The 61,420-nt window shown below is 27.9% G+C and overlaps 2 protein-coding genes across 7 annotated transcripts; both read right to left on the minus strand.

The window, feature by feature from the left end:
- Positions 1–10,028: 10,028 nt before the first annotated feature.
- On the minus strand, positions 10,029–13,879 carry LOC100164258 (tektin-1-like). Its single transcript, XM_029489485.1, has 4 exons — positions 13,464–13,879; positions 12,598–12,870; positions 11,603–11,825; positions 10,029–10,596 (listed from the first exon to the last, which is right to left on the minus strand). The coding sequence occupies exons 1-4, from the start codon at positions 13,856–13,858 to the stop codon at positions 10,240–10,242; spliced, it is 1,248 nt and encodes a 415-aa protein (XP_029345345.1). The 5' UTR covers positions 13,859–13,879; the 3' UTR covers positions 10,029–10,239.
- Positions 13,880–13,888: 9 nt separating this feature from the next.
- LOC100166289 (sn1-specific diacylglycerol lipase beta) lies at positions 13,889–48,397 on the minus strand. Of its 6 annotated transcripts, XM_029489483.1 has the most exons (17): positions 47,996–48,397; positions 47,844–47,933; positions 43,822–43,940; positions 36,744–36,827; positions 30,301–30,412; positions 17,789–18,001; positions 17,612–17,721; positions 17,298–17,525; positions 17,072–17,221; positions 16,839–17,007; positions 16,512–16,779; positions 16,332–16,443; positions 16,146–16,238; positions 15,924–16,078; positions 15,505–15,756; positions 15,293–15,396; positions 13,889–15,177 (listed from the first exon to the last, which is right to left on the minus strand). In XM_029489483.1, exons 5-17 carry the CDS (start codon positions 30,393–30,395, stop codon positions 14,982–14,984), a joined length of 2,145 nt encoding a protein of 714 aa, XP_029345343.1. In that variant the 5' UTR covers positions 30,396–30,412; positions 36,744–36,827; positions 43,822–43,940; positions 47,844–47,933; positions 47,996–48,397; the 3' UTR covers positions 13,889–14,981. The 6 variants fall into 6 exon arrangements, with proteins under 6 accessions (XP_029345343.1, XP_008187068.1, XP_029345344.1 ...); XM_008188846.3 differs by lacking the exon at positions 43,822–43,940; XM_029489484.1 differs by lacking the exon at positions 43,822–43,940 and having other exon boundaries at positions 47,836–47,933.
- Between the last annotated feature and the right edge of the window lie 13,023 nt (positions 48,398–61,420).

The raw sequence follows: 61,420 nt of genomic DNA on the forward strand, positions 1-61,420 counted from the left end.
CCCCCCCCCCCCCCGTATGTACGGCCACTGTGTACAATGTACATATTATATGTATATAATAATATGTATGTTATAATTACATTTTATAGCCATACAGTCTTGTAAAGAATACTTTCATTTTGTATTCGGGAATACATATTTGAATACTATTAGAATACTTTTTTTCACAGCTAGTTTTTGTCAGTTTTTGAATGGTTGGTAATTAACATTTATAATTAATAATTAAAAATACATCATAATCATAAGTTATTTATAAATTTTGACCACACATGATACGGCCGATACGGGCCATATGGGTACAACACATTGGTATTTATAAAAATAATCATATCATGGACCAATATTATTGTATTTTGTTCAAAGAATATAATTAATGTTCATGATTTATAACATTTTTTGTCACGAATTTAAAATTATTTTTCTGGATAGGAAAAAAATATTCAAATACTTTTATTCGAATACTTTACAAGACTGTAGCCATATTATAAGTATACCTATTTACTATATATTTCCCATACATGAACAATATAATATTATATATAAAGTAAATATCTACTTATTAAAAGACTCGTAAATAAATAGGAGTTACAACTCACAATACCTAATAGTGGCTTATTCATAGTAACTAGCAATTAGTATACACTCACACTCCTCCTTCATATTTTATCCGCCATATCAGCACCGCTCTGATTTTGTTTTTGTACAGATTAAATAGTAACAAACAAACAATCATTATCTATTATATTATGATGATGTTTTAACATTTAATGCGTGCACAATATTATAATATAAACGTTGTTCTCAGATATATGTGACGACAGCCAAGAATTTGGTAACGCCTGGTCATTTCAGTCCGTGTCTGTTTATTGTACGTTCGTTTTTATCTGCAAAAGTTGCGTAACATGATATTATAATTATTGTATACGTGCGGTATGATATCGCGTGAGAATTCAATCGAAAAGCACACAATTACACAAAAGTAAAAAAGTTAGGTACACTGTATTGTTTTGCTAAATTATCAAACATGATGATGATCAACAACATCATTATCGATACGGGGGTCAGAAATTTATCAATGGATCAAGGATCAAGGAGTAAAATTCAAACGTGACTGTAATATTAGAGAAAATAATACCAAGTGCTTTATAATAATCTATTTAGAAATAGGTAAGTATATATACCGTATTCGTATATTCAAAATACAACAGCAACAGTCAACAGCCCGTTTATGTACACATGCATAAATTATAATGAAACAAATTCTAACTTATATTGATTCGCGCAGTGGCGTGGGTTGTGAGTGAGTATAAGCAGTGGTACAAACGTACTTCCCCCCCTTCCTCACAGACCCACCAAAACCTCACCAATACGCACAAGTTAAATTAGTTATGAATCTTACAATTTTATTTTTTTTAAAACACATAATTAATCATTTTATTTATATAACAAATTGATTCTTCTTGTTTTTAAAATAGTCAATTACGTCATAATGGTGTTATTACTATTTGATCCAGACAGTTTAAATAGTAATTTTTCATTAATGCAATTACAATCGTTATTACCTGAAGAGCCCATTTTTTTTTATAATAGATTTTTAATATTAACGTAGAGCTAAATACAGACGCACGTCTCACTTGTATTTGATTGTTCTATAGCGAAATAAACACTATTCAGTGTCACGTATGCAAAATGGAAAATTGTTACAAACTGGGTAATAATAATATGACAATATGTGCCTCCTCCAATGGCACTTTACCTAAATTACTCGAATAGGCTCAAGTTTCAATTCACTAAGGTTAACACGTTTTAAAAATAACTAATAACTTTGATTAAATTAATTATTTAATATTTGACATAATTTTATTGAAAAAAAAAAACTGTTTCTTTTTTCACTTGTATGCAGTGTTTACATTTACGCTACGCCCCTGCAGGATTCGTGATAATACATAATGTCATAATATGTATTACCTTTAGGCTATAACTACAGAATATATAAGACAAGGTTTCTACAAGTAATTCATACAGTAACCTTAAAATATAAAAACACATGCAGTTTTAATTTCAAATTTCAAGCTCATACAATTTGTCATTTTTGAGAAATTTTCGATGAGTGGTACCTATATGGTTTTTATATTATATATTATAGATAAAAAAAAATGTGATGCTAAATAATGTATTTAAAATTTTCAATATAATTTTTTTTTTTTTGGTTGAGGCTTCGACAACTGAGGTCATTAGCCTATGAAACTGTGAGGAGGGTACTGTAGGTTTTGAACACGTGTGTGTTTGTTTTGGCAGAATTTTCATATGGGTGCTTGTAGGTAAATACCATTGCGGTCTCTCTCTCCGGACACCGTGACTGCCCGAAGAAAAATGCCGCGCGTGGCCGAGTTCGAATCGGCGACGGTGCACGTCGCAACCGACGCCTTAATCCGCTCCAATTTACTTTTACACATTAACATACACATCCAATACACTTTTACAATTAATACTCCATCTCCCTCAATATTTTAATGTGTACAATAGTGTATAAAAGATAAAGTAAAAATAGAAGTTTATGTACATGTGGGGGATGGGATAGGAAAGCCAACACCTGACGTTTACCTATTAAAAAAATTATCCATCTCCCCCAGAACAAAATCATAACTATGGTCTATGAGTCTTGTACAATTTTACCTATTTGCACCACCGTGTTAGGTATCATACTGCGTTCCAAGACCGAAGCGAAAAAAAAATGGTAAAGTTTAGTTGAAAGCATTGGTGGCGTATAACTCTGTAAGTACACACTTATAAGTAGGACGTACAATTTTCGAAAAATTATTTGAACAGAAGTTACATAACTATAAGTATATATCTTTTTATGTTTTTTTCGAGATCGTGTAATCATAAAAACATTTTTAGTTACTATAGTGAACTTTATCAATGTACAATTTTATTATTTTAAGTGTAATATGTTTTAAAACATATTTGATATTAAATAGGTAGGTATAGGTAATAATAGGTAAAGGTACATTTTTTACTATTTTATAAAGGAACTACGAAATTTCGAAACCAATATGGCAACTCATTGCAGTGTATAATCACTACTTGTACCTATATGTTTATTAATTATTATTTGTTCTCTTTTATTGATTCGATGTGAGTATAAATAGCTTGCGGGATGGTGGGAATGGGGTAGAACCTGGCAACCTGCAGCAGATATATAACTACAACGTTAGCTGCGCAGCGTAGGTATACCAGCAAGGAATGACGTTGTTTTCTAGACGTGGACATTTTTTCTGAAATATCTTCTTTTTTTTATCAGTTGAGAGTGACTATAGGTCTACGCGTAGTTACCCCATTTCTAGATATTAGTAGTGTCGTCCACACATTTAGGTTTAAAATGTTTAAATACGCAACTGCAGCACGTCTTCACTGTTGGTGAATAAACGGAGTGATTATTTTTTTAACGTTTATCTGTCTTTATTAATATTATAAAGTTAAAGAATTTGTATGTTTGAACGCGCTAATCTCATAAACTATTAGTCCGATTTCTATACAATTTATATCAATAGATTCCTATTTCCTTGAGACTTGACCTATTTTCGACCCTTATAGGTGGTATAAATCAATTGAAAAAACTATAAAATAACGTTTTGATTACTTAAAAGTGTTGCTCGTATGAAAATATTAGATGCGTAGCTGTTGTAAGCCCTAATGTATAAATCATACTAACTGACTACTACGTAGTCCTTCTAAAAAACACGACAAGTTATGAGGGAAAAGGTTGTCGTTAAAATATGACAAAACCACCGAGTTATTTAAACCACTTCAGACCATAATATGCGCGTACAAAACGCGAATAATGACCATAATTTATACATCTGCAGTGTGCAATTTTCAGATCTTCGTGATACACTCTGTATAATATACACCATACACGCCTGTGGGAGGGAGCGGCAATCGCCGCGCAGCAACCGTTAGGTATCGATCGATCGTTGAGGCCTGCGTATCTTCGCCCTAGGATAGGAATATATATGATATATTATATATTCCATAGATAATATAAGAATATTATAGAATCTTATATTATCTATGATATATTTATATATCAGTACGCCTTCGTAGGACGTTTATATATTATACAGGGTGTATCTTATTTCATTGTATGCGGGTTTTTTTTAACGATTATGGATCGATGACATAGAATTTCAATAAAACAAAAAAAAACGGGTTTCTTTATTTTTAATGGGCAATTTTTTACTACAATTTAAAAATGTTTAAACACGCAGGTGTACCAATAGCAAAATCAACTTTACTTTTTCAAATGGCAACTACTATACTCTTTTTTCTGGAAATTTTGATAGTCAAATCATTAATTTTGGTTCACTAGTTTATTAACTATGGTGCTCTAAAGTTTAGTAAAATATGCATTTATATTTTTAATCGATTGATATAGGTTTAATACTTTAATTTACAAGAGCTAAATAATTTATTCTTATAACTAACTTTATAACTTAAAAATTTGAATCATAAGTTCTCTATATTGGTAGGTATCGCATGCAAAGTATGAATTTATCAATTGAAATTCTTTAATAATTCTTTAATAATCGAGAATTAAAATAAACTATTTGCAAGATATTTAGTCAATCTCAATATACGTTATTGTGCATAACTTGGACATACTTTTAATCTGAGTTAATTACAGATTTCCAATATTATTATAACAAGAATCAAATACTATTAGGTATTACCTAAGTCCTTAGCCACCTAATAAAGAATCCAAATTAATGATATTGAAAAATATGATAGGAATTTATGATAGGAAAAGAACGAAATAAAATGTAAATGTCCAAAACTAAAAAATAGGAAGGGTTATGAATTTCAACTCCTAAATTCATACTTTGCATGCGATACCTACTAATACAGGGAACCTATATTTGGTTCAAATTACAAGTTTATCCCACTACGAGAAGAGCACCACAAAACATTGCACTTTTTTCTTTACACAATTTTTTTAACCCCCATATACATACCTAAGATATTAATGTCAACAATCGGATACTATTTACCAATTTACCATAATTATATAGTTTAGCCACCTAATAAAGAATATGCATTTCTGATATTGTGAGAAAAGTAACTGTGAAGTAATTAATTAAGATTACCTATAGTAACAAATTAAAATAATATTTCTGATTTTGACGATTGTATGTTAAAATAAAAATAATGAACTATGTTTGCCAACAATTTCGTTTATGTTTTTTTTTTTGAGAGTGTCATTAGATCACTGATTAAACTACTTAAGTGTAGTTATAAGAAAAAATTATTTAGTTCTTGTAAATTAAACTTATACCAATCATTTCAATTAAAATTTAAAAGTATTAATGCATATTTTACTAAACTTTAGAGGGCCATAGACGCCCATAGTTAATAAACTAGCGAACCATAATTGATGATGTGACTATCAAAATAATCAGAAAAAAAATCTTTACCAGAATCCATTAAAAATATGGTAGTTGCCATTTGAAAATATAAAGTTGATTTTGCTATTGGTACACCTGCGTGTTTAAAAACTTTGAAATTGTTATAAACAAATTGCCTGTTAAAAATAAAGAAACACGTCTTTTTTTGTTTTAACAAAATTCTATGTCATCGATACATAATGGTTAAAAAAAACCGCGTGCGACATAAGATACACCCTGTATACTATTATAGCCAAGTATGGCAGATATACGTCGAGGACCCCGATGTATGATTATTTCTTGCTATGCTTATTGCCTAGTATGCTCTAGTGATGGGAACTATCGAATAGTCACTATCAAACTATTCGATAGTCATTCCATAACTATCGAATATTCGAATAGTCACCATGTATTCGATAGTTTTTATTCGAATAGTTTATTGAATAGTTTATCGAATAGTTTTATAGATTGTGGCCTGTGGGTAATATATAGCCTCGTGGGAAGGAGGTACATAATTTTTACGTATTTACTATTTTTGGGTTTCGATTAACGCTTTATTTGTAGATAGGAAAACAAGTTATAACAATACTACGATAGTAAATAATAATATATTATGTTCTTAATCTTAAGAAATAATAATGTGGTGCCGCCGATGGTCCAAACTCCAAATGTTAAAAATACAATAGTGAATTGAGCAGTGGGAAACTACCAAGAATTATAGAATAGGACAGCGACCCGTTGGCCGATAAAGATAAATTGTAAAGAATACTAAAGAGTAAAGATCACGTCATGGTAAATTAATTAGTATTTATATTTAGTATTTACTATTTTGTATTTATATTTAGTATTTACTATTTATTACTTGGTATTATTATTTATTATTTATTAAATTGTATGAATTATTGAAAAACATTTTTTATCGATCTTGAGCTTTGGAAATTGGAATATGTGTGGATAATGATTTATCGCTAAAAAGTAAAATCTCAGGTGGTCAAGAAATAAATTATGAATTAAAATTTGAAATATTAAAATTCCAAATAGTCCGTATAATAAAAAACTATTCGATAGTGCTATTCGAATAGACTATTCGATACCTTTTCGGAATATTCGATAGTTTTTATTGAAAAACTACTAATCGGTTATACTTAAAAACATTCGAATAGTATTCGATAGTTTAAAAAAACTATCGAAACTATTCGATAGTGAGTATGCTCTATATAGGTATATTTGCAAAGCAATCAGTAACGCTGACACACTGTCTATAGTGTCTACTGAAAAATCCATTTTCTGATAAATATATTATTATATTATTATGTAAATCAGCTGTGATAATAAGTTATATCCAACATAGGTACATACCTATTATTATATATTCTGTTTTGGGATATTCTGGTTCTTTACTAAATTTTAAGTAAATCATTAGAATAAATGTAGCAAAAGCATTCAATACTAGAACGTCTAGAACTATTATAGATGGGCAGGTACTATTTACTACTTATAGGATTAGTATAATATTATATATCTATGATATTTATATATCAAAACGTACATATATATTAATAAAAGCTGATCCTGCGCGGCGTTGGCCGTGACAAATCAAATAACCTTTTTAGTTTTTAAACTTTGTTAAAATATGTAAAACTGCACAGATTCTGTGCTACAATATAAAGAAGAGCCACTGCGCTAACAGGCGTATCGCTTTGATAATAATTATTATAATTAAAACCCCCGGAATCCAAGCCAGCAGTGTGATATTAATTGTGTATCACTGTATCAGTGCCGTACGAATGATATAAAATTTCTCAACCTAAAAACGCACAAGCGACGGTGATGTATTTGTATAGCCTATACAAAACGCCTTTATGATCATAATTCTACGACCGAATTATAAACTATAAATTACGTGTGTGTTGATGCAGTGGCGAATCCAGGGTGGGCGAAGGGGGCCGTATTTACCCTTTGTTGTACACTGTGTCTAGCCAATTTTTGTACTTTTGGCCCCTCCCAAAAAAAAAAAATTAAGCCCCGGATCTGCCACTGCAGTGGTGCATTAAGGGCGGCTCGTGAAGGGGAAACTTAGCACCCGTAAACCATACATGAGCGATATACCTATTATTATACTAATATTTTTAAATCCTATAGGTAGTAGGTAGTGTATGCAGCAAATAAACCAAATTATAAAAATGATCATGAGGCAGTAGCCCCTGTAAGGATTTCGACTAATTGTGCCACTCTGCAATTGCACTATGTTCCAAATCTGATAGGAGAAAAATGGAAAAGTAATAATGAAAGCGTTGACAGTGCAGAACACAGGTGCCTAAGTTCCCAAGTTTTCACAAAATTATTTGAAACAGAAGTTACATAAGTATTAATTTGTATGTCTATTTCGAGATCAAGGAACACAAACACACTTTTATGGTAGGATTTGAATAATTACTTGTAAACTTAATCTCCGTATAGTTATTATGTTGATATGTTTTATACAATTTTAAATATAATTCACTTCACAGAGCAAGTGATTGGAGTGTTGGACCTAATTACGTAAACACATTCTTCTGTACATATTATACACAACATAAACCTTTCGTAAACTACTTGTAAAAATGGCTAAGTAAAAAAAATATAAGATCTTTAAGCACTAGATGTGATATCATGAATAAATGCTAAGTGTATTGAATTTAGGTAAATGTATTGTTTCAATAATTTATTTACTTGGCGAGGAATTATTTCTGAAAAGAAACAGTTTTTTTTTCTCATCGCGTGATGAACAAAATAATTAAATGAGCATTCTATCTAGTCTTAGTAATATTAATAACGATAATGTTATAATTAATAAAATAATCAACTTGACTAATAAATTTAACGATAACTTAATCTTCGCATGGATTCCCGGACACTGCGGAATAACTGGTAATGGAAGAGCGGACTTACTTGCCAAGGAAAAAGCCAATAACCCACACCAACTAACTGTGTGGAATATTAAATCCGACAAAAATATTAAAAAATGTATATACAACCAAATCAAAAAATAACTGGCAAAAAAAATGGCTTAAAATGAATAATAAATTAAATGAGATAAAAAGAAGTATCAAAAAATGGAATAATCCAATGTCGCTCAAAAAAAAAGAGGAAGTCGTACTAAATCGCCTCAGAATAGGCCATACGCATCACACACATGGCCACCTCATGAAAAAAGAGCCACCAAAAATATACCTTACACGTGGAATTTAAACTACAATCAAACATATTATTACCGAATGCAGAGACACAAAAGACTAAATAGGCACGACAAAAATTCAACATACCGGAACACCTTCACAACGCACTGGGCCCTGACGAAAAATCCATCCAAAATAAATAATTTTATTTTTGAAAGATATTGAATTGTACAATTTAATTTAAGTTATCATTATTATGTAAAAACAAGACAATGGTCACGTTATCGAGGCTTTTTGGAGTTTACTAGGAGTTAATTGATGCATTAGAAAATTAGTTATGTCGTATAACAAATTTACATGTATTTTACAAAGTTTAAATAGGCAACTCTTACTTCCATATACTATACACACACCGTCGTGCAATTATTATTTTTACTTTTTACTTAGCTTGCACCACGACTGTTGCGCTGGATACAATATTCTAATTACAAAATGTATGACAACTTTAAAAGTATTTACGGATATTAGTATTTGTATTTATTAATAAGTGAATTTATTATATACCTATTATGCATTAAAAAATATTATACAACTGAATTTAAGACAATGTTTTTTTTTTAACATTCTGCAGAGTGAAGGTACCTAAATATTATTTATTGCACAGTTCATAGTTTATTAATATTATCATTGTAAATTAGTAATAATTTTTTTTTTAAAACTATAGTTAGGTAAATAAAGCCACGAGAAATTCAATATTTACTGCAACATCGACCCACCACAGTTATGACTACCTCCTTATGATGTAGGTTGGTGTGTTGATATGACAGTACCTATATGCAGTACTTAGGGACGATGTGTATTGTGTACAGGGGCAGTAACCATATAAGGCGGTTGCATAATTCATTAAATGTAAATTTATTATATTGGAATATTCTGATACTTTTAAGACTAATTTGATAATTTTGTGAAGACATTTGTAAACTATACCTATTACCATTACCTATAAGCAGTCCTGTAAAGAATACTTTTAAAAAGTACTTGAGTAAATACTCAAATACATTTTTTTTAAGTATTTAAGATACTACTCAAATACTTTAATTGTAAAGTATTTCAAATACTATTCAATTACATTGAAAAAGTGGGTTCCTTATTATCGTAATATAAACACATAGGTAGTAGGTAATCTAATAGTTATCTAATAGTTTTATAGAGAATATTGTTATTCAATATTCAATAACATTTTTTAGAAATCTGGTTTTCACAAACCTTTGGGCTTCGGCTAACACAGAAATACAGAATATTAAATAAAACTATTATTCTAATATTGTAGTTGACAATAATATTTTTCCAACCAATTATTTCGAATAAAAATAAAATGTTCGAAATAAAAACCAAAATATTCAATACCAAAAAGTATTTAAAATACCATTCAAAATACTTTATGCTGAAAGTATTTAAAAAGTTATTCAATACTTTTACTCAAATACTTTTACTTAAATACTTTACAGGACTGCCTATAAGTTATATGCTACCTAGTATATATGTGCGTATAAAAGTTTTGGGAGAAAAAAGTTTTGTGTATGATTTTTTTCCCACCACTAAAAAACTAATCCATGGAACCGTATCCGACGAGCTTTTCAAAAGGCTCGGTAGTTGATGCGTTTCCGTTGCTTGGCGCACAGCTCGTTATCGATGTGCAACGAATTCTGCTTGACTTGGAGCTGCACATCGATACGGGCGATGGACTGTTTGAGACGTCTCCGGCACACCACAGATTCGGCCATCATATTTTGCAGACTTTGCACGTCGTGTTCCAGTTGGACCACCTCTTCGTACAATCTCAATTCCAGCTCATCCCGGCACAGTTCGACGCCCTCCCTGCGCGTCCGGTTCGACAGCCGCGTGTGCGCCAGCGCCAAGTACGCCTCCCTGTCACTGATGGTGTTTTTCAGTTTTTCGATTGTTTCTTCTACTTCTTCGACGTTTTTGACAATCTATAAACCGGATTTCATAGGTACACATAATATACAATACTGCTGTATACCTGCATTTTTAAGCATACTACATAGCCACATAGGTATACGCAGGGGTTAAAGCGGGAAAAACTTTTTTTTTTTTTTAGTTTGTACCGATCACTGGGGATGGAACTACTTTCGCATTGCTTCAACCGAAATAAAACCGAACCTACCGCACATTTGCTGATGTATCTTTAACACTTTTCAACCTTTTACCGTAATTTTTAGCATTAATAGCTATTTTATTGTGCTATCAACTGACATACACAATCAAACCAGAAGTGTACAAATTTATTAAATTTAAAAAAGGTAAACATTATTTTGAAAGGAAAATCACGTATAACTCCAAATAACACTGTATTTACTATAGTTTAATTTTAATTTTATTACTCTACAGAATAATACCTAGAATACCTTAAACATTTTGTTTTCCTAATTTTTACCTCTTTGTGAGTACATGCCTCATCTAAGCTCATTGTCCAGTAAGGCGTTACTTAGAGCTATACGCGAAATTCTTTCGAAAATGCTAGTTTTTGTCCACTTAATTTAATACAAATAATTTGTACATTTCTGGTTTAATTGCTTATATTAGTAAAATAGCTTGGAAAAAAATACGGTAAAAAGTCGAAAAATTTTAAAGATACATCAGTAAATGTGTGGTAGGTTCGATATGGTTTAAAAAAAGTTGAATTTCCCATAATTAAAAAAATAAAAAGGTTACACCCACCCTTTAAAAGGGTTTTTTTCTAAGCTTAAGGCGAACTATCATATGACGCCAGGTGATCATTTCTTCACAGGACCCATTGTATGATAAACATGTGGTAAAGACGTAAAGTGGAAAACTGAAAAGTAATTGTCTGTGAGAAACATATGTGCTCAAATTTTAAACCAAAGTAATTATCATTTATCAGCATCCACTATACGCGATTAGGAACATAATAATATATACTATATAGGTACAAATTGAATGTGTTTAGAAACATACTTCGTCTCTTTGTTTATTCAATTTTTCAATCACTTCAAGGTATTCTTCCACTCGCAATCTAAACGCCAAGTAGACTACTTCCGATTGGCCCACCAGATCGTTGAACATTTTATTCAGACACTTGTCAAAAAATGCACGAATAGGTCGTCCGTCCACTAGTACTTTATTGGCCGCCGAAATAACGTCTAAGGTGAATCGATCCCATTCCGTGGTCGAAATCGTACTGCATGTAGAATATACAGATATGGATAAATATAATTAAGTGTGCACTATATTATATTTGTTTATTGTATACTTATAATTTATTACAGTCATAATTTTCACGTGATTTTATAATATTATGATTTTTTGAAATCTAACTTGCTGTCAATTAGTCAAATTTTTAAAATATAAAAAATGTATTTCGTTGTATAAAAAAATAAAGTTATAATAATTTATATTCTAACTTAAAGAGTGGAGTTGTAATTCAAATATTTTTGCTTCACTTCGCACACTTGGAAAAGGATAACAAATTTGAATTTTTCAAAAATAAGTGTAATACAATATATTTCTTATTACGCAGTAAAAAAATCCAAATCAAATTTAAGGTAATTCGCATTTGAAATATTTCAATTTCAAAATATTTTCAATTTATGTTACATTAATTATAGTTAAATACACTATATATATTATGTATAACGACTAATAACTGTTTGGAGGGTAATACCTAAGCAAGCATCGGCTAATAACTAAACATTTCTTTAAAGAATAACACTACCTATATATGCATCAAAAGTACCTATTATTATTTTATAATTTGGAATACTTAACTAAAATAAGACTATATTATTAAGTACTTCATTATAAGAACTAAAAGATATTCAGAAATATCACGGGTAGATACGCAGTTCACCGTAGTACCGTGCTCATCAAGTGAGTGACCCTGGTGGGAATAAGGGATCCACGATAACCTCTACGAATGGGGCAAACTTCATAACAACGAGAAAAATACTCACGCAGGTTTAAAAATGTTTTTGTTGTTCAAAATTGATAGTTCGACAGTGTTTTCATTGAGATTTTCGTTGTGCTCTTCAATTTGTAACGCATTTTTCTTACAACGCAAATCCACAGCCAAGTTGTATACGAACGCTCTCAGTTTCCTGATCTGCAGCACGACCTTATCTTGCAAATCTTCAAGCTGATCGTTGATACCCAAGATCAGTTCGCGTTCCCGCAATAGTTCTTTCTCGACATCGTCAAACACCAAGTCTATACTCTGACGACAATTTCTGCACGTAGGGACGTATAACATTATAGAAAAATGGTTTTTTTTTGTAGTTTGAAGTATAAGTATTTATTATACTATATATTTTTACAAAAAAAATGTAATAATTTCTGTATGTTTTCAGTGCCGTTCAGTGGATTTTTAGGATTTTATAGTATAAGTATTTATTTTATATTTGGAAGCAGACTACCTGAATATTTCTAAAATATTGATGTATAAATAACACATAAAATATTGAATAAATAGTTTTAGATTCCAAGCGGAGTTTTTTCTTTGAAATTACGATAAGTTTTGATGAATGGAGTAAAAAATGGCCAGGATACACCATAAAAATTCTAGATTGAATGTCCATTAATATTTTTTTAGAAAACCACTGATACAAAGAGAAGAAAATATTTTTTTAATACTAGTGTTAAATATTACAATTCAATAACTGGTTAGGTAGGTAAATAAAACATTTTTTCTTTATCAAAAAAACAAAAATTATAAAATTATGTAGCTAGTTAAATGGATCACACTGATATTGCACAGACATTACATATTACATATCAATATATCATGTAATTTTAATTTCGATTTTTTCAATGTCATTCTCACCTGAGTCTAAGGCACTCAGCAATGACATCAAGAGCATCACCGACAAGCAGTTTGTTGGCGTTTTCGATGCGCACCTGATAGCCCAACAGCAAATGGATTTCTTCATCCAGATCGTATTTCTGTTTTTCAATTTCTCTACATTTGTACTCTATGTCTTTGACTTTCACCTTGGACCGGTGGTCAACATCCAACTTGTTTTTCAACACAGAGTCCTTAGTCTGGCCGAATAACCGATCAGCTTCCAGTGTCAACCTTTGAGCCAACTCTCGTTGTTCCTCAGCTGCTGTGATTTCCTGTTCACTGTTATATCGCCACTCTGTAGTCGTATGATAATCATAACCGTACACATTGCAATAATTATTACAGTTCATGTTGATTAGTGGATGATCAAACATAAAAAAAGATTAAATAAATGAGATGGTATATTTTTATGTTATTCTTTTCTTTTATTGCTCAAGCGAAACAAGCTGATGCCAGATACAGTTTATTGCTTTGTTTACAATAGTTACTATGGTAATAAGGATGAGAAGTGAGGAGCATATTGATTTTATTATATAAATTGAGAAAGTAAAAAATATAGAAATGTACATCTGTCCTTAATGTAAATAGAATAAGAATACAATAACATTTAACATTTCATATTTATAAAAATATTATTTTTTTTTTTAAACAAAATATATATTATATTTTTATATAATTCAGGGCACTATGAATTAAATATAATCTCTGAATGTATTACAAAAATATAATAATTTATTTAAAATATGTACGCTTATCAGTAAAATTCTTTTTTAAGACATACAAGTTATCACAGATTATTAGTTCTGTTAACCAATACATACATTGGCAAGAAACAGAATAAAATTTCAATTGAATGGATTCAACGAGTTTAAGTACATCAGTATACATACATATAAATAATAATACTATCAAGATTTTTTGGAATAAAAATCATAAAATTGTAAGGGTGTACATACAATTTAAAAAAAAAAAATTATTAAGGATTGAGGTCAAAACAGTGTTTAAAACATGTATATGAAATAATAATAATAACAATAATATAAATTAAAGTAAAAAAAAAAATTATAATAATAATACTTATACCTAAATCGAAAACTTTACTATTAGATTCTATACGAATCTATAGAAGTTTAACTTTATTTTCGACATTTAGAAATTGACTTGTTGATATGAATTTCTTAATCAAATAAATTAAGGCTATATTTAAGGAGATTCTAATAATAATTTAAGAAAAACAACCACACTTCACACAGTAATCAGACCATCAATTCATAAAATACTGTAATTGCAATATTTGTAGGAATATATTATGCCCCACTCCCCTTTAAGTAAATGTTATCAATAATATTTAATACTTAAATATAAATTACAAATTTGTTGTTTACTATACCTAGAAACATAATAATAACTTAGCTTGGTGTATTAATGGACAGAGGAATTTGAGCATGAACTTAATAAAGCTCTAGTTTTATAAAGTAAATAATTGTTTTTTAGTACTTAGATCAAAGTTAATTGAGCTAAATCAAATCCGATTTCTGTTCTTTGTTCTTCAAGCACATTGTCAAGAGTTTTTAAAACATTTTCCGGCAAATGATCCAATAGCATACGGGGCATTACTCTCAGTTCTTTAAAATCTTCAGGTGTGGCCCATCGCATTTCATAATTATATTCATTACTGTTTGTGCCAGATTTTCTATAAACAATCAAAATATACATAATTATAGTATATTACACATTATTTTAAATATAACTATGAAATATTTGTGAAAAGTGAAAACGAAATTCCACTAGTTGTATATGACACATACTTATCAGCTTTCTTCTGTTCTTTACTTTTCTTTTTTTTAGTTATGTGTAATATATGACCAGGAGTATATAAACGAATTTTTGAGTACCTTCTGACAGCTAATTCCTAAGAATAAGATCAATAGGTTTTTATTATTAAATAACATCAAACCTTGGAAATTTTGAATAAAATACATTTTCTTATAAACTTTATAGATTTACAGAGCATAATTACATTATAAGTAGGTGAAATAGAAATTATTTGGTCATTAGGATATGTTGACGTTGTAGGGACTAGATGATGATTACTAATGGTATCAGTTGGGAAGCCATCATTCTGTGTAATCATAGACAGAACGGGTGAATGCATAGATAGTAATGGAGAGTTACGCATTTCTGAAGTAGTCCGATGGCGCCATGTGGATTCAAGGTCCCTCGATGGTACACCAAATAATGCATAGCCAAAGCCATTTAGAAATACCCGGTACTAAAAACAAAATATAATCAAAAATTTATCAGAAAAATGTACATAGATTAAAATCATAAATAGCCAAAAGTACCTAATTCTACATTTTCAATATTTATCAATAAAATCATATATTTACTCAATAGAATAATGTAAATTTTATATGAATTATTAAAAAATAACCTTACTTTTGGTAATCTACATGATTGTAGAACTTGTAACATGTTTGTCCGTAAATCTTCAACATTATCAATTGTCATGTGCATAACCATATCATCACCAACACCTACGGACAAAGTGAAGTCTTCAGCTATTCGGGCTGCTTCCCGACTCAATAATCCCGCTAAAATCAATGTTTAAGATTTAATTAATACATTTAGCATAATGTATACAGTAACTGGGTAAATTACCTGGTGTAGCAAAGGCATACACTTTGAGATTGGGATAGAGTGGTCGCATATAAAATGCTAAGAGAACTGCAGTACCCGCCCCTAAACTATGTCCTGAGTATGACACATTAAACATTATTCATCAATAATAAGTTAATAATGCTACATTTATTCATGGTTAAAATTGTAGTGTTCATAGTTTCATACCTGTGATTACAAGGTTGTATTCTGGAAAATTGGTATAAGCCTTTTCTATAACATTATGATCTTCTAATTCCTTTTTAATATACTTTGCACTGCATAACATTCCTTTATGAGCCTGAATTGAAACAATACATACATTTATATAACCAGCTTCTAGATATTTCTAAGATTTATTAGTATTACATAGCTGTCAGGTGGAACACCATAGGCGTCTAATTTTTCTACTATGGCAGTCAAATCCGTAAATATATCTCTCATTGACAATGATCCTCTTATAGCAATTACTATACTACTAGTTTCATGATCAACAGTTACAAAAAATGGTAATTCAAATATATGGTTGACAAATGAAGCAAACAAAATATCTTTAGAATGTAATTTTGACATATATCTAATTGCTGCAAAGTTACACAGACAGCAGTTATCCTCTTTGACCACAGTTGGTTTAGTTCTATGCAAAAAATGAATTATGATTGATTTACTACAGTTAAAAAAAATTGAAAAATTTACCTAAAGCAAGCGCAGCAAAAAAACTTAGGCATCATTTTAAATAATCCTGTTATACAATAACGATAAATCAAAAACGGCCAACCATAAATAGCAACAGATAATTGGAGGTAATGCCTAGCTTTTTTAAGACACATCCAATTTGGTTTTCCAGTAAAACATTCATTTACAACTGAAAGATAAACATTAAATTATTTAAATTATTTTATTTATAATATGATTGTATTTTGACTTACTAGAGGTACAATTGTATCTTTGTTCAGCTAAGAGTGCAAGTCGTCTTTGTTCTCTAGATTCACGCTTTTGTTTTACTCTCAATAACACAAAACCAGCAATAAAGTCTGATGGTACAATATCTGTATTTCTAAACATAGAACTCATCAATCCTAAAAATAAGAAGATAAACAAAAATGTAATTGATAAATTTATTGAAATGTATGATTTAAAGTCTACAATACTGACCGGCTGCTTGAGAAAACGCTTCATGCGAATGTTCATCTCTAATCAACCAACAAAAGAACCATCTAAAGCGTCTCACCCAAATACGAGTGACTTTTCGGTGTAACACCATATCTGTATCTACATTACCGTTGGCTCCTTCTTGAAGTTTTAACGATCCAACTGGATCCAACACCATGGCTAGTACGAATATCAAACCTCCCAACATAACCCAATTGAATAGTACTCCAACTAAAATAATCAAAAATTGTTTAATCATTAATACATTAGTATATTTTAACAATCAAAATTAGTAACACACAATGAATTATATTTACTTTCCACTACGGTACTCGTAAAGTGTTCATTATCGCATTGTATACAATTTGTATAGGTCCATATAGTTCCAAGCACATTTAATGCAATCTCTGGTAAGAGTAAAATGATCCTGTAAAATAATAAATATATTATATAAGAAAATACAAGTTTGGTCGGCCGTTCTTAATAACTCATACTTGGCAACTAGTAGATGTGGAACGACATGCCTAGCTTTTGTGTCGTATATAGCACCCTGGGCACTCCGATTCACCAAAACCATCACAAGCAGAATGATTATGGAATGCATTACTACTATTCCAATCAAGTAGACTCTGACCAACAGGCCGCCAGTCAAACAATTGAATGTCCATTGATAATAGCGACACAACACACAACTCATCAATGTCAGCCTATAAATCACAAAATCAACTTAATCAATAAATTATTAACAACTAAGCCATAGAGGTATACATAGCCTATGATTACATTTTCAATCTTAAAATAATGATTATGTATTTATTAGTAACCAGTGGCGTATTAAGTTTTATGAGGAGGGGGGAGGAGGGAGGCTAAAATTATTAATTATTATATACAAGCTTATATTCTACCCTATTGAATTTACCACGAAGTTTACCACTTTTGTGTTTGATGAGTGATGATTCTCTGCTAGAAGAAATAATGCTAAACATACAATTTCAAAGGAGATTTCTGGTAAGACAACTTACTATAAATTAAAATAATATTTATATTGTATAATATCTTTAATTTGGTGATAAATTCAAGCCCGGATTAAAACCTTCAGGAGCCCTTTATCCGGGCTTGGTGATAATGTAAATCGTTATGCGAGTATGCGAATGTTTATGTGTTAAGATTACTGCTCTGACTACTACGAAGTATAAACGCCCATCCCTTAAGGACGTACAAACAAATTTATTAGAAACTCCAGTCAGTTATAACCACAGAACAATATAGAAGCGACACTCGATCAGCTGATTGGGTCTCTGTATCTCTACGGTAGTACGGTATGAAGTATTGGACTCTTAAAGTTGTACCGTAACCGTAATCTGAAAGAACGTTGGCAAAATTAATTAGTAGGAAATTAAATAAACGTAAACAATCCATTGACTACGGACGATACTATAATATTATTATAATATGAAAACATGTGCAATATAAAAAAAAAATCAGTTTGCCTTAACATCATAGTGTGTAGGTACTTATTACAACTATATAAAAAAACAATTATTCTTCAAGTCATGAGGGCATTCGCCCCCCCCCCCCCCACTGCCCCCCTCAAATACGCCATTCAATAGTAACATTAGACAGATTAGCCATTAGGTATAGGTATGTGGTATACCGTATAATATTTTACATATTGCCATAATGGCGCTACTATTGTTTAGTAGGTACGTGTGCAGTTTTGATTTGAACAAGACATTTCGTGATGTGCGTATCATAATTTCGACTTATTGTTGTCTTTATAACCGCATTGCAAAGCCGATGTCCGGCAACGACCATTGTGTCGTGAACACGATAAATAATTCAACTACCTATTCAAATATTCACGGGCGAATCGATTGAGTGGCAATACCGTAGCTTATTAATTAATCGATCGTTTCTAACCGAAATTGTGTACAATAGCCTACAGCCGTCTTTTCGGAAACGTGTTCGGTGTTCATTGTTCTGCGAAGCCGTTGATAGTGAAATAGACAATAATAGTATTAATATTTTATTTATTATATTTAAATATTAATAGTATTAATATTTAATAGTGCCGAGTGCCGACGGCTGACAGTTGCCCAAGCGTCGAGTACTCGAGTGACTGAGTGATCAGTGGGAACTGAGTTGCTCTCTACTCTCACTCAGACTTCCCACTTCCCAGATACCACTCGACACATTTCAGGTTTTTAAATTATAATATAGGTACCCCCACTATGTATATTAGCTATCAGTGATCAGTCTATGTCCATCACTATACCGGAACCAGACGCCACCCGCCGTAGTCTCGAATCTTGCGTTACCGTATCTTCCGGTTGAATGCCCATGTCCGCTATCGCACATTGCTTTCCCACTATAGGTACATACAATTAAAGTGTTATAAGATTTTATTTTTACACTTCCAAATTTCCCTTCTTGTATGTATATTATATTATAATTTATAATAACAAGTAGACGCTTCGCTTTTCCTTTAATCATCTTACCTGATGGTATTTTCCGGTATTTTTTTTTAATATCTGACACATGCTTTCTATAATTCAAAAAGTATAGGTTTAGGTTTATAACAATGTAACGTGATTCACAGGATAATATTTAACTAACTTAAATATATATATATATATATATATATACAACATTAAAATAGACAATAATAGTGATAAGCGTATGTAAAGCGAGGCAATTTATTTTATATCACTGCGAAATTTAACGTCAAAATACTTGTGTCTTGAACTTATTTTTGTGTTAATACTATGTTTTTAAACATTGGACAGTAGGTGTGAAGTGTAAGCGATATCTATTGTTGAGCAATTAATCTTATATCTGTATATGAGAACTTCAAGTAAGTCACTTGTCAAAAATAATGGCTAGATAACTGGTTGTGGTAAACTTCGTAATTTTTAAGCCGTTAAAAGTTATTTTAACTTTGGCTTACCAAAAGTTTTGTTTCACTAACTTTAAAACGCCATTTAGACTATTTAGAGCACTAAAGTAGCATAGTTTGCTTAGAGATAATTCAAGTTTTCAGCAGGAATAATTAGACAGGTGTAGGATGCAAATATAACTCACTGTTTAAATAGTCTGTGACAGTAAGAGGGTTATTAAAAGTTGGTTGATCTGGGTAAATGATAAAAAGAAGAAGAGCAAAATTACTCGTTGAATGTACACAGCTTGAATGAGAGCTATGTAAGATGCGTATGATCCACATCCAACACATACAGCGAAAGTGAGTTCAGTATATATGATTTGATAACAAGAATAATGATAGGGTCTGTTTTACACATAATAAATATCTTGTGCAATATTCCCTTCATTAAGAATCAGTTAAGAGTTGAATTTGGAGTGAGAAGTGTCAGCTACAAAAATACAATTGGGAATCTCAAAAAGAATTATATTTCTCAATAATCGGATAAATGTGTTTTAATATATTAAAAAAAAAATTAGGTATACTAAATATTATGATTTTATTTTGCATTTGTGCATTCTCTTACAAATTGTATTAGCATACATTTAAAAAAAAAAGTTATAAATGAATAAATATAAGTAAAATTTAAAAGTTAAATTGTGTATAAAAAAAAAACGGATTTAAGTAACTAACATTTGGCTAGATGTTTTATAAAATATAGGTAGGTACATACTATAACAAATAGCCTTAGCTATCTGTGTTAAAACAAACAAACATAATGAATTATGGGCGCTAGATTTTTGTAAGCCTAGTGGTTACTTAAGGTAAATCTGGTCTTAACAAAAAACAGAAGAAACAAGGAACATTGGGCCGTATTCATAGTCGATGCTTAAGAATAAGTATTACTTAAGGTATACTTATGACTCAAATGCGATTTATAAATGAGACTTTGGCTTAAGAAAAGAAAAAATATCACTTAAATTAAGGTTGGTCGAGACCTAACTTTAAACTTAAGCGTTACTATTAGTTATTATCACAATTTTAATATTTTTGAACTATCAAAATTAGCTAAAGCAATAATTATTCTTAAGCATCGATTATGAATACTAAGAATTGTACAAGTTAATAAATAATTAATAAATATTATATTACATTTTAAATATAATCGTCATTATAGTCAAGGCTTGAGGTTGAGATTATATAAATTGTAATATTAATTATTAATAAAAAAAGCAATGAATTTAAATATAAATTGAAACGTGTATACATATTTACTAGAGTATAGTCACTCACTATTGAGAATTTCCGTGATTCATTTTTTATCTCAGCATCAAGTCTGAAAAATCCGACCCGTGATCGTAAAACTATAGATGGCGTAATGGTGTATTATAGATGTAGCAAAAAGTGTCGGTATGGGACAGTTTTATTATTTGCATAAAAATAATGTGTATTATATATGCTATCCAATAAACTATAGAGGTTTCTTATTATAGTCACACCCGCATGTGTTGTCTCCAGGGCCGGATTTAAGGTTGTGGGGGCCCCAGGGCCCACACAAGATTGAAATATAAGAATTTTTAGTTGATCTACATGCTTTAAAACTTTAAAATTATATTACTGATGAGTTATTCTCTCATCATGCTATTAATTTCTTATCACAACAATTTTGCTTATTGAACATAATTAATACAGATTTATAAAATGTTAATACAATTAATAAGTAAATACAAGTAACCTAAGTCATCTCTTTTTATTTTTTTAAATTAGTACATCAAAACCATTAAATAAGTTGTTATTAAAATATATTTGATGCTAATGAAAACTAAAATAAATCTTTCAAATTATTTTCAATAAAAAATTTGATACATTAAATAATATTTAGTATATTAGTTCAAGGTACAACGTTATTTTATAATATACAAATATAAAAATAAAATACTAAAGAAATATAATGTACAAGTTATTTATAATAAACATAGTTTTCTTGACTTCTTAATAGAAAATTGTTTGATAGTATCTTCAAAGTCAAGGACCTAAGTACGTCACTTTCGATACTTAAAATGGTTAAGTTGGATAGACGATCTTGTGTCATTATTGTAGTTCTCAATCTATTTTTTATAAGTTTCATTTTTGAAAACGAGCGTTCTCTACTACTGTTAGCCACCATTAACACCAAGTACTTATGCAGAGCAATGTCTACATTTGGAAAGGTAACTTTTAAATTGTCTTCGCATAGGATCCTGAACAAAAATAATTCCCACGATTCTTCTTTTCTACAATCTTTTTGACGTAAATTAACCAAACTATTAAACTGCAGTAATTCGTTCCCTAAAGTTGAATCCAAATCTTTAGAATATTTGTGGCAGATAATCATAATTCTGAAGTTTCTATAATTCCTAATTTGCTGAAAAATCCAAATCGTTTACATATTATATCATAGGCTTTTATTCTATCAGTCAGAGATTTATACAACTGATCAATAACAGGGAGAAAATTATCGGATCGGAATTTTTCTGTTTGGGATAATTGAGTAGTTTCCTTATTTCTACTTTCCAATGGAATGAGTCTTACATTTTGTGAGCGAATTCGAATTTCTGGGTAGTCGGTTTTTCCTGACATTTTTTTGGCCGTTTCTTCATATTCATCAAATGAATTTCATTTATCTTGAACAAATAGTTTCAAAGAAGTAAGGGCTGTTACCGCAGATTGAAGAACCGTCTTAGGATTATGTAACAAGTGATTTGTGGCGTTGAAGCGGTCTAAAATGTCATTCCAAAATAACAAATAAAACGCAATTTCAAAATTAGTGATTTTTTTCAGAAGTCCATTTGCTTAATTTTTAACAACTTCTTTTTGCTCTAGATCATTTGAAATATAGTCCAAAATCTCTTTAAATTCATTATAACCTAATACTAATCTATATAGTGATTCGTTTTATCCCACACTAATAGCACCAATTTTCAAACTTAAAAAAAAAATAGTATATTGTTTTGCAAATAACTAGAAAGAAAAAAAGGTAATCATTTTGTGGGGGGCCTCTTATTAATTGAATCTTGTGGGGGTCCCGGGGCCTGGGTCCTCATCGAATCCGGCCCTGGTTGTCTCCGTCTTACACACTTTACAAACGTACGACATAGACAAAACGCGTTTACGCAGTCTGAGTAGGACTCGCTGTATTTTGGTTCTAGAGTAAAAATACCTATAATTAAATTGAATTGTGACAATATTTCTGAGGGCAAGTCGATGCGGTGTTTCCATTATTCCCAATATAACGTTCATTATATCGTTTAGAAATAGAAAAAATTTCAACATGTTTAAAATACTTCTAATTTTTCAAAATTTAAATTAATAAAAAAGTTCAACGACTTGCCCCCGAAATATTGTCACAATTCAATTCTATAACAGATATTTTTACTCTAGAACCAAAATTCAGCGAGTTCTACTCAGACACCGTAAACGCGTTTTGTCTATGTCCTATACCTTGTAAGACAGAGACAACACATGCGGGTGTGACCTCTTAAACACTAATTAAACATAACTATGATAATATCGCATATTCGCATGTCTCAAGTCTCGTGAATTTAATTTAGATTTTAAAATTAAAAATATTCGTAGGTACCTACTTATCTTAATATTTAAATATATCAACCATAATGTCACATACATTTTAATAAAATTAATGTACATAAGTATTTACATATAGTCACACTGATATACATCTTTCTTTTACGTGTATATTGGTAATAATATATTGATTTGATTGTATTTTGATATTCATGAATAACGAATAACATTCGATCAAGCCGGAATCTGTTTTCTCCGTCTTACAAAATATGTACAACATAGCAAAAACTGTTTTGCGCGGGACAACTTTTCTCGCACCACATTAATAATTATTAATTGTTGTAGAACTACCAAATTTTCAGAGCATGTAAAGAAGAACTTTATCTGTGCAACAGCGTGCTTTTTTTTTAATAGCACTATCCAATAATTTTTTATAAGCAAATTAAAAAAACAAAAAAAACAAAATTTTTAGAAGCAAATAACCTTTATTATATTTATGTCATCTAAAATATGGGCACGCTGTTGCATAGATAATTTCCACCCTATATGTTCAGAAATTTTGGAGCCACTAGTACAAAAACAGAAAGATAAAAGTTGTCCCGCGCAAAACAGTTTCCGCCTACCTGATAATATACTGTTCGCATAACAATAAGCGAAACTCACGGGCAACGCCACGCGGGATGGCTAAAAATTAAAATATAATATGATTTTGCTTCCATATCTATGCACAGCGAATTACACTCAAAAGGAGTTAATTAATCACAATTTTTTCCCCGGAAATACCCGAAATTACGATTTTTTTATTATTTTTACTTTATTTGACTGTTCAAATTTTTATTGGTAATTTTTATTATTTTTACTTAATTTAACTGAACAAATTATCAATCTTTATTATTTTTTTATTACTGTAGTAATTTATGTTTGTACTAACAATTTTTAAAACATGAAACTTATTTTAAATTATTAATCTTATTATTGTATTGTGACAAATTTTTAAAACGTAATGTGAACAATATATAAATACTATTTAGGTATATATAAATTGTTTGAATTGACGTAACTTATTGTAAAAATGTAAAAGGAGGATTACATTTTTTTCTTATATATTTTCGCACTTACTTTTATATCGAACATTATTAGCTTAGGTAAGTATAGTAAAAATGAATATTTAAAATATTTAAAAAATACAATAATACGTGAATAATATGACATAAATACATAATATAGTAAAATACAAAAATTTGGTTTTTATTTTTATGGTTTTTTCGTGGTCTTTTTTTCTTTTGGTTTTTTATTTTTTGGTTTTTTTTCCGTCTACCGGCGTACCAAATGAGTAACCCGCGCCCTTTAACGAATTCTGTGTACGCCACAGCAGTGAACCTAACCTTCATAATGTAATGACTAATGAATAATAAAATTATAACTTATAAGTTATAAGTAAGACTATATGATACAGTATTGTATCACTAAAAATTAAATATAGCCAAGGACAAATTAACATGAATAATTTATTAATATATTATAATTTATAATATTTTTTCAAGTTATAGTTCAATTATAACTATTTTGTTTGAAAATAAGTTAGTCAAATTAATCAAATAATAAAAATGTATTCATGTACAAGTATAAGGAATAATATAAAAGCTATTGTGTTTAGTGGCTTTTTAATTCCATAGTTATAAATTTCCAATTACATACAATATTGTTTATTTGTTTATAGTGACAAAATGGTTAAATATATTTAGATGCGTAATAATATTGCATTATGTTAAATAATTATTACGAGAAGGGTAGGATACTGGATTTTCATTTATGTTCATATTCATTGATTTGAATATCAATTTATTTAATGAACGAATGAAAAATTAATTTATTCTCGTACTATACGTATTTCTCGTAGCTATTTGAAGAAAATTTAATATAATGCATTAATCATGTATAACTTTGCATATAATATAATTATTTTAAAACTGTTTCAATTGTGTAATACCTGAAATCTTAACGTTCATTTAAAAATAGTAGAGTAAAAATTAAGGAGGGGAATTATTAAACAGAAATGTTTTACGTGAATAAGCATATTTCATACATTTTCCAAACAATAAAATGTCAATAATTTCTGACCTTGAATTTAGACTGAACATACTTTAGACATAAATGTATTATTTCTCTGCATGTGTATACTATACTATACGTCTATACTATGATTTTCATTTTATGGTCAATAACAAAATTGACAATTATATCTATCTATATATATAAAAATGAATGTATGTGTATCAGTGTGTGTGTCCATGTTACCATGGTTACTAAGGTTACCAAAGTTACCATGGTTACCATGAGTGTTGAAGCTATTATAATCATAATTATAGGTCTTTAATGGGCAACGAAGTGCATGGGATCAGATATTTTTATATATATAGTCCCGTATGTGTCCATATTACCATGGCAACCAATTATATATTATTTTGAAACTTCCGATGGTATGTTTTGTATATAAATGGTTGCCATTTTGATATGTAAAACATATTATTCATGTAGAGTTGTCAATTTTAATGGGAAATGATGTGCATTGAGATTGATGTGCTCAAATAAGGATTTTAAGATTATATATGGACTTGTATTATATAAAAATGTATGTTTGTCTGTGTGTCTATGTGTCCTTTATGCATTCCTAAGCGGCTTGAAAGATTTTGATGAAATTCGGAACAGAGATAGATATTAAGCCTCTGGGCAGAATATAGGCTAATTTCTAGACCAGATGAGAGGACGAATCCTGGGAATAGGGCTGAAATGCGCTTACTGAAACGAGTTACATCCAAAAGGAGTTGATAAATCACAAAAAGTTGTCATTTTTTACGAGCAACGAAGTGCGTGGGATCAGCTAGTATATTATAAAAGCAAGAGTTCCACGATTGTATTTATGTATAATATATTAATATTGACAATTTCGTGTGACAATAATATATGGTTGAGATGATTTTATGAAAAGTTTTCATGAAAAGGAGAATTTAAAGTCATACAAAATTTGAGAAATTGCATTATTATTATACTCATGAGTGTTGAATCATGATGTTCACCTGTATCTATTATAGATCTATATAGAATTTTTTAAAAAGTGACATTGTACAAATTCCGGATTCCTTATTAGTTATATAGAACATTTTTAAAAAATGTCAAAGAAAATATATGGTTGAGCAATTTTAGACAAATTTAGACTATTTTTTTTATTTAGAAATTAAAATAGTTTGCTAAACACAATGATTTATTATTGGTTACTCTCAAATTTAAGATATCCGACCTAGTGCTCCACTTCTCCTCATGTAGGTAGTTCTTTATTAAATGTTATTCTTAATTTTATAGGTGATAAGTTTTAAAAATAATTATTATGGAAATATATAATTTACCAGTATAACCTATGAAACATATTAATTTTTCTGAACAAATTTATAGAAAAATCGTATACAGCCAAGAAATATATTTTTCAATGACCGGTAATGACCGTGTATAAAAAATAATAATAACGGTTTACTAACACGGTAGGTATTAAAGAATAAACATTTCGAAATTGAATTAAAATCTTCAGATATTATTACGTATTATTGTTTCACTTAAATGTATATCTAACCATTACCTATTATTTATTTTGAAAAATAACTAATAAGTGCACAATGTTTAAAAATTACACTTTTTTACACTTCGATAATCCTCGCGGTATCTATGACTATTGGGTTTTAATTTACAAAATGCACCAATATACACCAAGTTAACTTTGAGTAGATTCGATATCTTAATGAATTAACTATTAAGATTGTATGATTCGACATTGCACTGATCCTAGGATTCAGGCAGGATGTTGGAAATATCGACTTTCTGTTACGAGGGTATTGTGCAGTATATAATATAAGAAACTATGTACTATACCGTAAATATATCTACCTATACTTTATACTCTATAGGCTAAAAGTAATATTTCTTTGAGGTTAATATACAAATCTTAAGACACAAGAGTGATCGTTGTTGTTATTATGTACCTACTTCGTAATAAATATTTGGTCAGGCATCATAAGTACAAGGATAGTATTCTTACATGCATGATGTTAGTAAAAAAAAAAACATTATTGTAGACATTATAATAAGTACAGTTTGTTATTACGGGCATGGGGCATTATGGATACATAATATAATAGGTATACACATTACACATGTAAAAGTATATACGATTGACATCAAAATTAGATACAATTACGTTGGTAACGTACTAACATTTCTTATACATATATATTATTATAAAGTGATATACATCAACCTAGAGGCGTATTATCAAAAGTACAAATTAGGCGGCCACCTTGAAACATTTGTATAGTTTCCGGAGGATAAGACGTACCTAGTCAGTAATGATGTTAAAAATAAATGGGCAATATTATAAATACGCGATTATAGTTGTAATTTATAACTATAATCGCGTATTATAACTTATAACTCATAAGGGTAACATTTTTTAATTAATTTTCACAATAGTGCAATAAAAATTACACGTGCTTATTAATTTATTTGTACCCTAAACAATCGCGTATTCACATAAGTATGTTGAATAGTATTCCGTTAATATAATATATAATATATTAACGGAATACGTTGCGTTATATTATAAGGTAATAAATGCCGTTTTTTTACATTATATTACGAAAACATGGGTGTATAATAATATGCATATTATATGCATCCATGAAAATACACAAATCGTAAGTTATTTCAAATATTTCTTTAAGTCAATATATAGATTTTATGTGCTATTGTTACGAAACTAATTTATAAACTATTAATTTCGTTACGTGACAAACGCATAAAACCTATGACTTAGGGAAATAATTTAAATAATAATACCTAGTAATAACTAAAGAGAACCAGTCATATAGAACACTTAAATACAGTCATGTAGATTTTTTTTCTGGTTCTTATTCGTTAAAGGATAGACGCCTTTGACCAGACATTTGACCGTTTTAGACTCTGAGCGGAGCAATGAATATATTAATTTTACAATGATGTGTGTTTTTTTTTGTAAACACAAAGTAGTTGAAGTAATGCTTCAATTTTTAACTACCATATCTTATTCGATAGGAAAATAAATCTAGTTTGTGCAATCGGGAGATCAAAATTTAAAATGTCCAGTAGTTTTCACAAGCACTGGAAAAACAAAAAAAAATTAAGAAAAACGCAAAATCGATTTTGGTTTTTGGTTTACCTCTAATATTTTTTTTATAAGCATTTAAAGTTTAAATTTGACAAAATCCGTAATATATTTTCAAATTATTTTAAATTAGAAATTCAAAAAATTTTTTCTTTTTAAATCTAAGATTTGAAAATGTAATACAAGCAGAAGTAGGCAGTATTTCAAATACAGTTGTATCTATAGTATTTAGTATTTATGGGGTGTTTTTCTAAAGTATTTTGCATCTTGTATTTAAATACTAATTTAATGTATTTATTAGTATTTAGTATTTTAAATAACAAAATAATTCAAGTAAATACTAAATACTTTTACCACGGTTGAAAGATTGTTATTAAAGACAGATTTCGTTCATGCTCCAACTAAGTCAAAACTATCATTTCAAGAATATTTTGCCCATCCTGGAATACAAGATTTGAAGATTCCTCATAACTTATAAGTTTGGTTACCTTTATCAAAAAAAAAAATGTCTACTGGAAAGTCAAATTGCGTAAAAATTCAGTTTTTATATGATTGTTGAACAACCCATCATCATAGGCAGAAATTTGGGAAGGGGGCTTGAGGGGGCTTAACCATCTCAAAACGTACAAACAGAAAATTTAGCCCCCTTAAAAATAATATAAGTAAAATAAATTACATAATATGATGTAATATGTCTACTAACTTTTCTGTTTCCATTATATCATTATAGGCCGATATTTATTTTGATTGTCATATATATTATGCCATATTATATACTATGGTAGTTTTTAATGACTTCAGCGCCACGTAAGTACTACTTAAATATTTATAATAACTCATAAGTCATAAATCATATATTTCATAGAAGTATAGAAGGTTCCGAGGTAATGCATTTCCACACGAGTGACTGACGGTTTTTTTAAGTTCAAATAATGTATGTTTAGAATCTGTCTTATTGTATATGTGGTTTTTCACTTAGTTTCTGATACCGACAATAATTATCGGAGCGAAGCGACGTCACTAATGATTGAGTAAGTGGCAATAGTTCAAATAATGATACCATTTTTAATTGGGGTTTTCACACCAGATCAATATATTCCTTTTTAAATCTTATATACCTATTAGATATGACAGAATTAAGTATCAATTATTTCAAAAATCAATTCTTTTTTTTAGTTAACTACTCCAATTATGTTAAATTGTGTATTTATTACGAAAACTCCAAAAAAGTTATTTTTAATGATTAATAGTATTCAAATATTAAAAAATTGATAAAAAGTTTATTATAATAAACTGTTATTTTCTATTCAGATAAAAACATAGATATAATAACTCACCATATTCCCCGCATTAAAAGTTCCAATAATCCCGGAAACACCAAGTCGTCTGTACCGGCAAGCCATCTACGTCCAAACATTTGCATAGACGGCATCGTGGTAGTTCGACGCCCTAAAAAAAAATAAGTAATTATTTTTATTTTGTTACAACTTATATGACTGTAGTGGATACTAGGTACACAATTTAGGTTAGTACAATAGTACCAATAGGTAAACCAAAATAGGTACATAATTCAATAATTGCAGCCTGCAGGGTATACAGTATACAAGTCTCAAGTTTCCTTGAAAACTTCATTTCGTATTCATATACATGTGTGTGATGACAATTTATCGCAGGCGAAATCGCTTTGTAGTTTGAATTATGGTGGTTATTTCATTTTTTTATACGGTAGACTTTTAAAGATATATCAAATTAACAAAAAGAAAAAAAATTGGGTTCTCTTAATTTGATTTTTTAGTATAATATTCGATTAAGCTGGGCAATTAATTTGGGGTACCTAGTTTCCATAATGAGCAATTCAAAGTAGTTAATTTTATTGATTTGTACGATCACTGCAATGACTAGAAAAGTGTAAATATTCGGATTTTTAACTGTTTTTTAACCTAATGAGAAAATCAAAAAAATTACATACCTATATATAAATTATAATTTTAGCATAGTGATGGGAATGCGAAGCAAGATCATTTATATAAAATACTTCAGAAAAACTGAGATAACAATTTAAATATCGAAAGCATAATATGTTACATTCGTGCACAACAGCAGCTAGCTGACAAAAGTTTACCTACCCAAACCAGACCCAACTACGTGCAACATACAAGACAACACGTACCGACGAATAGGCTGCAAGAACCCCACTCTCAGATGCAATCGCAGTGAAGTTGTAGAACGGCGTAACCTTTAACAACATACTCAAGACAGTAAAAAAGATGTATACCTACATAGAGACGATTTTGGCCCAGGTGTCCACTATTACCGAAAGCCGAAATGGAGAAATTCTAATTAGACTAAATTCCAAAGACACAAAGCAGCTCTAAAATAGGTGCTGAGATCTAACCTAAGGCCTCGCTCTACATGGGCTTGTGAAGTTCAGGACACCGAAATACAGGATCTGGACTAGGTAACAACAGACACTGGGGCAGAAGTATGCATCCAAAAGGCTTACCCTCGGAAGACCAGTCCGTCAAAGTTAAAAGCATCCGACAATCCTTTATGGGGACTCAGAGCTACTGTCAATCTAAAAACCGTGGACGCTCTGAAACTGGTGGACAAAGATAGTCATTACGATAACAATGTTTACTTGTGAACCGGTGTACTAATATGAATGATGTGTAATCGGCGTGTTTACGTCGATAACGTGAGCACAAGTGTGTTATTTATTTATTTATGTATGAACGGGCTAAGAGCCCAGTAGTTATTAAAGTTATAAATAACTTTGGAAAAATAAGTGTGTTGCGCGACCTCTAAATATCAACTGAATGAGATATAACTTTCACAAAATATATTTTATATCATACGGAACCTTTTTGGCGGGTGGGACAAGAGAAAATGTTTATTTTATTTTTTTCCATGTTTTCGATTGTCACCCTATATAGTGCACATAATATATTCACTTATACCTACGTATATGTGACTATACTTATATGTGAGTTAAAAAGCGTCTGAACTCATAAATGGCACCTATAATCTATAAATTCTAATGGTTTATATCTTTTAGATTCTGAGCGGAGCGAGTGATCTGTATATAGTGGTTTTAAATAGTGTTTCTTTAAATTTTTTTTTTTATCCTGTATACAAAATTTTACCAAAAAGAGTTCTTCAATTTCAACATATAGTGTATTATCTCTTAGCAAATTGGATCAAGATGGTATTTAAGAGAGATAATTTTTCGATTTTCTCAATATTTATTTAATGACTCTGGAAAAACCACCGACAAATTACAAAAAACCGCTAAAAATGGGATTTTAATTTCTTTTTATTTTAATTCGAAATATACAATCTATATCGCATGACATAATAAGTATATATGATAAGAGACAGATATCAGTATACAAAAAAAATAAAAATAAAATGAGTAAAGAAGCCACCCAATTATGACACTTTAATATTGATTTTTCAGTTGTGAAATAAGAATTTATTTAGACATGCTTTTTTTTTTCTAGATTAAAATATGTAAAAGGTCTCTGCGCCATTTACATTTTAAGCGTCTAGGAGAGCTACTGGGGATTGTGAGGGAGGAAAGATTTTTAATTAAAGGATTTGAATGGAAGGAAAGACAATTTTAGTTTAATATTTATCACCATAGAAACGAATAAAAATAAAAATAAAAATAATGATTTAAGTTATTTTGTTGTAATTAACCTATAATATTAATATTATTTTTTTATTTTTTATTTTTTATTTTTGTGTCTGTCATCACGGTTTGGGGCAGTAAAACTGCTTCGATTTTCTTCAACAGTATCTTGTTTGATGGGAAAGTGAATCTAGTTGATGCATTCGGGAGGTCAAAATTTGAAATATCCAATAGTTTTCAAAAGCGCCGTGAAAAACAAAAGAAAAATTAAGGAAAAACTGGAATTTTTACACAAAATATGTTTTCGAGATTGATTTTGGTTTTTGGTGTAACATTAAAACAAATGACCGTAGATACATGACATTTTTACTAGTGGTTTATATTTCCATTTTCTCTACATGATAAAATTTTCAAAATATTTTGATTTGTTTTGAATAATTGTTTAGGAACGTTTTCAGTTTCTAATATTATTAGTTTCTTTTTCTATAAATGACAATAAAACTTTATTTGTTGAGTAAAAATACTTGAAACTTTAATACAAGGCGCCTACTATATTTTTACAATGATATTTGAAAAATATTAAAAATCCTTAGTCACAATTTTTTTTTATTAGCATTTAAAGTTCAAAAATTGACAAAATATGGAAAAATCACGAAAATTAGCAAATTATTTTGGGTTAAGAATTCGTAAAAATTTTTCTTTTTAAATCTAAGATTTGAAAATATAATACAAGATTTCTCATAATATTGTCTACCTTTATCAAAAAAAAAATGTCTACAAGAAAGTCAAATTAAAATTTTATGAGCGTTTGAAATTCATATTTTTACAACATTTGATATTCGCTCGATTTCTCGTGTGACGATTTTCTTATTTTGTAGTAATTAAAAAACGAATAACTGTAGATACTTGAAAATTTCACTGAATGTTTATATTAGAATTTTCTATACACGATAAAATTTTAAAATTAATTTGACTCTTTTTGAGCTGTTTACGGGTATTGTCGGTTTTCAATGTTTTTAGTTTTTTTTCTATAAATATCAATAAAGTTTTATCTGTTCAGCCAAAAAGTGTAAACGTTTAATATAACGCTCCTAATATATTGTTACAGTAGCAGTTGAAAAATATTAAAAATATATAGGCATAATTTTTTTTTATAAGCATTTAAAGATTATCAAATTTAAAATTGAATAATTATTTTGTAGTTAAAAATTCATAAAATGTTCAACTTTTATATCTAAGGATTGAACATTTTAAACAAGATTCCACGTAAGTAGCTAATTCTGTTACCAAAAAATCTAAAAAATACATAAGCACAGTTTATTTTTATTCTCATTTTAAGTTAAAATTTGGACGAAATTACATATTAAAAAACCTAGAATAACTATTTTAGTTATTTTGTTGTGATTGTATAATATTTTTCGTGGGTATACTTGAAACTTCTAAAGTATACTATTATATATTTATGATAGTATCACGGTTTGTTGTTGATGTATAACGCGTTATAAGTACCTAACAAGGTGTATCATCAATACACCTTGGTACCTATAGATATTGTGATATGATTAATTTGGAATTTATTATAGGTCAATTTTTTTTTAATACCATAGACTATATAATATTATATCTTATACCTAAACTGACATGCCGTCTCCGCTCAGAATCGTTTTTCTTATACAATGATATTACCTATATCATTGAATTCAAAATTAATACCATCCATTATACAGCGACACATTTGTAACCTACTGTACAGCAGAGCGACATCCACTTGCCCACCTTTTTTATTTTACTTATGTATACTTAGGTTAAAGTTAATAAAATATTATACATTAAATTGAATGTTTTCATATTCAATAGAGGAAAAAATGTGTTTACATTTATATCTATATAACATTAGAACAAGTAAAGTTCAAGTTAGGTTAGGTTTTGAGACTGAATATACCTTGGAAGGCCTTGACTTATGTCTTCGGAGTCACCGGAGATACCCACATATGAGTGTGTTTAAACAAAAAATATTGTTATATATTTTACGGTTAGACATTAATCATTATTTATTTTACGAGAATATTCAATGATGTTCAAGTTGTTGGACAATTAAAAATTATTTTTTATTATAAATTGCATAGGTACCTAATTATTTATGTTTTTATATTAAAAGATATTACAAATAAGTTTAGTGTAAACAATACATTTTATATATAATGAATTATATATGATTTTAATTTAAACTACCTACCATATATTTGTAATAAAAACGTTTTTACATTCAAAATATTATTGATAGAATACCATAGCGCGAAAAAATATATCAAATTTTTCGGAAAAATAGTGGTCAAAAAGTTTCATGTAACACTTTTATAAATCGGAATTCATGTATTTTATATGTACCTAGTTTGTACTTGTAATTTTTCTATTTTATCACTAGTTTCTCTATAAACATAAAGAAAAACCATCAAAAAACGTAAAAATATAAGAAACATAAAAATGTTGTTTTGATTTAGCTCCACTCCTATAATATATTATTTAAATATTCGACGATAGGTATTAACCATTGCTTTCAAATTAAATATCACACGCCAAAAATTTGCTACCACGCGCAGAATTGATCGAAAAAAGATAAATTCCCAACTCCGATAAATTATGTTAATAACTAATAACACAAGTTATTAAACAGGTATTGTTATTATGGAACACTATGTCACTATACCTAGTTTTTATATTAGCTTTATAATTTATTTAGTAAAAAATTAGTTATCTTAATTCTTAACAATAGAAATTTTAGAATATTTACAATTTAATTTCTTCGTTTTTAGTTTCTGAGCTGGTGGGAAAGTGAATCTAGTTTGTTCTGAATGTTGGTAGGAAGTCAAAAAAATTTAAAATTTAAAATTCCCAGTATATTTCAAAGGCGTTGCGAAAAACAAAAAATAAATAAAGGAAAAACGGTTTTGATCTAATCGATTTTGGTTTTAGGTATAATTCTATAAATTACCGTAGATAGGTACAAGACATTTTCAATGAATGTTTATATTAATATTTTATATAGGTACACTATAAATCTTCCAAAATAATTTGCCTTATTTTAAACTATTTATGGGCATAAGACATTTTCGATTTATATTGGTTTTTAAAAATTAATGTCGAAAAAAAAATATTGCTCCGTCAAAAATGTTAAAAATTAATACAAGTCTTCTCATACATTTTTACAATTGCAGTTTAAAAATATTAAAAATTCATAGGCACGATTTTTCTTTATAAGCATTTAAAGTTCAAATGTTAACAAAATATATCAAATTAAACTCTCATATGATGTGTATAATGTATCAATCTTAGATAATATATATTGGATAGAGCTATGCGTATGGTATATCACGCGTAGTCTGCACTTGGAGCCGATTTAATCGGCCTATTAAGCTCCGATGAATTTATTGAGTATGCGTCAGACATTAAAAAGATAGCGAGGGACGGGGTAACATAATTGCAGTAATGTTTTGGCTATGTACATTCTGCTAGGGTCGAGAGCATGACATAGGGGCCAGGCCAGTAAATCGGCTTCAAGATTTTAAATCATAGCTCTAGCCAGTATCATGTATTATCTAAGGTCTGAATGGTCAATAATTAATATTAAATACAGTATTATATAATTAAACTTTGTAAATACATGTACATTCTACCATAAAATATAATATAATTAGAATTTAACAATAAATTTGAACAAGTATAATATTAATATGTAAGTAATTAATGTATTAATAAACTATGTATAAGAAAATAAAATAACTTAATGTTTAATTGGCAGAATTAAATTTTAATATCACAAGAACTAAAAACTATTAAATATAACGGCTTTTAAAAAAATCACTCTTTAATAATAATGATGTTTGTGTATCATATTATTTTGGTTTCAAAAAATCGGCAAAAACAAATAAATAAATTAAAACTAACAATGTAATTTATCATAAATAATCTAAATTTTAATCATATAATAAAGCAATGTATTCTTAAAGCCGGAAATAGTTAATAATTATTTTAATTTAATAATAGTTATGTGAATTACTGATGAATTATTTTTAATGAATCAGTTTTTTGTTTGTTTATAATAGTTTATATATTATGAACATGAATGTTGCATTATTAATAATTGTTTACCTCTAGTTGTTGAACTTTAGCTTGGAGTGTCATAATACATATTGTGAGGTTTTATCGGATTTATCTCCTTTGAAATGGCTGCATCTAGAAACAAGTTAAAATTAAGAGCAATTTTAAAATTTATATTTTTGCAATTTTGCATTTATTAACAAAATATAATAATATAATGATTAGATCCACACCATAATTGATTTACATTTTTTTACACTCGAATTACCGAAATAAAATATTTTATTTTTTACAACTATTTATATACAATTACCTACAATACATATGGGTAAATTAGACATAAAAAAAAATGCACTTCTATAATTTTTCATGCACGTGTAATAAAAGGGAAATTATTAATTCCATAACTAATCTTACTTGAACTATGTTTACTTTCTACCAATGTGTGAAAAATGTTATTTGATATCATTTCCGACATATTTAGTGCTATTATATGCGATGATATATATAATCGCGGTGATCTATTTAACCTAAAACACTCATTATTAGAGAAAACACTAACATATTAAAAATTATTTCTTATGCATAATTTTAAGTCGTTACAAAACAACATTTTTGGATATCATATTCCGAAGCAGAATGATATTTAAAATACTTAGATCTATAAAAATAAATCAAATTTCAGACAAGTAGTTTATTAGTTATAAGTATTTAAAGTTCGGTTACGCGGAGCAACTGTGTGTTACCTCACACTGTACCACTCCGCCCCGCACAAATAACTGTATATAACTAATATATAGTTATATAACTCACATAATATTTCTCTAAAATTTGATTTATATGTATCAAGGTATTTTAAAATAATATTCTGCTTTGGAATAAGGAATTAAAAATGCATATCATTAAAAAAGATTAAAAAATAATTTTAATGAGTGTTTAGCGTTAAATGGATCACACGGTATTCGGTATTATACAATATATATATTATATATAATTTATATAACATCTAAAGATTACAAGTTAATTTAATTGTAATTATTGATCAATATATATAAATCAATAGGTATGCTAAATTTGACAGGTATAAAAATCCTAAGATAAAAAGTTAAAAAATTAATGTAATTCAAATTATACTCGTAAATTATATGAACAAATATTAATAATTATTAATAACTCAAAATATGTCATCATTGGGAGATTTATTTTATCTCTCATCCGTGTAATTTGACAGATTTCTAAACTATACAAGTGCATATTAATAGTCTGTGGTAATTTCTATTCTGACTATTCTTATCGTAGGCTAATAAAAATTAAAAATAAAGTAATAAAATTAGTCCATAATATGCTGATATGCGTGTTCTAATTTATTGTATAATACTTAGGTTATTAGGTCAACAAATTAAAATACCAAAATTATTACATATTTCCAGATTAAAAATTGACTGGTTTTAACTCCATATTATTACCAGTGTAATCATAAAATAAAATATTAAATTCTGTATTTTTGCAATACTTTTGTTTCAATCAATAATAGTTTTAACAAATTCAATACATTTAAAATGATCGATTTAATTTTTTTTTTTGGGTTCCAATGTACTTATCTACATTACAACGAACCAAAGAAGTAATAATTCTATTAGTTATTAGTGTATTACTATGTCAAAGAAATAATATAATAAAATCGTTACAAATTTAAATTATATGCTAATCAATATTATGTAAATATTATTAAGGAAATAGTTTATTATTTAGAATAATATTAATATATCATTATAATAGCTTATCACATTCAACTCAAAATTTACAAGTAATTGTTTAATTGCTTATAATATTTATTTACGAGTAATTAATATTCACGGTACCGATACCTACCTATAAAATATATAATGTGTTTTAATGTAATTATTAGTTTTTATTAATGTGATAAATTATGATGAATTATGTATTTTGAAGGCTGTATTTAAGTGTAAATTTATATTCATCAGAAATAAGAGAAAACACTAAATATTTTTAAAATTGTTGATTGTTATAAACATTAAAACTTATGCCACTGTATGAAAAATATAATGACAAATTAAATTAATAATCTGAAAATTATAGTTATTCTATAGCGACGAATGATCACCGCTTAAATTAATATTTAAACATAAAGTATTCAGTGTAAAAGTAAGTAAATCACGACATGTGCAGTCTTATCGGTTTTTATTATTTTTAAAATCAATCTGATAATTCAATTGTTCCTAATTTGCAATTACAAAATACATTTTTAATGTAGCACGGCAGTATAATTTTATAGTATTTTCAATGTTGTATGTACGATATTAAATAGTTATTTAAATCGTATTGTGTTTACTTTAATACTAAAATCGTTTAATGTAGACCGAAATATTAATATAATATTATCATGATAATTATACCGGATAAGTACATTTGTTGAAGACTGTGTAGAGGAAAGAATGGTGGGGGTTAATAATGGAGGTGGAATCAGAAAGAAACTTATATATTATATTAATAATTTCAATAATAGGTATATAGAAGGTTGATGTTAGGTTATATATTTTTGTAGTAAATTATTCCCAAACCGGAAGTAACAGAATATGATTAATTAACATACATCGTGTATGAAATTCGGAGGTTTAACATTGCCTATTTGAAGATATTAATTTCAAAATATCTATAGTCAATGTAATATTCATTATTGAAATTATTAGAATCGCTTGCTGAATTGCCATTGCTTCACTATACCCTGCAGTGAGCAATGGGCATTGGACATACTTAAGTAATAACTTATAAGTCATTACCGCGATATTTGCAAATAATACTACTTATATAATTAACACATCAAATCATTAAAATTATATTATCATAATTACCATGAAAGGAATTTAGCTTCAAGAAATAGATACACGAAATACCTATATTGAGCCAAAAATTATTTTATTTTGAAGTATATGCTGAGCAATATTGATTATTGCCTATTGGTATTATAAATTATAATAATGTGAGTTTGTTGTATTGTCTACATGTTGCTGTAACCACATAAGCAAATAATTTGTTTCAATCATCAAAATCGATGGTGGTTTGAGAAAATTTGATTTAGTAGTTCTTTGGGAGTCTAGAATTCAAATATGAAAATCGAAGTATTTCTTAATAATTTGAAAAACTAGCAAAAACCAGCAGGATAATGTTCAGCGGGAATGTATATATTTACATTTATACCAGGTTTTTACAATATCAAATTAAGTTTTGTATTGTAATTCAGTAAGGAATAACCGTATAAACTAGAAATTTTTAATTTTATTCTAAACATGATAAATAGTTTTTAAAATATTTTGGTCCTTTTTTAAGGACATCTGACATTTTAGACTTTTTAAAGATATATATTATATAATATATTGATACAATTTTTGTTTTTCGATTAAAAATTGAATATAAAGGTAACTCCTAGTTTCGTTATTATTATGAGCTTTTCTTAAAGCAATAGAAAAATACCTATCAATTTTTTTCTGTAAGTATTTATTCGTAAAATTCACAAAAATGTACAAGCAATCTAATCTTACAATAATTTAAAAATATTGAAAATATGTAGTCACAATTTTTTTATAAGCATTCCAAGTTTAAATATTAACGAAAATGGTTAAAGATTTTTCCTGAGTTAATTTCAGTTTTTATGTTGGGAATATGGGATTAAAACTATATTAATCGTAGGAATTAGAAAGTTTCCCCTAGTATTTATAATATTTTGTATACACATTTTCCAAATTTTTATTACGTATTTGTAATTGTTTAAACCACAAATTTATTCACTTATATTATACTTTATACTTTTATTCATTTATATACGGTTTGTAGGTGTGACGGCATTGCTATATAAGTTATAACTTATATTATACAATACATTTGTTTGCAAAAAATTATTTCTAACTACCTATCTAGATTAAGAAAATACTATAACCTACATAATAATATAAATATAATATAATCATAATGTTAACTAGATGCCTATCCTTAAAAACTGATTCTAATTTTTGCTCTATCACTCAGAAACGTTTTTCGTATACAATGATTTATTCTTGAATAAAAATGTATCATATCCATTACACAGAGCGGCCTACTCAATGACGATTGACGAGGTACATTTGAAACCTATTATATAGTTCCCAGGTTCCCAGGTTTTTCGGGTACATATTTTGATGAAATATATCCTTTTAAGCGATTATAATATATCAAATAATTTTATCTCATAATATTGTAAAATTATTGTATCTTAAAAATATAAATAAATTAAGCTGCATCAAAAATATATTATATTATATGTTCATAGAAATGTATTAAGTTATATCTAATGACTCATAATAACAATACTTAATTATTTTTACCACATTTGTTTGATTAGCGTGAAGAATATTAACTGATATTAGTCAACATAAAAACTGATTAAATAAATTGAATATTATTAACTGTGTGGTATACTATGACTTTGAGGATAACTATGGCATTAAAATGTATAATTGAGTATTTGATGAATTTTAGTATATATGTTTTTTAACTGAAATAACATTGAAATATCTAATGAGATTATTTTAACAGTTAACATAGTTCAAAGAGTATTTAATGCTATATGGATAAGTCATGTTCTATGATGACTTGGGTCTTAGCAATAATAATATTATAAATTGCCTTTGAAAATTAGTAATAAATTACAGTACACATATTGTATATTATTAATAAGTAAGCAACTCTATACTTATTAGTTATTACTTTAATCAAAAAATCAAAAATATATAAGATAATATAACATAGACATAAGGTAATAAATAAAAAACAAAACCGGAGAACTTGGTAGCAACTCGAATATACAGCAATACAGCATATATATATATATAGTAAGTTTTGTGCGACTATAACTTATTATTGAGTATGTTTCGAGTGTACAGTGCGAGTAGGTCACTTATAATGGATGTGTTAAATTTGAATTCAATGATAAATCGTTGTATAGGTACGAAAAACGATTCTGAGTGTAGATGGTCTGTCAACCTATATTTCTTAATTGATAGAGCAAGGCATGTGGATTAGAATGTAGGATGATGTGGTGTGTGAAGTTAACAGGTCCAAGTACATAATATGATAGGTCAGTGGTTACACTAGTATAAAATAATTGTGGTTTTGAGGATGACTATAGAAATCGGATTATCTGTATTCTGTAGATGTATAAAGTGGGAATAAACGTTAGGTATTTTGTGTGATAAAAAGGTTTTGATGCCTTTGAGGTTAAACTGTAGATTTTATAAAATAATTGTGAGGCAAATGTTCTATGGATTAGAATGTTGGACAGTACTACAACAGTATAGAGATGTAGAAAATCTGGTATTAAAGTATTAAACCTGGTACCGAGTAAACATTTTAACACTAACCGGGTATCGAGTAGGTACAGCCGTACAGGCCAATGTGCAGTGCATGTATACTGTAAAGTGATTACTTATAAGTTATAACTGAGAATATTTGTATAGGAATAATTTATATTTTATAACGGGTTTGGATTGCAGATTGTTATATTATAATCTATATATAAACATTAAACAGTTAACACGAGATTTATTTTTGTAATTCGTAGAAGAATTTGAATTTGAATGAAGAATTTGTTGATAATCAACTGGTTATTGTAAATCGGCTCTGTTATTCCAATATGTACCAAAATAAATACATTTTTTACCCTAGAATTTTAGATTTTTTTCGGTATATTAATTATAGGCATGCATATATTTATAAATAGATTATCAGCGTTTGCCATTGGATATGAGTCGAATAAAAATGTAGTATTTCGCCAGGTACCGAGTAAGAGCCGGGTAAAAATATAGGTATTACGCCGGGTACCAAGTAAGAGCTGAGTTTTAAATATGATATTGAGTACCCGGTCATCGAGTAATTGCCGGGTACCCGGAACATCTCTACAGTACAGTAGCCAATAAAACCCTCAGAGTTGTGGTTATAGTGAAGATGAGAATGCTATGATGAATGAGTGGAGGACTAGGGAGGATAGAATAATAAATTTATTTATTGGGGACTGTGGTATTGTAGAAGAGGCACTATTGGCACTATTGTAAACAAAATTAGGTCATGTTATTTTGAGGAGAGGTAACACTCGCGATCAGAGGCGGCAAGGGGTAGCTATAGAGATAAATGCTGAAAGGAAGAACAAAGGAGGATAGACAAACTAGAGTACTATATTTAATAAAAAAATATATGGAAATTCTGGGTGTGTATAAAAGAGAGGTAGGGGACGAAGCTTTATGGAGATATAGGATAAGGGTGGCCGACCCATATAATGTAGAGAGAATGTATTATTATTATTTATTATTTATTATGATTTATTATTATTATATTAATGTCCAATTGTGTTATCCACCTCCGTCCGATAAAAAATGAATGATAATTAAATAGAAAACACGCTATACATAGTAGGTATTGAGTGTACCTCGTCTCATTGAGTAATGGATGTGTTAAATTTGAAATCGATGATAAATCATTGTAAACGAAAAACGATTATGATGATGACCGCGTGTCGGCAGCTATTTTTAAGGATATTTTATATAATATTTATATCAAGCGTAGTTACCATATTATATACATATTATGCCCTATATTATATACAGATGTCAACCATATTTTAAGACCTATGTCCAGATACACGAGGTCCTTCCAAATTACACGTAATTTTAAGTGCTAGAACAACAGTACTCAGAAGGTATATTTGATATTTTATTTGTGAATGCATGTGTAAGTACCGAATAATACAAAATAGCAAGTAAAAACAAGTTAACCTTGGATCTAACATTTAATTTTGTTTGCAAAAAAAAATGTATTATACTAAATTATATTATAACATTCGTGTTTTGGATACTAGAGTATAAAAATATAAAGAGGTATTTAAAATGATAACATTTACGCATTTCTTATTCATTGATGCAAGTGATTTTTTGTCGAAGCATAATCTTCGTAAAATATTGATTATATTATTATTGTATTATCATATGCAATGGACATAAGTCAATTGATCTTTTAAAGTTGATAAAGTTATAATAATTAGTATACTACATACATCGATCAATAATTAAAAAATTATATGTACATATAATGTGTATGTTGATGGCATAGTTGCATCACGTGTTCGCGAGAGAAGGGTGTGCTACTGTGAAAGTTGTTCAGTCAGTGTTCACCTCCAAAGGACACGCTTAGTACACAGATCTTCTACGAACACACACAAAAGATGAATAAATGTACACAACAACAAAAGTATTTAACAAAAATGTAATGATAATAGTGGAAATTATTTAATGTACCTACCCATATGGCTATATACATAATATTAGGTAGGTATTAAAAATAAATAAATCAAAATTAAAAATGTGACTAATTATGACGGATTTCATAATTATATAGAATACTATTGTACATTTTGTAAATAACATACAGCTATATTGGCCACTTTCTCGCCACGTCATACCAACATAGCGATGGTTCATCTTAATGGATTTTTTCAATCATACCTACAAAATGGATTTAAATATGCAAATTTAATTAAATTTAAATACCTAATGGTCGTAAAATATGCCTATTTGCCAAATCAATTTTTTTTACAATACATTTTACTTTAATTAAATTAAATTTACATATATGATTTAGAGTCTACTAAGAAAAAAACCTTAAAAGAATACACGGAAATAATTATATAATAACAAAATGTATAAAAATAATAAATCTAATTTACAATTCATAACTGATATGGCATAATAATAATTTAATATTATTTGGTAAGTAACTAATTTGTTTTACACAAATAGGTTTTTCTTATCTGTAGTGTAGATATTTATTTAATTTTATTATAATATATGTGTTATAACTAAATTATATTTTCATTGATTTTATACAATGACAATAGCTGTACTATATTAGGTATTATTAACCAATGATTTTATTATTTTTGTATATAAAATATAAATATAGTTGATAATAGAATCTTGATAAGTCGAAAAAAAAAACATCGTTGAAATATTTTTACATTTACCTAAAAATTTAATATGTTAATAATTGTTAATTATATTTTATTTTGTATCCGATAACTTGAATTTATTTTTATTCCCTGGGCCTTCGAGGTCAAGATTCTAGCGAATAATTTATATTAATATTTAATAATTAAATTGCACACATTATTCCTGTATAAAATTATCCAAATATTTCAACTTATTATAAAACAATAATATACAATAATATGAAAGGTTAATTACGACGTTAATTATAATTAATATATTTTTAATTGTAAGATAATGATTTTACAAAACTGTTTTTTTCATTTACAAAATATATTTATTATTTTTTTTTTTCTATTAGGTATTCTATACTTTAAGATTTTATAGACTGAAAAATTGAGACAATTTGAACTCCACTAGGAATTTTTAATAAGCCTACACTACTTACAATACTCAAGGTAAACAAAAAAAAAAAAATCATGAATAAATCTCAGATAAAATCTTAACTGCCTACTTTAATTATGTAGGTATCTCTTATGTCTTATACAGAGCAAAATCAGTGAAGTTATAGGTATCTAATTTTTTCTTCTTTTAACTATCAAATATTGTAGACTCATAACTCATAACTAAGGATGTTGATGACTTTTTCATTATTTTTTTGGAAAATCATAGATGATGCTTTCCAGTTTCCAAGCTTAAAATGTGTTTCAATAACATACAAATCTACATACCTAACTAATTTTATTTTTTATTGCTTTATTTTTATTTTTTTACCTATATCATTTTTGAACAATTACAAAAACTACTTAATATAAAAATGTTTTAATTATTTCCTAGATTAAAACTAGTTATAAAATTCAAATTTAAATCAAAATCACATATGTTTATAAATTGTAATTTTTAATTTTAAAATCAATAAATAATTTTATAGACTTTATAAAAATGTTAGTAGTGTTATAAGTAGGTATTAAGGTCATTTACATAATAACATAATAATATAAATTTTTTTTTGGCCATTTTTATAGCTTTTTTAGTGCATTAACATCAGGGCCTTAGTCATAACTTATAAGTCATAAGCATAACATTTCAACAATACTTACCTATTATGTATAGGTAATATTATAAATTAATTATATAATATAATCAATGCTCTTCGTACATCACTTTTATTGTTCACGTAGATAAGTGAATGTTTTTTCTACAACTTTTATGATATTCATATAATATAAAGTTATTATTTTAAATAGTTAAAAATTATTCGTACTACATATATTTGTTTTCAGTGATTATTTCACTTTTTGGCAAATTATATTATTTTTGTGTACAGATAAAATTGATTAGGTAATATATTATCTATTGTTAATCATTAATTTTGATTAATAGGTATTAATAAACATACTATTTAAACATAGGTAAGCCTAGTTTTATTGAAAACCGATAGTTATCTGTATAAATTAAAAAAATGTTTAATATAGGATTTCCTCGAAGATTTCCTATAAACAGAACGCAGTGGTGTAACATTTTACTAATAATAGTATCAATAGTATCCAAATGTAGGCAAAGATAATTAGTTTTAAAAAAATATATGTAAGTAAATAGCTAGGTACAGAATAATATGTTACTATCCCAAGAATATATAAATATTATAAAATAGGTATATCAATTAGATAGAATATAACAATAATAAAAATAATTATGCATGTTGAAAATAGGTGCCTACAATATTTACAAAATTATTAATTCTGTAGTACAATAAAATTATTAAAGTTAAGTTAGATTTTATTACCTATTTAGTTTTTTTCAATTCAAAGGTGTATCACAAAATATTTTGATTTAATGCATTATATGGCATAATTATTGGTAAATTGTATAATAGTTAAAACAAAATTTTCCAATATTCTATCGACTATCACATTAGAAGGAAATAAAATGTTGTACTTATAACTGTATAATAATATATAAGTATCAGGTAAACTTTTGAACTGTAAGTATATTTTTTGATGATGATTTTATATTTATGATTAAAATTTGTTTTACAAATTATGAAGATAAAAAAATATAATGAATCATAAAATATATTAACTATCTTGAATGTACATTATTTTGAGATATACAACATGTCGTAACAATATACAAACATAATAATTGCAATGCAACAATGAAAATAATTTTTGGAATAATTTAGATAGGTAGTACAATTCAGAATTTGAAAATTGAAATTATGAAATGAATATTATAAGATTTAATTAATTTATATTAGGTATTAAAAATTAATTTACTGTTTCAAAAAAAAAATGTGAGTTAATAATTTGTTTTATTTTAAAGGTGTGCATAGAGTACACATTACAGTATCATTAATTGCAGTCAATAAAGTATACATTTTATTTGTACAGTTAGGTAGGTACTTACTACTTTGATAGATCGGAATACAGAATGTTATATTTTGTGAGACTACCCATAAATATTATAATGTTAATATTTGGCTTGATCATTTTATGATTCATTTGATCAAACAGAAATAGCTATGAATAGTAATAATTCTTATCAACAAACGCACTGTTAATTGATCATAATTACCTAAGTAAATGTTCAACATACACACACATAAAAATATATATTGAGTTATATTTAAGCTCTAGCACTGTATGACAATAATTAGTAGATTGAAACCTCAATTAAAACAATAATGTAGAACAAATATTGTAAACAAGCTATGTTTAAACATATAAAGTGAATGTAGGTACCTAAAAGATAGGTATAGATCAATATATACTGTCTTTCCATAACAAATTGATACATCAGTACATGGTTCTAATAGTTATGAAATTTAAAAAAGTTGATACAAATAGAAGAATAAGTGGATCAAATCATTTGCTCAGCACAAGGCTTAGAACCCATATTTGTTAGCCAATAAATAAATATTGGTAAGTAGGTACTAGCATTGATTATAAATACCAAAGTATTAATTATCAATGGTACTATATATGGGTATAGGTGCTTACTAAATGTCTAAATAACATATTTATCTCGACAATTGTACACAGTCAATCATAATAAAATACATGAATGATGATTAGTGATTAGTGATTAGCAACAAATTATAATGTGAACACTACCTACTCACCGAAATAGATAAGTCCACTGTTCAATGTTCCCCAACGAAGACGCGGGTGACGCGTCAACAGTAATAGGCTGTTTGGTGTTATTTATTGGCCTACACAGAATATTTAACACTATATTAGTATGCCGCGAACAAAAAAAAAAGCTGCGACCTACTTCGGGAAAAAAACGCATTTATTGCACAAAATTTCACCGGACAAAAAAAAAACCGCTTATTGATTGTGCAGAAACCGATCGCGTAAACAAACGCGGCGACGAGCAGGAAAATCGTCTGTACATTTATGGCGGCCAAGCCGTTTGAAAACCGTTTTCGATTATTTAAATTCTTGAATCGCTGGGCAATGGAAATTTTTTCGTTTTTGTAACCACTAACCGTGAGATTGATAAAAACGCGGACGGCTAGTGATAACGAACTATCGGTGAAAACGTCGTCGTGACAACTGTTGCGCGCGCAATTGCGAACTGCGCCACTGCGGAGCGACTAAAAAAGTGAAAAACGGAACGTAACTCAGAAACCTTGCACGACCCAACGCCGGGGTGGAGGTAACAGACAGTAGACACGATTCGCGGCGACCGACTACGACTACGACGGACGGCCGCAGCCTTAAAGAGAATCCCCACCGTCACCATATACTTATTGTTGTCACTCCGACATAGCAGTACAACAGCAGTCAGCACTAAAATACCTATAATATCTTATACCTTTATTAATATTATTGTAGTCACTAGTCTGTAAGTAGGTATAAAATACCTATCATAATATAAGCAATCTACTTCTGTCTATAGTGTCAACTACTTCTTCGAGTACATCTACAGTTCTACGTCTACCTACATAATATTACACGGTGTATAAGTGTATTGGTGTGTTACGGTAGACATTTTTAGGTGGCCATTATTTCGAGTTATTTTTTTGAAAAGGAGATGTTAAACGAAAAAAAAAATTTAAAGCGCTTGAAATTTGAAGTACTTACTCATAGATTAAATGTGTTATTATACCTACCGGCTACCACAGTGGCGTGGTGAACTGTTTTCACACAAGGAGCATTGATTTTAGTCTACAAACCCACCCAACCAATGTTTTATAAGACATATAAAAAAATTAAATTAAATTAAATTAATATGTTTATTATTTATTTAATATTTATATACCTATACATTAATATAGTACATTTCTTGAAACGTTTGAAATTAATAACACATATTCATTAATAGTTTCTAGATTATTTTCTTATTTAAGTTATTTTTAAGATTCTGAGCGGAGCAAATAAATGTTGCGGTATCCGATTTTCTATTTCAGTATTTTTAAAAATTAATACCCATTACCCAATATTCACCCACCCACCCAAAATTTGGAGGAGCAGCCGCTTCTTCACGACGCCACGTCACTGAGTCCTACCATATATATATGGTACACCTAACATATTATAATTATATAAATCTAAAATCATATGGGTAATTCAATGAACTATATAATATATATATAAATATATCATATAATTCAATAAACTAGGTAAATATTATATTATTATACAGGTTTACCGTTCATGCAGATGCAATGTAGTATGGACTATGGACGATTTGTATAAAGCTACAGCAGTTACTCAGGCACTCAGCCATTGAATGAATAAATAACCTGGAGACTCAACTCCGAGAATAAGATGCTTATGAAGTTTACCTGATATTTTTTTTTTTGTTTAAACAATGTGATTTATACTAAACATTTTTTTTATTATTTTTTTTATAGGCAATATACAATCTACATCGTTAGACACAATAAGAATCTAGGCTAAAAGTAACAATTACGACAGGTAACATTATTTTGATGTAAGGAGCCACCTATTGATGACATTTCCTACTATACAATTTAACTATAATTTTGTGTTAAAAGGTATTTAATTATAATTTGAGCATTTTTGTAACCTTAAAACAATATAACTATTATTGTTAGTTGGACTCGATTAGAAACTCTGCAGTTATATTATTATTACCTTGTACATATGACATACAATTAAGCGAACAATAATAATAGCCAATAGGTAACTTTAACTATATATGATAAAAAAGACAAGAGATAAAAATGAAGTATAATTCACATCAATGCCTATAAAATACATTTTTATTTTATGAACTGAACATGTACTAGCTAACTAATAATTAGTTAGCTGTCTTATTGACGTCCCTTGGTGATCGGGTTGATATGATTCATCACACTCTGCAGGAAATTATAGTATAGATGATCTTAGGGTCATCATTGGAATACATGGTGAATCTATTATAATATTTTTTTTCACGTATAAAAAATATTATTTCCTTTACTTTTCAAATTAAGATAAAATATAATTTTCGTTTCCGGAGTTATCCAAAAAATAAAAAAAGGTAATGTTTTCGTTTTTGGCAAATTAATTTTGTGCCAAAATTATAATTTGATATTTAAAATGTATGCCACTATAGCCATAAATCATAATTTTATGTTAATGTGTCATTATTATTTAATGGTATGAAGATTATATAATTCCGTAAATTGTACGTTATCGTGTGGTTAGACCATATTATTTTTTAGCGATAGGTTAGACAGAATTGTGAATCATTCTGAACACATTTGAACGAACAGTTCTACAAATCGCATCTTAATATTAATATATTTTTAAATTCCAAGTATTCAATTAATGTTCAATGTTCTCACATATACAAAAAAGCAGGTTTAAATTAAATATAAAAAACACCCAATAAACACTTAATAAAATTAAATTAAAAACAGAATAATTAACACGCTATCTGCAATAAAAAGAGTATACTCGTACAACTAAAACTATTATACCCATATCATATCTAAATGGAAATATTTAAAACACCGCCTATGTAAAAACTATTGTACTTATATTATAATTATAAAATTAAAATTAGACTAGACAAATATGGTCATATAGATGCATATAGTGCATACGACAAAAATAAATTATTATAGATAAAATAAGTGAAAACAATTTTGGGTGTCAACGAAAACCGTCTCCTCGAGGTGGTCCCTGGATAATTATAAATGGTTCTCTCGATATAATTTATGAAAAACTAGATTGGGCAGAAATGAAAATCCAATTTTTTTTTCATTTTTATATTTTTTTATATTTGTGTTTTCTATAATAAACTATATAATTTACAAAAAATATTGATTTGTTTTAAACTGTTTACGAGCATTTTCAGTTTCATTTTTTTTTAGTTTTTTTTCTACGAATGACAATAAAATTAATCAATGAACAAAACGTTTAAAACAAATGTTTTAAATTCATGTTTTAAACATGTTTCAACAAGTTGTTTAAAACATTGTGTTTTACTGTTTTAAGCATAACAACCCCGGTATACAGTATTACAGCATAACTATGACTTATTTTCTGTACCATTTCTTATACCATTTGATTGTATTATATATCTGGAAAAATATGAAATTTTAATTTAAAAAAAGTGGGCAAGTGGATGTCACTCTGATGTACAGTAGGGTCACTGTAATGGATGGTGTTAAATTCAGTTAGCCTATGATATTATTTAGTATATTTGATGATATCATTATGAATAAAGTAATTTATATATTATTACCTATTTACGTGGAACCTTGTTTTAAATTTTCAATCCTTAGCTATAAAAGTTGAACATTCTATATATTTTTAACTACAAAATATTAAATTTTAAATTTGATACATTTTGTCAAAATTCGAAATTTAAATGCTTATAAAAAAAATTGTGCATATTATGTATTTTTTACATTTTTCAACTGCTATTGTAACAATATATCAGGAGCCTTGCATTAAATTTTCACGCTTTTTTACAGAACAAATAAAATATTATTGATATTCATAGAAAAAAAAAAACTAAAAAAATTAAAAACTGATGTCCGTAAACAGCTCAAAAAGAGTCAAAATATTTTCAAAATTGTATGGTGTATAAAAATTGAAAATAAAAACATCCAATAAAATTTTCATGTATCTACTGTTATTCGTAATTCAATATTGAATATATTGTAAAAATATGAATTTCAAACGCTCATAAAAATTTAATTTGATTTGCTTGTAGACATTTTAGATTCTGAGTGGAACGATGAATGTATTGATTTTACAATGATGTGTGTTTTTTTATTTTTTTATTTTTTTTTATTTTTGTGTCTGTCATCACCTTTTAGGACAGTAAAAGTGCTTGGATTTTCTTCAACAGTACCTTTTCTGATAGGAAAGTGAATCTAGTTGGTACTTTGGGGGGGTCAAAAGTTTTCAAAAGCGCCGTGAAGAACAAAGGAAAAATTAAGGAAAAACGGGAATTTTTACTCAAAATCTGTTTTCCAGAAAATTGATTTTGGTTTTTGGTGTAACTTTAAAACGAATGACTGTAAATACATGAAATTTTCACTGGTTGTTTATATTTCCATTTTCTATACATGATAAATTTTTCAAAATATTTTTCTATTGAATGTCCTGAAGTTGTTTATTTATGCAACGAAAGTATGGGTGGTGTCGATAAACATGACCAGCTAGTTAGTTATTATCGTACATTTATTCAAAAAGTGGACTTTACGTATGCTTTTTCACATACTTGATATGGCAGTAGTTAATTCGTGGCTTGAGTATAAAAGAAATGCTATAGATCTTAAAATCCTTGCAAAAGACATTATGGATTTGATACATTATTTAAACAACGCCGAGCCGAAAGTTTAATTATGGTTGGAAATCCTTCAACTCCTACATCCTAACGAAAAGGACGTCCCAGTAGTTCTGAGTCGATAAATATAACTCCAACTAGACCACAAAAAAATGTGTTGATAAAATACTTCTCGAAGAAGTCAGAAAAGATCAATACGGACACCATCCAGAGTACGATGACCGCAAAGAGGCAATTTGGTGCAAATTGGAAGGCTGTGCAGGGCCGTTTACCACGTTAACGCCGTTAACGTTTTTACACACGTTTACTGCATAAAATGCGGTTCCCATCTGTGTTTTACAAAAAAAAAAAGTTGCTTCTGTAAATTTCATGAATAAAATTGTATTTTTTTATTTTAATTTTTTTACTTTAATTTTGGTGATTTGACAACAATTTTGTTAATTTGTTTTATGCTGCTAGGTAGGTGGTTTTTTTATTTTCAGTTTTAAAATGTTTATTTAATTTTTTAATTTTTTGTGTTTATTGTTACACAAATAACATTTGTTTACGTTTTTTATAAATTTATTTTTAATATTTTTATCAATAAAATGTTTGTTTCATGCTGCTAGGTAGGCGGTTTTTTATTTTCAGTTTTAAAATGTTTATTTAATTTTTTAACTTTCCGTGTTCATTGTTACACAAATAACATTTGTTTACGTTTTTTTTAATTTGTTTTTAATATTTTTATCAATAAAATGGTTTTATAAATAATATAGTTTTTTTTTATTTAAAACGATGTTTTTTAATAATTTATTACAATGTGTAATGCAATACATGTCTTTGTTTCATAAATAAAATTGTATAATTTATGAAACAATAAATTTATCAGCTTAATTCCGTTGTACATTATAATATGCATAGTGTTTTATGCTAGGATGCCCAATGTGCATTGCAATGTGCACGCATGTATCTCCATATTGGCCCAATGGACATTGTAATGTGCATAGCTGTATCTTTGGTCCAGATGGTCAGAATCTCTTCAAACTTGAAGAAGACCTTATTTAAGTACCCTTTATAACATATATACATCGCAAAATTTTTTTTCTTTGCTACAATTAATTCGAGTCTGAAAGGGTTAAGTAAATTAATTTGAAACATGATGACTTTTTTCCAAATATTCTTTTTGGAATTTTCAGACGTAAGTAAATTTTAAACTATTTATTATCCGTATTATAATTTTCATTATCTTTTTTATACGTTTAAGTATTTAACTAATACCTAGAATACATTTTTAATTATAATGTATAATAATATGTATAATAATGTAAAATGTTTTAATAATGTATAGTACATACATTATTATACATATTCCGATATTCGTGTAGTCCGCCCTCAGATATGTCATCATGGCCATCGTAGAAGCAATATTTTCAATATTTGTTTTATTATTGTTTTATTTTTTTTCATATTTTTTTTCGTCTTTTTTAATTTTGTTACCAACCCACTATATATAACTAATAATATACTATATTCGTTATCAATATAATATTGTAATACCTGCAGGTATATAAAATCGTGTAATATGTCTGTTTACTGTTTAGTATAAAATTCTCAACTCGCGTGTGTATTATAAAGGTAATACCTATCATATTATATGCGCCAATGTGGTTTTATACACGCATAATTATTGTTATTCATATTTTTATATTGCAAGTCTGCAATCATATATAAAGTCAAGTGTCAACGATGATATAACAGTATTTTAATATACTTTTGATCACTTAAATAATTATACCATTAAAATATTAAATGTAACATTCAACTTAATCCAGCGGTTGTCTACTATTTATGTAAGTACATATTATAAATATCAAACACCTATAAATCAGCTATAGGGAACAAATGCGATTGAATGTTGTTAGATGACGAAATCAAATTTTATGATTTTTTTTCGACATATTTAGGTACATATCAAAATAGTTTATTATTGTATAATATCAATAGGTAGGTATATCATAATATTAATAAAAATGACAATTCAGTTAATATACTATATTTAATATAATTATGTTATATATTTTATATTATAGAGGATTATGTAGCAAAATTATTAGTAGGGTATTAAACATTATATTAAATTGTTTACCTGCTTACTGTAATATAATAATATACTATATACATAGTGATTAGTATGAAAGCATGCCCACCCCTATTTTTCCTTTAATAATTTATTTATTAAAATTCTAAGTTTTTAAATTATTAAGTTTCTTAAGGAGGACCATATTTAAAATACTTATACCATTTAAGGAGTATCCTGCGGTGGATCTAATTTTTTTAAGAAAGAATATTTATAGAGTGTTACCCAGTGGTATCCTCCCTAATCTTAAGATTCATGTCAACCTATTTTTACTGTCAATTATCAAACCTACTTATTGTACATAAAAACTGTATAGATTGTAGGTATATTTCAATATAATAATAAAAAAAAAGAGAATTTTTATTCCTTTTGATTGGATAACTTTTTTGAAAGTTTGTTATAGGTACCTATATAAATAGAAATTTGAACATTTAGTCTTTTAGTTATATAAATTTCTTCGTTTTGTGTTCTTACTTAAGATAATAGATCCAAGATAATGATAGATTTGAAAGTTGTGAGGCCTATGATGTTTTGAAAACCATATTATTATATATTAATTAATATTATTCAATTTAAATTTAAAATTTTTAATAATGGCCCGAGTGGCCGAGTATAATAATTAATAACTACCTATATATAAAGTACTAGATCTAATATTGCATATATAATATTATTCATTTTTTAAATCATTTTTTAGTACTATACTTATTATTCTTTAATATTACATTTTATTAATTTAATAACTCAATTACTAGATACTCATTTAAATTTTGATTTAGAGACATCAACATTTTCAAAAATATCATCTGTTTAACAATTACGATAAGAAAGGTTGGTTCTCATTTGAAAAAAAGGTGGGTAAGTAGATGTCTCTATTGTAAGTTTTCAATTTTTTTAGTTTTTTTTTTTCTATAAATATCAATAAAGTTTTATCTATTGGGCCAAAAAGTGTAAAAAGTTAATAAAAGGCTCCTGATACATTGTTACAATAGCAGTTGAAAAATATTAAAAATACATAGGCACAATTATTTTTTATAAGCATTTGAAGATCGAATTTTGACAAAATTTATCAAATTTAAAATTGAATAATTATTTTGTAGTTAAAAATTTATAAAATGGTCAACTTTTATATCTAAGGATTGAAAATTTAAAACAAGATTCCACGTAAGTAGTTTATTCTGTTACCAAAAAATCTAAAAAAAACACATAAGCACAGTTTATTTTTATACTCATTTTAAGTTCAAATTTGGACGAAATTACATATTAAAATACCTAGAATTACTATTTTAGTTATTTTGTTGCGATTGTATAATATTATTCGTGGGTACATGAAACTTCTAAAGTATACTATTATATATCTATGATAGTATCACGGCTTGTTGTTGATGTATAACGTGTTATATTAAATATACCTAATGAATATTGTGATATGATTAATTTGGAATTTATTATAGGTACCTATTATAGGTCAATTTTTTTTTAATACCATAGATAAGTATATAATATGTCTTATACCTATAGACCGACATACCGTCTCCGCTCAGAATCGTTTTTCTTATACAATGATATTATATCATTGAATTCAAATTTTATACCATTACAGTGACCCACTTGTAATCTACTGTACAGCAGAGCGATATCCACTTACCTTCCTTTTTAATATTGTTTATTCTAAAGCATAATATTTGTTGGAGTACCTACCTTCCTTGATAAATACTAATCGAATTTTAGGTGAGCAGTTAATGAGTTATAAGTTATAACTTATAAGTATTTAAAGCTACCTAAGATAAACGGACTGAAGTGGTATATGGCTCATGGGGTATCCCCATAGACCTTATACAGTCATACTATAATAGACAATGTTGGTTCACTACGCCTGTCGTATAAATTTTAAATACTTATAACTAAAAGAAAATATTTGATTTTTATAGATCAAAATATTCCAAATAATATTTTGCTCTGGAAAATGAAATAAAAAATTATGCCGATAAAAATATTTTATTTTCTCAAAAATGTTGTTTTGTAATGACTTAAAATTATGTAAAAATAATATTTTCAAAACCGATAGTGTTTTTTGAAATATTGAGTGTCTTACGTTAAATGGATCATCCCGTATAATAGAAATCACGGTCGTCGAGTAAACGAGTTGTAATACCGGTCTTGGCAGGTAGGTACTTTAAAAACTGTGGTAGACGGAAATAAAACCAAGGAAAAAAACTTGAAAAAAAACTAAAAGGAAAAAATACGGAAAAAATACGGAAAAAACCAAAATGATAATAAAATCAATATTTTTACAATATATCTTTTTCCTTTATTCTATTATTACCTACTAATAATTAAGTATCTTTATCTTATTGTATGTAGGTAATATTAATATTACTCACACTGTAATCTTATTTTCGTATATAGCTATATAATATTTCTGTACCTCATTACCCTTGGGTGTTACTTAATAATAATAATAATATTTGTATTATGTAAAAATATATATTTAATATAGATAATAAATAATTAATAAAAATAAAAATATAATTTTAGTTTAATCATTGTTTTTAGATACTGTAGTATTCATAAATTATAATCAATGGTATAGTCATAGAATATAATATAACAATATATTTGCTGCGTTATAAATTTATGATCTATAATGTTATGACTATGAAGCTTAAAATGCTAGTAAAATTTCTAAATGCTTCGTATATAATTATATAAAATACTTACAATATTAAATTCAGAAGGAACTTTAAAAAAAAAACTTTGCAAGACATAAGAACACAATAATTACAGTAAAGTCACAGTAACTTGTCTGATTATATTGTTGAGTTATTTTTAATTTTTGAAACAACAGTACATCTACAGGGAATTTCCCAAACTAAAATTTATAGCAAATTAAATTAATTTTTATATACAAATTACAAAGTGATCATAACTTAAATTAAAATATATACCTAATAATATAATAGATCATATATTTTTTCAATATAATAATAATTAAATAATTGGTGTATATTTTTTTCTGAAACACGCTTAATAGGTATCTGATTATTATGAATAGGATTCGGATTCTGTAGCAAAATAAATCCTTAAAAAAGCATTTTAAGTAGCCAAAAAAAGCAAAAAAAAGCATTTATTAATTTAATTCTAAAAAAGCAAATTTCAATTACACATAAAATTAAATATTAAAAAAGGAATTTACAACCATATATTTAGTCAAGTTACTTTCATTAAAACTCATATTAAACATATAGTGACATGTGGAGGGCATAGGTCAATGTGGCAATGTATTTAGGTAAAAATTATAAAGCAATATATAAGTATTATAGTATTATAAAAATGATAATAAAAAAATAAAATAAATTTATTAAAATAATAATCAAATAAAATTTAAAAAAATATATGCAAGATGAAACTTACTTTACATTTTTTTTAAAAATGATTGATATTTTTAATTTATTTTAGTGGTCATGGAGTGGTAAACCACTCGATAAACTTTGTCGAGCCTCCAAAAAATGAGCCACCAATTTGGGTAGGGACTGGCAGATTTAGCCAAGAGTGCTTAGATAAGCAGTGGGAAGGAGTTCGGCCACCAAACCAAGAACTAATCTGCTACCACACGCAGCATATAGAAAGATCGTGGAGGGAATTAAAACGTATCTTAACAAGATGCAATATTGCAAGCGGGTAGAAGATTCGTACATTGGCGAATGGATGTATCGGACCAATATACTAAATCGCCTTCCTACAACCAGCGACCGTTTCAAAAGGTTCATGGACGACGTTGCAAGGATTGGGTATTCCGGGCATTGGATAAGAACCAATGAAACGGGACATTGACGATTGTCACTGTCCAGAAGGCTAGAGGCACCTTGGTAAAAAAAAATACATATAGGTACCTATGTTAATATTATGGCCCGATATATTAATTCTTTATTTCCACAGATAACTTCCACCATCCGCCGCTGCTATTATATAAGCTATTATAATAATATATTCAATAATTAATCCTTCATCCTACCAAAGAAAAAGAGAACATGTCCTATATTCTGCTGCTGCCGTGTTCAAAGTTATTTCACCAATTTATAATATAATTTTTATTAAATTTTTTTCACACTACTTTTACAGAAATAAATAATAACTACGGATCTGTTACCTTTTCTATACAACAAATAAGCTTAAGATTATTTCATAATATTATGTTATAGCTGGGAAGTGGGAACATAATATCGAAGTAGGTACTTACTTATTATATTTCTCAATATACAGTTGTAGGCATTGGTTAGTACAACATTTTTGTATTTATTGATAATTTTTATTTCAAAATAATCAAAATATAGGTAATATAAAAAGTCTTTTATTTTTTGGGGGTGTACATTTAAAGCTTGGGGGTGCACAAGTTCCCTCAGCAGTACCCTAGTTGCGCCAATGCGTTCAATCCGACCAATATAACGTCAAGTCCAATATTTCAATATTTTACACTTAACGAGTAGTGTATACACATATTATAACATAGGTACTAGGTACAGTGTACAATGTACAATCAGTGGCGTATATTCAAATTTGCTCTGGAGGGGGTTCAAAAAAAATAACCAAGACTAAAACCTTCTCTTTAAAACTACCCATTTCCCTAACAATCACAAGGGGGTCATTGTATAATGGGTTGTATTAGACTTGAATTCCATGATAAAATATCATTGTACCTATATAAGAAAAACGATTCTGAGCGAGGACGATTTGTCACTCTGGATATTTTATATTGTTATTAATTATTTTATCATGTAAGTTGAATTAATATTATAATATTATAATTGTTTATTTGTTTCTATGGTGATAAACAAAGCGTTAGAAATTAAAATCCCATTTTTAACGTTTTTTCGTAATTTTTCGGTGGTTTTTCCCGTGGAATTAAATAACTATTGAGAAAATCAGAAAATAACCTCTTTAAAGTACCATCTTGATCCAACTTGGTAAAAGATAAGGTACTATATGTTGAAATCGAAGCACTCCTTCTGGAAGAAATTTTGTATACAGGAACAGGATATAAAAAAAAAAAATAAACACCATTATAAAAACAATAGCTTCCTCGCTCCGCTCAGAATCTAAAATAGTAGATAAGAAAATCCATTTTATATTACCTAGCACGGCGGCAGTCAGCAATGGAGATGTTGGTATTGTGTTTTAATGTTTTAATGTTTTTCTAACTTTTCATAATAACTTCTATTTTTATGAAATAATTACAATTTAAACATGAATAAATAAATTATTTCAGACTATTTTTTTAATAAATCTTTAATAGGTAATCAGAAATCAAAATTAACCGAAAATAACCGAAATTAACCGGTATTTTTCATAACCCTTATATTTTTTTAGAAAACCAAAACAAAATCGGAACCCTTAAACAAATTAATTTAATAACCAGAACCGGAACCGAAACCGAAACACCCAACAGGTTCCAGTTCCTGCCTTTATGTAGAAAAAATTATTTTTGTTAGTTATTTTTAAATATAGTAGTAGGTTACAAATAAATAATGTTAATAATTACATATAAGTCATTATGTTATACTTATAAAGAAATATTAAAAAATACATAAGTTGTATAAAATACTAAAATGTATAAATGAATAAGTAATATTTATAAAAATAATTTTTGTTGTCAATAAAATATATAAAACTATGATAATAATTACAATTCCTGTCATAATTCATTTTTTTTACTCACTTTTGTTAGCACTGTTTAGGTTAGGTTGCTGGTTCACTACTTTTTAAAGTAGTTATTTGAAACCAACTTAACAAAATCATTGTGTATTATATTAAACTTTTTTTTGGTCGAAAAGTGAATCGGCCGAAAAGGAAAGGGTACGTTTTTGGTCGTATTAAGATGTATTAATGTCCGCATGCAACTAACTGACTGTGTACGATCAAATATCTATTTTGATTGATATACGGCATCCACAATTTCGTTATGAAATCTTTTTTCGTTGTTGGTAAAGTATAGTTTTATACTCAATAGTCAAATTATTATAACGTATGTTTGTGTAGACACGGATGATTAATAATAAGAAATTCATCAATAATATCATAATTTTTTTTTTGGTACTGGGGGGGATTGATCCCGACCCCCCCCCCGTATGTACGCCACTGTGTACAATGTACATATTATATGTATATAATAATATGTATGTTATAATTATGTATAGTATATAATATACTAATTACATTTTATAGCCATACAGTCTTGTAAAGAATACTTTCATTTTGTATTCGGAATACATATTTGAATACTATTAGAATACTTTTTTTCACAGCTAGTTTTTGTCAGTTTTTGAATGGTTGGTAATTAACATTTATAATTAATAATTAAAAATACATCATAATCATAAGTTATTTATAAATTTTGACCACACATGATACGGCCGATACGGGCCATATGGGTACAACACATTGGTATTTATAAAAATAATCATATCATGGGCCAATATTATTGTATTTTGTTCAAAGAATATAATTAATGTTCATGATTTATAACATTTTTTGTCACGAATTTAAAATTATTTTTCTGGATAGGAAAAAAATATTCAAATACTTTTATTCGAATACTTTACAAGACTGTAGCCATATTATAAGTATACCTATATACTATATATTTCCCATACATGAACAATATAATATTATATATAAAGTAAATATCTACTTATTAAAAGACTCGTAAATAAATAGGAGTTACAACTCACAATACCTAATAGTGGCTTATTCATAGTAACTAGCAATTAGTATACACTCACACTCCTCCTTCATATTTTATCCGCCATATCAGCACCGCTCTGATT

The sequence above is a fragment of the Acyrthosiphon pisum genome, chromosome A2 (assembly GCF_005508785.2).
Source record: "Acyrthosiphon pisum isolate AL4f chromosome A2, pea_aphid_22Mar2018_4r6ur, whole genome shotgun sequence".
In the NCBI taxonomy this organism is placed as follows: domain Eukaryota; kingdom Metazoa; phylum Arthropoda; class Insecta; order Hemiptera; family Aphididae; genus Acyrthosiphon; species Acyrthosiphon pisum.

Coding starts and splice junctions, on each gene's coding strand:
- LOC100164258 (XM_029489485.1), bottom strand. CDS start 13,858: ATGTTTGATCATCCACTAATCAACATGAACTGTAATAATTATTGCAAT. Junction 12,871..13,463: donor GCTGAGTGCCTTAGACTCAG/GTGAGAATGACA, acceptor CCCTACGTGCAG/AAATTGTCGTCAGAGTATAG. Junction 11,826..12,597: donor AAAAACATTTTTAAACCTGC/GTGAGTATTTTT, acceptor TTCTACATGCAG/TACGATTTCGACCACGGAAT.
- LOC100166289 (XM_008188846.3), bottom strand. CDS start 30,395: ATGCCGTCTATGCAAATGTTTGGACGTAGATGGCTTGCCGGTACAGAC. Junction 17,722..17,788: donor CCACATCTACTAGTTGCCAA/GTATGAGTTATT, acceptor ATTATTTTACAG/GATCATTTTACTCTTACCAG. Junction 15,397..15,504: donor CTATTTCACCTACTTATAAT/GTAATTATGCTC, acceptor TCTTATTCTTAG/GAATTAGCTGTCAGAAGGTA.